A 72089-nucleotide genomic window follows, 5' to 3' on the forward strand; every position below is an offset into this window, starting at 1 on the left:
ACACCCCTACTCTAGATCTTCATTTCCTTCTCTGTGATAGTAGGGATGGATGGTTAGCTTACCTTGCATATCCTTGCAGCCTAACATCCTAGGACTCAAATATTCTGACTAATCCAATACTCTTCCTTTAAAGTTGAGAAAACTACCCAGGTAGCTCTCAAATGTGGTCCCACCCAGAGTGGAAACAAAGTAGGAGGGGCCAGATGAATAAATTGCAAGTGATGGTAGTGGGCCTGAAGTGAAGAGGGCATCCCTGAGCTGTTTTCAAGTAATGAGTCTCACAGAGCTGCTCTTCTACCCCATCCTGGGCTTCTGTCCACCAGCCTTCAACCAGACACCTGCCAACAAGTCCTGCCCGGATGTCAGGGACAGGACAGAGGAAGCAGAGCATTCTAGGTCTGTCTCCTAATCTGAGTGAACAAACCAATACAGAATGGCTTTCATTCAAGAGAACATGATCCAAAGAAGTCAGGAAAGAATGTTGCAAGACCAGAGTTCTAGATCCTGCCCTGCCATCCCTCAATGTGACCTCCAGTCAGCTCCTGCTTCCAACACTACCAGGCCCCTCACTGGTGCAGAGAAAATGCAGTGAGATGGAGGGTACCCCTGTAAACTCCCATGCCCAGAGGTTAACCGCTCCTGTGGAGAGTGTCTTCTCAGCGGTTTTGTGAGTTCCTTTGAAATATGAGCTGAAATCCTTCATATCTGATGAGCTACTACATAGTCAAAACTTATTTCATGTGAGACACTGGGCTCAGCTCTTTATATAGCATTTTCTCGTTTAACCCTTACCCATAGCATGGGAGGATTAACTTTATTTTCTAGATGAGGAACTAAAACTGGAAGTTAGATCACTTGCTGGAATCCAGTAATTAGTAGCTGAGCCAGGATGTTTCTGTAAGTTCATTTAGAAAATTTGATTAGTTCAAAATTCATGTGACACGAGTTTATGCAATGAGTAGTCTCCTTCCGATCTCTGTCCCCTGCCCTTGATGCTATACAGAGGGGCTGCATTTTTAAGCTCAGAAACACTGGTTCCCTGAGCCTCTGTTCCAGCCTCTCTCTCTAACCTGGACTTGACTCCATGGGGAAATCCATGGAGATAATAAGAGAGTTCCAGAAAGTCATTCCTTGGCTGGCCAAGGGGATCTGTGGGCAATCTAGGGTTCACATCATGTTCTGGCTCCACCCTCCAAATTTCCCCCATTTGCATTGTGAGAAATAAGAAGTTATACTTGAAGGGAACTTCCACATCATGAAATTCGAACAAGATTTAAAGTAACCCTTCTTCAACCCTTGAAGAGAAACCAGGAGAAATCCACCTTCTGCTCCCCACACCTCTGCCCGTGACCTCACACAGGCCCTCTTTTTACACTGGTCACCCAAACTTGTATTTTATTTCTCTGTATTGTTTGATACTGTTCTCAAAGCACATCATCCTTTTGCACCCCCCTCTCCCCAGACTGTGTGTTGCACAGAATGAGGGAGGTGCTAGCATACTGCCAGGGGCCTTGCAGACAAAGCAAACAAACCCACCAGGTCCCTCGTCTCCTGTTCCTGTGAGGTACTGGTCTCCTCTTTCTTCACATGACGTGCCACTATATTTTGCATTTATACCTGGTATTACACTCCTGTAGACTTGCTCTTTTATAAATGACTTTTAAATCTAAATAGTTTTCCACTCCCCTCTCTTCTCCAATGCCTATGGTCTCTCTCTCTCTCTCTCTCTCTCTCTCTCTCTCTCTCTCTCTCTCTCTCTCTCTCTCTGTCTCTCTCTCTCTCTCCCTCTCTTGTTTTTGGTCCAGTACATTTTGTTTCTGCATATGACTCTGTTTTTTGAATCCCCATCTCTCCTCTGTAGTATTTTTTAAATAAATGTTTACATGAGAAAAATAAATGAATAAAGTAATCCTTCTTCTTGGAGTAGAGAGAATTACATTTATGGGGGACCCCATGTGTACATTTTACCATGGGGCTTTAAGATAGATGTACAAGATTTATCCTTTGGAGCCCTGGAAGAAGGCTAGGTTTGAGGAATAGACTAGCTACCATTTCTGTAGGAATAGGCTAGGAACCAGAGCTTGAAGTTCAGGGATGGCTGAGATTTCAGTGATTCTCAGACTTTGTACTTGATAAATAAGCAGAACTTTCCCCCAAACATGGAGGACCTTTAAAAAGCTGATGACTTTGTATTTTTCCAAATAAGAATATATAGATAGATACACATATAGAAATACCATTTGCTGAGTTTTCACAAAGAAACAATTTTAATAACAAACAATAAGACAAACTTAGAATGAAGACACTCCTTCAAAAAAATATTTTCTACTCACTTACATAGTCTTTATTTTCCTCAAACCAACAACAACAACAAATCTTCAAGGATCTATCATGGACGCTTATTTAGGAGTTAATGAACCTGATCCTGTTAAGTGGGCACTGTTAACCAAGGTGTTTACTGTCTGTTTCTTTAAATTATTCTTCAGCTCTTATTTCCTTCCCCTTCCTCGCTCTCTCCCTTCCTCCCTCCCTCCCTTACATCTTTCTTTCCTTCCTTTCTTCCTTCCTTCCCTTTTACTTTCATTACTTTTCTCCCTTCCTCTCATCCATTACAGAATTACTGAGTATGTATTATAGTCTAATCACCTTTATGCCAACAGTACATGTATCCACAACTGATAACTAGAGCAATTATGTGGTTATAGAGTGAAGGTTGGCTTGATTTATGTAAATGTTTCCCTAGCAAGGAGAGCTGGAATATTGGGAATCAAATGATAACCTCCACCAAGAAAGGGGAAAACCCTAAATTTGGCTTCTTTGGAGGCAAGAGCCCTAACAGCGCTATTTTAAGAAAAACTTGAAAGCGTGCCTGCACCTGGGGTGTGGTCCCCAGAGAGACCGACCTAGGATGCAAGTTGCACTTCCTCCTGTGCCCACCTGGCGTGGAGTCCACTCCATCTGCACTCTCGTCACCTGCAGGCAACAGTATCTTGCTGTAGTTCTGTGTGGAACTACATCAAGAGGTAGTTTAACATCCCCACAAGCCACCTCGAGGTGTAGAGTCCATGCCTGGACTACCCAGGTTTTCGGTGGAGCCACCAATTTCTGCTTTTGGTGGGATTCTGTTACCCAGTTGCATACATTTTGAAGGTCTACCCATTCCTACTGTTTTTAGCCTATTATGTTTGGTGTGCAATTTTTCAAAATGCAGGTCTTTTTAGGAATGCCCATACTGTTTTATAGCATGAAAACCTGTGCTAAACAAACACTTCTTTAACTAAACTATGGTAGTAGAATAACCATACACAACAGGATACTGGGTGGCAGTTGAAATAAAAGCGTAGAGCTATGTGGAAAAATCTTACTGCAGAGTAAGTGAAAAAGAGCAAGCTGTAGAACAATTTAGACAGTGTGATATTATCCCAGGGGGTGGGGGAATAACCTTCACACCAACACCTTTTTATTTCCTATAACCACACATATTCCCTGTGTTGATGAGTTAAAGGAGAATCTGGTAACCGCATGTCTCGGCAGGATGGGAAGGACCCTAACAACATTGCCCTTACATCTGGGCCAGCAGGCCCCCTTCAGACCCTTCCCTCCAGCCACAGGGTCCTCAGTTATACCCCTTCTCCTTCTACAGAGACCTGGGGCCCCGGAATGCTCTTCCTAAGGATCCTGACCCCACTTGCAGACCTGTGTGGAACTTTTTCTGCCTCCATCCTCCCTATGCCTGCTGCCTGCAGATTCACCCTTAGGCCCCAGAAAGCCAGGGCTGGGAAGAGAAGGAGAGCAAGCGGCTCTGCAGATACTCCTGCCTACAGCTGTTAGAGGCAGTTGAGCACCAGGAAAGAGAAGATTCTGTCTGATTCTCTACACATTTATCTGTAAGGGTCACATTTTACAGGAAGATTTTTGTGTTGCTTGTGTACTTAACATCTATATATATATATAAAGCCAGCGACAGGAACATCGAAACGACTGGCCCACTGCGGCCAGCAAAATGGCCTGATCAGAGGGTGGGGCCAGCCAGCCAACCTCCTGCAGTCCCTCCCCCGACCCGTCCCACCCCAATGGGCCCCCACTACACCAATGGGCCTGTGCCCCCCCCCCACCCCCGCCCCAGCCAGCTCTGCCCTCACTCGGCCCGCCCACTCTGGTCAGGGGCAAAGCCAGCCAACCAACCACTCATGGCCCCTCCCCCAGGCCACTGGCCCCTGATCAACTCCCCCACCCCATTCCGGGGTGAGGCTGGCAAGCCCACCACCAACAGCCCATCCCCTGGCCACTCTCAATCGGCCCCCCACTGCAATCGGGGGATGGGGCCCACTGGCCAATCGCCAGCAGCTCCTCCCCCTAGCTGATCCTGATTGGGCCCCAATCAGGGTGGGCCAGCCAGCCATCCTCCTGACTGGCCCAGCCCCAATCGTGCTGGCTAGACCCCACCTGTGCACAAATTCATGCACTGGACCTCTAGTAATAAATATAATTGAAGTACTTTCGGTTCATCCAGTGATTGGAACTAACAGGATCTTTAATGAAATATTTTGATTATGGCTCCTGGGGTGCAGGAGAGGAGGAGAAGGGGAAAATAAAGACTGAAGGGGAACAGAGCTCTGATTACACTGAGTGGCAGATGTCAATTACTTCCTAATTTTGAAGAAAGTAAATTTAATGGCTGTAAAGGGCCATGGGGGTGAGGGTGGAATTCCCCAGAAGCAAATGCCACAGCAATTAGTGGACTTTTCACCCCACTCCCTCCCACTGCCTTGAGCCCTGGACATGGCCACGCTGACAGAAGGGCCCAGGAGGGAGCCCTGAGAAGGCCCTGGAACACAGCATCAGTACAGATGGTCAAAACTGTCTTTCAGAGGGGCCACCCCGGGGTATTTCCTGTGGTGGAGTCTTGGGCAAGGCCCCAGGGCTATTCTGAGGTGTCCACCAGCTCCCCCACACCTGATTCCTGGAAGCCTATCTGGATTATCAGAAAATTGCTATCTTGTCTTCAGCTGCATTCAACAAAACAAGGGGGGGAGGTGAAAAGCGGGGAGGAGGAGGAAGGCCACCTGGTCATGAGCTGAAAGAGCCCAGAACCAGGAAGCAGGAAACAGGCCACCTAGGAGTGTGTGTGTGAACTTGGTCTATCCACTTAACCCTGGGCAATGCTGCCCCCCCCCCATACCCCCCTCCCCAATGTAAAATTAGAATATTTCACCTATGGGCAACTCTAAAAGGTTGTAGAGAAAAGGATATAGATAATGGCTGTGAAAGGAACTTGTAAACCATGAAGCACTTGAAAAATATAAGGGCTCATTCCCTTCCAGATACAGCTCAGATGTCACCTCCTCCAGGAAGCCTACCGGGCTCCCCAGAGTAGAAATAGGTATTTCTATTCTTGGTCCTTTGTAGCTCACAGTGTGGACTTCAGTTTTAACACTTCATACCTACTGTTACATTGACATATTTGCAAGACAAAAATCTTATTTGTTTTCCCATCCCCAGGTTTATCACCAAGTTGGCCATGTAGTAGGCATTTCATAATTGCCTTGAGAGAAATGTGTACATGAATAAATGATTATGATCCTCTGCCTCCATCCATTCACTCTAATGGAGGCGGAGCACCCATGGATCCATCTTGCCATGGGGGCACAGGAGGGAATAAAGGCTGGACAGTAATGCTTACTCTGGACTCGTGCTGTTTCTTCCCATTCCCCCATATATGTCCAACTTCCCAGGTGCCAGGAGCCTTGTGTAGTAAAAAATAGTAATATGTATGTGTGTGTGTGTGTGTGTGTGTGTGTGTGTGTATAGTTATCAACTTTAATTTAAAAAAACACAAAGCACTCAGTAGGGGAAAGTAAGTCTCCTTGAACTTAATTTATACATACACACACGCATGCATGCATGCATAGACATTCACACATTCACACATAGATACACATACAAACACACATGTGCTCACTTACACGGGTGCACACTCACACACATGCACTCAGCGCTAGCCAGGGCCCTGGGAAGTCCTAGGAGGCAGGATTCGATCCTCCAGGCTGGGCGTCCAGGCTGGACTCTTCTATGACACACACCTGCAGACTGGTCCTCCTGTTGAGTCTCTGCAAGAGGTGGGGGCATTTCAAGGCCTGGGGGTAAAGGGTCAGCCACAGAGTCCTGGGTGCCCCATCATCCAAGGTGGAAGACCTCCAGCCTCCTCGCCAGGCACAGCCATCAGTCCTTCGGGTCAACTAAGAAGCAGTAGGTGGCTGAGGTCAGAGGAGGGAAGGCTTGGTTTCAGAGGACAGAGAGATTCTGGGTGACAGGAGCTTACGGAGGAAGAGCAGCAGGGGAGGGAACCAAGGCTGGGCAGGCAGAACAGGGCCAGAGGAGAAGCTCGGAGCACTTTCGGTGAGGGTCTTTCTAAAGAGCTTCTGCAGGCCTGAAGCCGTAGCTGCATACGGAGGCCGTGCTGCCCCTGCGGAGGCTTGGAGGAGGAATGGGTTCTGAGAGGAGAGTCATCAGACCATATGCGGAGAGGAATTTGGGCCACGTCTCTGGCTGGGGTCCATTAGACATCAGAGATACTTGGGGATAGATGTTGCAGTATTTGCTTCATCGTCCTGCCCGCTGAGAGTGGTTTCTCTGTGTCTCTGGGGTCCTTTTGCCCACATTTCTCTGGGCCTTCATAGGCAATGATTAGCCGTGCCGCGGACTAGACAAGGGGATGCTGGAGCAGTGCTCCTCTGCAAGTTGTTTAGGATTGCTGGGTTTCTTCCCTGTGGAATGGGGAGAACACAAGTCCCCCTATTTCACGGGGCTATTTTGAAAATTAAATGGAGATGAAGAGCTTTGGCTCAAGGAGTCTGAGGTCTGAGTGATGTGAGTCACCTACAACAGCCCTAGCCTGGAGCTACTGGTATTGGGTTCTCTTTCCTCCCATAACCTACCTGCTCCAGCACACCTGATTCCTCATTAAACCTGCCCTCCAGCTCCTTCAGCTTTCTACTGTCAAGAAAAGGACTGAGGTTTGTAGAAGAAATTTTACAGAGGAAACATGGTGGGGTGAGCAGGACTTTGGAGTCAGCAACACCTGTGTTCAAATCCTGATTCTCCTACTTATCGGTTCTGTGATAGGGACCCATTACTTAATCTTTCCATGCCTCAGTTTTCTTAGTGTAAATTGGAAGGAAACAGTACCTGGCTCCAAGAGTTGAAGAAAAAAATTAAAACAGTGAATACAGGTACCCAGTAAATACCCATTTTCTTTGTGTTTTTTATTTTCTGATTTTTTTAAAATTTAATAAATCTTTATTGTTCAGATTATTACAATTGTTCCTCTTTTCCCCCCATAGCTCCCCTCCACCCGGTTCTCATCCACCTCTGCTCTTACCTTCTCCCCACCCCACAGTCCTCATCCATAGGTTTACAATTTTTGTCCAGTCTCTTCCTGCACCCCCTCATCCCTTTCCCCCCTGAGAATCATCAGTCCACTCCCTTTCTATGCCCTGATTCTATTATATTCACCAGTCTATTCTGTTCATCAGATTTTTTTTATTCACTTGATTTTTAGATTCACTTGTTGATTTGTATTTGTTGTTCATAATTTTTATCTTTACCTTTTTCTTCTTCCTCTTCTTAAAGAATATTTTTCAGAATTTCATATAATACTGGTTTGGTGGTGATGAACTCCTTTAGCTTTTTCTTATCTGTGAAGCTCTTTATCTTCCCTTCAATTCTGAATGATAGCTTTGCTGGGTAGAGTAATCTTGGTTGTAGGTTCTTGCTATTCATCACTGTGAATATTTCTTGCCACTCCCATCTGGCCTGCATAGTTTCTGTTGAGAAATCAGCTGACAATCATATGGGTGCTCCCTTGTAGGTAATTAACTGTTTTTCTCTTGCTGCTTTTAATATTCTCTCTTTGTCTTTTGCTCTTGGCATTTTAATTATGATGTGTCTGGGTGTGGTCTTCTTTGGATTCCTTTTATTGGGGCTCTGTGTGCTTTATGGACTTGTAAGTCTCTTTCTTTCACCAGGTGGGGGAAGTTTTCTGTCACTATTTCTTCAAATAGGTTTTCAGTATCTTGCTCTCTCTCTTCTTCTAGCACCCCATAATTCTGATGTTGGTATGCTTGAAGTTGTCTCACAGGCTCCTTACACTATCTTCATATTTTTTTATTCTTTTTTCTTTTTGCTTTTCTGATTGAGTGTTTTTTGCTTCCTTGTATTTCAACTCTTTAACTTGATTCTTGCGATCCTCTAGTCCAGTGTTTTTCAACCTTTTTTGGGCAAAGGCACACTTGTTTCATGAAAAAAATCACGAGGCACACCACCATTAGAAAATGTTAAAAAATTTAACTCTGTGCCTATATTGACTATATATAAAGTAATTCTCTTGAATAGGAATCAAATAAACACAAAGAAAGTATTTTATAATTACTTTATTATGAAATATTAAGTAAACAAAATAGTGAAAAATTATAAAATTCTTGTCTTGTCTGCACCTACAGCACACCAGGCAACATCTCGTGGCACACTAGTGTGCCGCGGAACAGCGGTTGAAAAACGCTGCTCTAGTCTGCTATTAGATCTCTGTATAATTTTTTTTATTTTATTTCAGTCAGTGTATGCTTAATTTCTAGTTGGTCTTTTTTCACATCCTCGAAGGTCTCACTAAATTCATCGGCCTTTTCTAGAAAATTCTTGAAAAACCTTATAACCATGGGTTTGAACTCTATATCCAGTCATTTGCTTTCCTCCATTTCTCTCATTTGTGATCTGTTTCTTTCCACATTTTGGCAGCTTCCCTGAGTTGATAGAGTGGCTTTGTGTGCTGGGTGTCCTATAGGGCCCAATGGCTCAGCCTTCCCAATTACCTGAGGTGGACACTCTTGGTGCACCCCTTTATGGGCTGTGTTCACAGTCTTGTTGTAGTTAAACCTTGATTATTGTTGGTATCACTGGGAGGAATTGACTTCCAAGCCAATTGGCTGTCAGGATCAGCTGTATCTATGCTCAAATACCCATTTTCTTCACTCAGAATGAAGGGGCTAAGATGCACAGCTTCAGGTCCCACAGCCAAAAGCCCCCAGGACCCCTAGACAAACTGCTGAGCAAGTGAAGTCAGATAGAAAGGGTGATATCTATATATATAAAAGGCTAAGCAACCCTCTGACCAACTGACCGGTAGTTATGACATGCAATGATCACCAGGGGTCAGATGCTCAACACAGGAGCTACAGACATGCAGCAACTTAACAGCAGCAGTTCTCAGGTAACTCACCTCAGAACCAGAGAGGAGGGTGCCCGATTCTGGGGTGTGTCACCCGAGAACTGCCCTCTTGCAATCTGGGACCCCTCAAGGGATGTTGAAGAGTGGTTTCAGCCTGATCCCCACAGGCCAGGCCAAGGGACCCCACCTACTGGAGGCACCCTGCTCACTTCACAGATACCCTTCAAGCCCGGTGCCACCCCAGGTGCTGCTGGCCAGGGAGGGACCACAGGAGGTTGACTCCAGGGTGTGTCCAGCCCCTCTTGTCCAGTCCCACCCCTCTTGTCCCACCCCACCCACCACCTTCTAATTAATTTCCTTTCAATGTGAGGGAATCCTTGTACCAGGGCACTAGTCTTGTATATGATTCCACTTTTTCTGAGTTCAAAACAGGCAAAATGAATCTGTTTTGTTAGAAGTTGGTATAGTTGTCCCTAGCATCTCCAATACCAATTGGAAAGGGACCGGAAGTTGACTTTAGCAAATTACTGGCAATATTCTGCCTTCTTCTGGGTGATAGTTACCTGGAGGTGTGCACTTCGTAAAAATTAAGTACACTTATAAACTGTATACTTATTATACATTTATTATATTAACATATGTATTAAGTATATTTGCAAGAATATTTAATTTAAAATTCTATGCTTATGATTTGACATTATTCTATATCCATTATACATTTTAAAAAAGTAGTTATATTAAGAGAATGGAAACAAGTCACATTCTGGAGAAAAATCTTTGCAAAACACATATCTGATAAAGGACTGGTATTTAAAAATATACAAAGAACTCTTAAAACTCGATAATGAGCAAATAACTTAATTAAAATTGAACAAAGGATCTGAACAGACATTCCACCAAAGACATACAAACCTATATATCATTGTGGAAAATCTGAATATATACAAATAAGCACACGAAAAGATGCTTATGTCATATGTCACTAGGGAATTACATATTAAAGAAACAAGGAGAAATCACTGCACACCTATTGCAATGGCCAAAATCCAAAACACTGATGATTTCAAATACTGGTGAGAACACGAAGCAAGAGGAACTCTCAATTATTACTGCTGGGAATGCAAAATGGTACAACCTCTTTGGAAGATGTTTGGGCAGTATCTTATAAATGTAATACTCAGGCCTTATGATCTAGCAACCCCACTCCTTGTTCTTAACCTAAATGAGTTAAAAACTCACTTACACACACACATAAACCTGCACACTAATGTTATAGCAGCTTTATTCATAATTGCCAAAACTTGGAAGCAGCCAAGATGTCCTTCAATGGGTGAATAGATTTAAAAAAAAAAAAAAAAAAAAAAAAAAAAAGCAAGCCTGGGACATATCCAGAAAATAGAATAGTATGCAATCTTAAAGAGAAATGAGTTATTAAGTCATGTAAAGACATAGAGAAACCTTAAAGGCATATCACTAAGTGAAAAAAGCAAATCTGTATTATCTTAAATATATAACAGTCTGGAAAAGGCAACACTGTAGAGACAGTTAAAAGATCAGTGACTGAGTGGGGTGGGGCTAACAGGTGGAGGAGGACAGGGGATATGAGGGCAAGGAAACGACTGTGTGATACTGTAGCGGCGGGTACATGTCATTAGACTTTGTCACATTCACAGAATGAACAACAAGAAGAGTGAATGCTAATGCAAACTCTGAGTTTAGTTAATAATGTATCAATATTGGCTTACCAATTATAAGAAATACACCACAAGATGTTAATAATAGTGGACATGGAGGAAGGGATGAGGAATATATGGGGCCTTTATGTACTTCCCTCTCAATTTTTCTGTAAACCTAAAGTTGCTCAAAAAAAGTCAATTAATTGAGAAAGAAAAGGAATTGTGTCATCTTGGGTAATGCTTAAGCTTTCTAGACCTTAATTTCAGTTTCCTTATCTATGAAATGAGAGTTTTAAAAGGTGACACTACGCATCGCTGGGCGAAAGAAACCAAAAAGGCAAATGAACCTATTTCCTCTCCATCCCCATCACTACCTTTTCTCCCCAAAGACATTAGTATCACAGCACAGATCTATATCCACACACACACCCAGGTGTTCTAACACATATTATATGAACGGCTCCTATGACCCCAGTATTGTAATGGGTGTTAGAGAGGAAATGGCCGGGCCTGACCGGCTTCCTGGACCAGGGTGTTCAGTGCTGAGCCCGCAGACCCAGGCAACCGGTTGATGGAGATACACAAGTCACAGTCACTCCACATTGTAGGAGACAAGGCATAATCTAAGTTCATAGGCAATGCTGAGGAGTGCTGATGCAGGAGAATGGTTTTCATAGAGGAGAAGGCATCTGAACTATCTAAACTAAGTCCTGAAAAGCAAGCAGGAGCATTCTCTCAACCACAGGAGAGCAGGAAGAAGGAGAAAGATATTTCACACAAATGAGAATGTGAATGTCATAATTTGTAGGAGTTGCAGAGAGTAGGAGGCCCTTGGACGGTCCATTGACAGGCCAGCTGCACCCTCACCCACCCAGCCAAACTCACCCCAGAGCGAAGCCACTCCCAGCCTTCCCTGACCTTCACCCAGGCAGCTGAATGATGCTGAAGCACAGAAACTGTGCTATTTCAGATTCATGATCTCCAACCTCAGCGTGGCCCTCAGCGGCTGCTCGTAAATCAGCTTTCGTTTCTTGGTTTTGTTTACCCCTTTCTCCACAACAGCTTTTTCAAACTCTGCTGAACCTCCTCTAACCCATCTCACTACCTCCCCACGCCTTCTCAGCAGATAGCAACCTCCCCGCGACCCACCTGCAGTCTTAGCGGCTGACTCCTTCCTTCCGTCCCATCACATTGGAAGCCGTGACCCACTTCTGTCCCTATTTTTGTCCCCTTGCCTCCAGTGTCTTCAGCACCATTGCTACCTCCCATCTTCTTAAAACACCCTCCTCTCTGGCAGACTGAGACAGGATCCCCTCCCTTTTCCGGGTCCCCTTTGGCCCCTCTTCCCAGTTACCGCTGCTGCTTCCCATCCCACAAATGCTTCCTTCCATTGTGGGGTTCTCTCCTCCTGCTCCATGACTGCTCTCCTTACGCTCTGTGCTTCCCCTGCTATGATCACCAGCTTCCCTGGCTTCACTCGCCCACTTGCTGAAGATCCCCAAATACAAGCATCTAGAGCACACATCTCTCCTCAGCACCACACGGGCAATCGGACTCCTGGACAACCTCGCTTAGCTGTTCCATGGAAACCTCTGCAGCATCCATTCCTGCTTCCCCCCATGCAGAGCCAAATTTGTACCATGGAATCCTGACTGCAGTCCCACTCTGCCTCTGACCCCAGGCACAGCAATGAAAACCTGAGTTTAAAGACATGGTAAATAAAATCAGAAGGCGAGAGACACTGCCCTTAGCATAGTTGCCGACTTAATGTGAAGACTGGACTGCTAGCTGTCGCCTTTCACCTTCTTTCCCTCCGAAACCGTGTTCCTCTCTAGCTGCCTACGCCAGAAGTTTAGGAATTGTACTCTTTATTCTTGCCTCCTCACTATGAATATCCAGTCCCCTACGCAGGCTCCCAGCTGGCCCGTTGCCTCCACACTGCTCCCAGTCTTCCTCCACACGCAGCCGGGGCGGTCCTTCTGCAGCAGAAAGTTCATGGGGTCATCTCTGCCGGTGCACAGCCTCTGCCCTGTCACACGGGGCCCTTACGACCCAGCCCTGATGTCTGCTCAGCTCCATTTCTTTCCATCCCTCTCCTTACCTTGGACCCCGAAGCCAGATGTGCAGTTTCCCATTCTCTGCTTTCTCTCACCTGTGGATTTGCACTTTTGTGTGTGTGTGTGTGTGTGTGTGTGTGTGTGTGTGTGTGTGTGTTTGTTTTTTCTGCCTGGAACATTCTCCAACCCTTTTTGGATGCATAATTCTTTTAAAAGAATATATATTTTTATTGATTTCAGAGAAGAGAGAGGGAGAGAGAGATAGAAACATCAATGATGCAAGAGAATCATTGATCAGCTGCCTCCTGCATGCCCTATATCAGGGATTAAACCCCTAACCCAGACTTGTGACAGACCAGGAATTGAACCATGACCTTCTGGTTTATAGGTCGATGCTCAACCACTGAGCCATGCCAGCCAGGCATGGATGTGCAGTTCTTAACCACCCTTCAGGTGTGTTCTTAACTGCCACTTCCTTGGGGAACTCTCCCTCCGAGGGCCTCACTCAGCATCCTTGGTCCATTCCGCTGAGTCACGTGCCACACTCTGTGGCAGTTCCCTCTGACTTGGTCTGATTCCAACCAAGACACAGCCATGCCCAGACGTGCAGGCCCCACCTAACAATGCAATGCCCGTCAAACCAGTGCTTTTTAAAAAATACGTTTTTATTGATTTTTAGAGAGAGATGAAGGGAGAGGGTTAGAGAGGCAGAGGCATTGATAAAAGAGAAACTTCATCCATCTGCTGCTTCCTGCAAACCCCCATTGGGAATTGAGCCTGCAACCTGGGCATGTGTCCTGATGGGGAATCAAAGAGGAGAGCTCTTGGTTCCTGGGTTGACACTCAACCACTGAGCCACACTAGCCAGGTCGAACCAGTGCTTTTAAATATTTGCTCAATACAATGTGACCAGTAGGGAAGCCTCTGGAAATTGGAGCTGCAAATTGCTCACATGTGTAAAGATGAACATTTGCATTGCCTAATCCAGAATTGTTACTACTGTGTTTCCCCGAAAATAAGACATCCTCCGAAAATAAGACCTCTTACAGGTTTCCTTCTAAGTGAAATATAAGGCATCCCCCCGAAAAAAAGCCCCCCTCCCCCCAGGCTAAACATGAGAGATTTGGTCCACTGATTCTGAAAGAAATTGAGTCACAAGAAATTCACCAGGAAATTCAGGAAATTCAGGAATTGTTATGATGATGTTCCAGAAGATGATGACATGATTGTCATTGAATAAATGAGTAAATTCTTGATACTGTAGGACTCACAGTTTGTCTGGTTTGTGTTGACAACTACCGTACTACCATACCATATACAGGTAATAAATTTCCTTTATTTTCATTTAACAATAAATGTGTACCGTATTCTTCTTCATGGAAAAATAAGACATCCCCTGAAAATAAGATCTATCGCATCTTTGGGAGCAAAAATTAATATAAGACAGTCTTATTTTCAGGGAAACAGGGTAAAAGCAAAAGGTTAGAAACCGAGTGTCTGTCCCTGGGTAACTGGTTCAACTGTGATATACCACCTAGCAAAATACGATCCAGTTTACAAAATGTTTGTGGTGGCTCCGTGTGTACCGATGGAAACCCACAGCCAAGTTACACTGAGCGAGGCAAAGCCAGCATTGTGTGCTGTGTGCCTCTACGTGTACGTGCGAGTGTTCTCCCCACCGTCTCGCTGAAACCGCGGTTGGCGCTGCCCGAGCACTTGCTTGTGGCAGGCTCAGCGCTCAGACCAGGTCTCCCCCGCCATCCACAGGGAAGCCATGGGAGCAGAGTGAAGGCGCAATTACCATTAATTTATGGATGTTAATTAATGAAAAAATTGAGCATTCCCAAAAGTCATCCTACCAAAGCACACGAAATAACCGTTAAGCCTAAAACACCACACATGCAGTGAAAGCAATGCCGTGCTCACTGCTCAGGCGCCCAGCCGCCTTAATGGCTGCAAAGTTAAGTCCCGAATGTATTTTTGTTCTTTGCCTTTTTCCAGAAAACAACAACAAAAAAAAAACAAAAACAAAATCCTCTTCAGAGTTCTTTTGGTTAGAGACAACAGGTGCAGCAGGTCCTTGAAGAATGCCATTTTGCTTCAAAATAAAATGTTATTTTGCTTCAAAAAAATGTCATTTTGTTTGTTATAACATTGATTTAAAAGTCAATTTTGCACCTTCTCCCCATGTCTGTGGGGCTTCTGCTGCCCGGATTCCTCCCACATCCCAAGATGTGTATGTGAGGTGAGATGGGCGTCCCCAATGGCCCATCTGAGTGAGTGTGCCCCATCCAGGGTGGGCTCCCTCTGGTGCCCTGGGCCTTGGGAAAGGCTCCCGCCACCCAGGATCCTGAACTGGAATAAGCAGGTTGGATGCTTGTTTTTGTTCTTCTTTCTTTTTTTTTTAATAAAATATATTTTATTGATTTTTTACAGAGAGGAAGGGAGAGAGATAGAGAGCTAGAAAGGTCGATGAGAGAGAAACATCAACCAGCTGCCTCTTGCACACCCGCTACCGGGGATGTGCCCTCAACCAACGTACATACCCTTGACCGGAATCGAACCTGGGACCCCTCAGTCTGCAGACCTACGCTCTACCGCTGAGCCAAACCAGTTTCAGCTTTGTTCTTCTTTCTTAAATGTCTGTGTAGCTCACACTTATCCCAATGTTTGATATTAAAGGTGCTGGGTTTTTATTCAGAAGCCTACTGATGCTTTTGTGACCAGAACTTTGTGTAGGAACCTAACTCCTGTTGCTCTCATTTAGCCGGCGGTGAGATGGATTCCGTTGGACGTTTCATTTCAAGTCACTTCAGTGCTTCCGAAGTGATGGTGACCAAGTCTCTCAATGGCCTCATCTTAAAGCACCCAAAGAGCTGACGTTAAGCCCAATAGATTGATGCTGTGCAAGCCACACTCAACACATCCCTGGCTCTCAGCAGTCACCACAGCGAAGGTGTATCCCACAGGCCCTGTAGGTGGTCAGGGGAGAGAAACAGCGTGAAGAACAGAAGATGTGGACCAAGAACATTTTCCCTTCTGCTAGGATGCCAGCCAAGCACTGCTAGCCTGAGGTCTGGAGCCCACAGACTCAGTAAGGTCAGACTGCCCCTTGAGAGGCTCCTCTGTTCCTCTACAGCAGTGCCAGCTGGGGCGGGGGCAGTATGCATGGTCTCCTCTCATTGCTTCCTGCTCAGTTTAACAATTTGCAGTCATGGCAGCTCCAGCCACCAGGTCTTCTTACTTGAAGCGCCTTTCTTTCCCAACCAGAATATTCCAAAAAAACCTCTTATTGTCTGTTTCTTTGTGGGCTCCAGTGCCTCTTTGGGCAGGAGCGTCTCCCACCGCCCATCCCACCCCCCTCCCAACCCCTGTACTCCCTGCCCTCCCCCTCCCCCTTCCCCACAGTATCAGTGTCTTCTCTCCTGCTATGGAGTTGACGGGACCTGTAAAACTGTCTTCTGGGAGATTTTCCTTTTTTATTTAAATATATCTTTATTGACTTCAGAGAGGAAGAGAGGAGAGAGAGAGAGAGAGAGAGAGAGAGAGAGAGACTGCCTTCTGTACTCCCCCCACTGGAGATTGAGCCAACAACCCAGGCTTGTGCCCTTTGACCGGAATTGAACTATGATCTCCTGGTTCATAGGTCAACGCTCAATCCCTGAACATTCCGGCCTCCTGGAAGATTTTCTTTACATCATTCCCCCCTACACACACACACACACACACACACACACACACACACACACACACACTTCATTCAACTGGGGGACACTTGCAGAGTCCTGGACAGAAGCTGTACTAATGCTGCTGCTCTGAGTGTACTTCTGAAGTGTCTGTCTTCTTGGATTTTTAAAATGTTCAGCCCTTTGAAGAGTATTTCTTTCTATCATGCGAAGCTGAGCAGTGGTGAGTGACTCCGCTGGTGCTCACTTTCTCCTCTTCAGCCCCACTTATTTCAGAAATGCTCACTTTGTATCCATTTAACCTGTCTTTTAAGTTGGCCTTTTATTTAAATCAGCCCTTCCTTTGTTTCTCAATACTTGTTTTCGGAATGTAATTTTCCAATTTTTTTTCTTTGGGGATTTACCATAAGAGACAAAATTATTAATAACTATTAATTCTGGTCCTGTTCAAAGCAACCATTGTTCAGACCAGTCTTGCCCACCTCCACCTTCCTGGGCTGGAAAATCCCCCCCCCCCCCCAGCTCTCCGCCCATCCGTCCGGCCTTTGCCCCACCTAGACCCTGTGTATGTCCTGCTGGGCTGCTCACGCCACGTCCCTCGCTCCCGAGCCTCTCTTCTGAGATCCAGTGCCATCGGTTTCTCAGGTGCTCCCGTAGGCACTTCCCAGGCCACCATGAAGCTCATTCATATTGTTAGTGCTTTACACGGATCTTTCCGGTCTTTTACTGTGAGTCTGACCAACCACGTGGCTATCTTTTCCTTTCTCCAAGGGGCGGTTGCCAGTTGTTCTTACAGTGCACTTCCCCCGCGCCCCGCTCTCCGCGAGTCTGAGGACAGACACTTCCAGATTTTCCTGGATCCCCGCTGCCCCTGCACATGTGAGTCCAGGCTGCTTTTTGTAAACCTGTGCTTCACATTTCCTGTTGGACTTCCCTGGAATCCAAACATCCATCATTTTGATGTCCTCCTTTAAGAACAACTAATCTTGTGTTTTCAATAATATCTATTTCTCTACCGCAAACTTGGATGATAGCATTCTCTTTATGATAAGGATCTCATTCCTTTTTATTTTTTCTTAATAAAATCTATCTATGTAGGGGAAGCCACAATGTGGGTTTCTGACCTTTAGAGCTGTATTCAGGGTTCATATAAGTAACAAATCTGAAACCATTTTGAAATCACAGGATGGGGGTTTCTCTTGAACTTGTGGGCGAGCTGCAGGAATTAAAAGTTAGTTGTTCTGTAATTCCCTCTCTTGGTCTTAAATACAATTTAAAAGAAAAAAAAATTTTTTTTTTTTAAAGAACAGAATTTGGGGGTAGTTTATCTTATATTGCCTGTGAAACTATCTCCTGGGTAGATTTTCCTTTTATATTTAAATAATGGCCCTGCCAAAACCGGTTTGGCTCAGTGGATAGAGCGTCGGTCTGCGGACTGAAGGATCCCCGGTTCGATTCCAGTCCAGGGCATGTACATTGGTTGTGGGCACAACCCTGGTTGGGGGGTGTGCAGGAGGCAGCTGGTAGATGTTTCTCTCTCATCGGCGTTTCTAGCTCTCTATATATCTCCCTTCCTCTCTGTAAAAAATCAATAAAAAATATATTAAAAATATATATATAAATAAGTAAATAATGGCCCAGGGCACAAAATTCATTCACATTAAAAGTGAATTAATTAGAGGAAATATATATATTTTTTATTGATTTTTTACTGACAGGAAGGGAGAGGGATAGAGAGCTAGAAACATCGATGAGAGAGAAACATTGACCAGCTGCCTCTTGCACACCCCCCACTGGGGATGTGCCTGCAACCAATGTACATGCCCTTGACCAGAATCGAACCTGGGACCTTTCAGTCCGCAGGCTGACTCTCTATCTATAGAGCCAAACTGGTTTTGGCTAGAGGAAATATTTTAATATTGCTATTTGTCCTTTCTCTATAATAGAAGTGTTAGAGATGGAAGAAAATTAGTAAAATATATATATGAAAATCTCCCTCCTGTCAGAATCTGGGACAAGATCTAGAGTCAAGTCCCCACCCACCACCCGCATGTGCTTTGAAAACACAGGAGATTCAGACCTGGCTGGCCCCACCCCCATTGGGTGAGACCCAGACTCAGATTGCCCCACCCCTGTCAAGCTTCTCCAGGCAGGGGTTGCAGCCTCAGGTCCCCCAGTGCACCCTCAGGGTCCCTGACCTGACTCCAGGGCAGAGGGTGCAACCTGAGACCTCCCATCAAGCCCCACTGGATGGGGGGTGCAGCCTGAGATCCCCCGTCAAGCACAGCCTCAGGTCCCCTGCCCTGGCCTGGTGCCACACAACCTCAGGTCCCTGATGATCGCTCATTAAAGGAACCCCACCTCCACTGTGGGCACAGCCATCTTGTGTTACAGCAGCCCCATTTCTGCTGTGGGCGCAGCCATCTTGTGACTGCATGAGGGTTAATTTGCATATTACCTATTTATTATATAAGATATCTTTACTTGTCACCGACTGTCTAAAATTCAAAACTCACTGCTGTTCGGCAAAATATGTAGAATCTCAGTAGAAAGTCTTGATCTTCTGGCTTCCAGACCTTCTCGGAACACAGTAGAATGGTCCTGGTCTCACACCTGACAGCCCTCCCGAAATGCTCTCATTTCCCTTTCTTCAGATTCTTGCCTCCTTCTTAAACCTCCTTAATGCCTCCTCTTAATTGAATCCTTGCTCCTCCTGCCTCCTGAGTTCATCTTAAAGCTGCCCCACTCGCTAGGGTCCAGCCTGCCCCTATATGTGTGTCAAGAGCCACTGGCTTGTGGGCAAAGTAGCCTTTAACTGCCGTGACCCACTGAGGTAAGGGTCTCACATGGTCAAGCTTATTAAAGCCTGCTGAGGCCACACCTATTAAAAGTTGATTGTGTCATAAGCAATAAAAATGAATAATATGCAACAATAAAAGATAACTACAATGTTGAGTGAAAGAAGACAGATACAGAGAAGGCTGCATTTACATAAATTACAAAAGCAAACACAAATCATCTTTATGTGCTTTGGGGAGTCAGGATGGCAGTTGGCAGGTAGTAACTGGTATGTAGGGTCTTATGGGGTGTCTAGATTCAGACTCAGATTACAAAAGAGTTTTCAGTTTATAAAAATTCATCAAACTATCCACCTATGATATGTGTACTTCGATAACAAGTTAACTTTTTAAAAGAGACAGCTGCACAGTTGTCAAAACCAGCTACATCACATCATGTAAGTGCTACTACCATTTGCCAAAGTCAAAGCCCTGGGTGTCCTAATTGCAAAAGACTAAGATAACATCATGCCCAAAACTTCCACCTACATGTCATGTGCTTCACAAACAATGGTCAATATCCATTTTTCAGTGTTCTCTACTCCTTACTGAGATGTTAGGGTTTGGAGAGTATAGTGGATTAGTGTCCCCTAATTGATATGTCCAAATCTTAATCCCCAATATTGAGAAATGCAATCTTATTTAGAAACTAGAGGCCCAGTGCATGAAAATTCATGCACTGGAGGTTAGGGTCCTTCACCCCAGCCTGCCCCCTCTCACAGCCCAGGAGCCTTCAAGGGCAGGAGGTGACCCAGCAATCAGGGGAAGGCAACACCTCCATAACACCTCTGCTGCTATCACTGCCTGCAGCCTAGCTTCGGCCGACCCTGGTTACCTGAGCCTTGGGTGGCCCTGGGAGCTGGGCAGCCACCACCCAAGGTTTGCCTGAACCTCAGGGGTCAGCTGGGCAGCCAACATCCAAGGCTTGCCTGCTCCTTGGGCCAGCCCTGGGCAGCTGGGGAGCTGAGGAGACTGGAGGACTCTGGAGGCAGGCATGTGGCGGGGTTGAGAAGACTGGGCGCCACCATCGTGTGGCTGTGGGCGCCACCATCTTTGAGGGTGTGGTGGTCAATTAGCATATTCCCTCCTTATTGGCTGTGGGTGCTGCCATCTTTGCTATGGCATAAGGGTCAATTAGCATATTCCCTCTTTATTAGATAGAATAGGGTCATTATAGATGTAATTAAGTTAAGGATCTCAAGATGAGATCATCCTAGATTTACAGTGCACCCTAAATTCAATGACTGTGTCTTAAAAAAACAAACAAAACAAAACAAAAAAAACCTCCCTGCCAATACTTTGGTTTCAGCTCTCTGACCTCCCAAACACATTTCTGTTGTTTTAAGTCAATTGGGTTTTAGTAATTTGTTATGGTAGTTCTATGAAGCTGATACAGGGGCCCAAATACATAACACCCCTTTTTCCTGCTCTCATTCTAAACTAAAAGATCAATATCAGACTCTGGCTGTCAAAACTCTGCCTTGATTGCTGATAAGACCATATCAGATGACATGACTTAGATCATGCCAAATTAGCCCACTAATAACTGCCCGAGAATGGAATTCACTCTTCTGGCCTATAGACATCCCTAATAGGCACTAGAGTCTGCTCTAAAATGCTTACTGCTCGGCTGGGAACAGGTAAGATCATATTTAACCCGAAAGATGTGCAACATTCATTTAGAGGTGCTAAATCTTTCTGGGGGAATGCAAAAAAGATACTGTGTGTCAGAGAAAGACAAATACTATACAATATCACTAATATGTGGAATCTGAAAAGGCTAAATTCACATAAATAGAGAGTAGAGTATTGGTTACCAGGAACTGGTAGGTGGGGACATGGGAAGATGTTGGTCAAAGAATACAAACTTCCAGTTATAAGATGAATGAATAGGTTTTGTGAATATGGTGTATAGCATGGTGATAGAGTGTATACTGTATTATATACTTGAAGATTGCTAAGAAAGTAAAACTGATGATAGTCAGTCCTGAAATGAAAGGAAGGGAAGTTTTATGTTGCTCTTGTAGCCAGCTACAGTGAGCAGAAGGATCGCCTCATGTCCCTCAACAGTGGTGTGGACAGCACCAACTCCGCCACGTCCACAACTGGGAGACTCAGTGCGTAGTCTCTGTAAGACCTGGAGGTCACCGCTGAAAGTTCCACTCTGTTCCGCAGGGACACAGGATGGCAAGTCAAATGACAAGCTGAGCCCCAGCACACCTTAATAAGAAATTTGCACTGTATTCTACAGGTCACAGGGAGCCAGGAAGGGCTTTATCTAAGGGAACGACCTGGTCAGATACTCGTTTTAGCCTAAGGCTCCACAGGGGTGCAGAAGGCCAGGAGCTCCGCTGGGAAGTTGTGATATAGCCTGCACAGAGATAATGAGGCTCTGGGCTGAGGCAAAGGTAGTAGCGATGGAGAGGAGGGGAAGGATTTGAGAAACTGAGGAGATAAACAAGCAGCCCTTGGTGACTAATGGGGTGGGACCAGGAAGAGATGGAACACAGCTTGTTGCCTCCCACACACCGCTCCTCCCAAATAGGAACACCAGGCTCAGAAAGAAGAGGGTGAAGCAAGGCCGCAGGGCAAAGCGGTCATGTGGAATTCTACAGTTCTGGCCCTTCTGCCCGAGAAGGTTCCCGTAGGCTCCCACGGGGTACGTGAACATAGATGGTTTGAAAGGAATCTGTCTTCAGGTCCTCCACCTTCTCATGTGAGCTTTGATTAAACGGAGCCACTGAGGATGGTGATGCCTGCCATCAATCGAAGTGTCAGGCTTGGTCTCTTTCCCTGCCTCTCCTTCCCCCCTCACCCTGCTCCCATTTCATAAGCAAAGGCGCACCTCTCACCCAGTCTGCACTCTCATGATGACGGGCTGCTCCTGAGACTTAAAACCTCAGGGGCATCGGCAAAGGACAGTTTGAAAACCGTGACATCTTTAATCACGGCACAAGGAGGGGGCCTCTTCCTGCTCTCTATGTGTTTCTGTTATAGACCATGGGCCTTAAAAATGTGGGATTTCCACCAATGAAGGGATGTTCTCCATTCAGACATATTGTAGAATGGAAGTGGAATGATAGCAACTTTCAATGAATAACCTCTTTCATCCCGCTATTGCCAAAGGCTGCATAGCTTCGGAGAGGCAGTTTGTGAGAAAGAGGCCGAGAGCACCTCAGTGGGGAGCATGAAAGGGCCATGCCGCCTCCGTATTTCATCCAGGTGACAAGCGCATGGCAAGGGTCCGCGTCATCTTTCCCTGTCTCTTTCTGACTAAAACTTAGACTTCCGAAGTGACAAAGGTGTCTGAAGCATGTCCATTGACACACTTCTTTGAAGTGAGACATGAAGGCAAGGTCTTGCTGGCAGAGGCGGTCTAATTTGGCTGGTTGGTTGGTTATCCATTAACTATGTCCCACAAATTGAATAAGGTACATCTGTACCACCAAGGTTCTGATGAAAATAGATTTAAAGCAAGTGACCAAATAAAAGCACTTTAATACAAAGAGTTAAGGCAACGATGCATTGAAATAAATAGACATTTCTATTTCCTGAAGCTTTCTGAGTCCATCTGGTTTAACAAGCTGCCTTTAAGTGGAAGAGTAATAGATATAATTAATAGCCATTTAATACGTCTGGGTAAAGCCTTCTTATTTGAATTCCCAGAAGTGGAAAGGAATGATACTATTATCTGAGTAACAAATCCATGCATAAGTCAAACGGTTTTAATTCTTTGTTTTCAACAAATTGAAGAGGACATAAGTTATCAGTTGATGAATCATCACCCGACAAACAATAGTAGATGATACATCACTTTGTGATATTTGAGCAAATAACTTGGGTGCAGTTCAAAGAATTGAGTAAGAGGGTCATAATAGAACGTCTTCCCTTGTCATCTACTTTTTATGTGAACAAAATGTCCATAAAAATAAAAAAATCAGAACGGAATTGATGTTGCATCATTTAAGTAATGTTCACCCACGGATGCATGGGTTAACGGGGAATGAATTTTATTAAATAAAGGCCAAAATTATTAAATTCAGGCTAAAATATTAGCATTTGTTTAATAATTTTGAAAATACATAGATCGTGTAAAGTCAGAGAAAAAAATCAATTTGATTTATATGCCTACTTTTGTGGCAGAGAAACATATCAGGGTGATCCATATATTTTCTCCCATAGACATAATCATGCCCAGATAAAAGTCTGTGGGGTTCAGGGCAAAGGGGAACCATGTAAAACTTTCAACTCTTAAGAGCTTATAAATGTATTTTTTTAAGTGAGTGATAATCCAGGTCAAGCAGTTCGATTTTATTTTGATACATTTTCAGTGCTATAACTGGATATATTTTTAAATGTCACCAAAATGTCAATATGGCAAAGGTAATGCTATTTACAACTTTTTAAACTCATGATGAGAAATTCTAGATGCTTAATGGGTCATTTTCTAATTATGTTCCAAATTGTCTTAGGGGGATGCCACGGCCATGCTGGGTCCGACAGGCCGGCCACCCAGGGCTTTGTTCTGCCTCTCTGAGCTGGGTAATGTCCAAGCCCTGGCTGGAGTCCATGTCAGTCTCCATTTGCCTCTATTTCTCTCTTCCCCTTCTCCTCACTTTCACACCCTTTTTTGCCATGTTACAGCAATGTCTTTTGCCATCATTTCCTTCTGCAGATATCAGAGATTGCAGTTATTTTTGTGCTGGAGCCGGGAGCAGGGAGCCTGGAGCAGGGAGCCAGGCCTTCCGCCCTCTGCTCATGGCTCTGCCTGGCCTGTCTCCCTACCTCTGCACCCTTCCCAACCGCCCTGGGATCCCCTCCTCCCTTCAGCTCAGCTGCCTCCTCATCCCTGGGTTTCCCGTTAGGGCTCCAGGGGGGTGGGGGACAGTCTCTCCGCCGGGGGAGAGCTGAAGGTGGCCTGGGCCCCACGTTGCTCCAGCCCTGGCCCGCCCAGCCTGGCCCTTCCAGCTCCGCATATATTTCAGTCCTCTCGCATTTCAGCCACGGAGGAGCAGGGAGGGAGAGGATGTGACCTCATCTGCAAGGCATCTGAGCCCAGGGGTGCCCCAGGACTCCCCGCAGGCCGACCCCGCCCAGCTCCCCGCACCCTCTTCCCACCCAGGAGGGGTGCAATGGACAGCCAGATGGTGGCGGTGAGATGGACCCGGCATTTCTGAAAAAGGGGTAGACGGAGGAGGAAATGGACTTGGCTAGACTTGGCTTTATGTAAAACATTCCCCAAACTGGAATCCCATACACAGAGCCACACACAGGCACTCACACCCCTCCCCCCACGCCCCTAACTCACTCCAGCCCCGCTGTAATCAGTAGGAATGAATGGAGGCGAAAGCCATTTCCTCCTCACCCCACAATCTGGAAGAACAACAGAGGCTTTCTGAGTCCCCGAGTTGTAGGGAGGATGGGACCCCATCTTCAGAGCTCCCAGTCTGCTCTGAGCTGGCAGCGTGGGGGCTCATTGCTGTACCCCTTTCATTTTCCTGCCCCTTTCCTTTCCCCCAAAGCATGGTAGCCACTTCAAAGGGGGCCTAAATTTCTTACATTGTCATTTAATTCCTTTGGTATTTTCAGGTTTCCAATATTCCAGCATTCTTGGCTTAAATGCATGTACCTCATGGAAAAGTCACACACACACACACACACACACACACACACACACACACACCTCCAGGGGAGCGGATGGAGGACAGAGGAGAGAGACTCAGGAAGGGCAGAGAGCCATGGCCCCTTCCCTTTCCCAAACCATTTCCAGTCCACAGCACAGAGACAGGCGGATGCCTTCAGGTAGGGTGTTGCCCCCCCCCTCCAGCCCTTTGGGGGGAGGGGGGGTTTTGCTCCCTCCCTGCATCCGGACCCCTGGAAGGATGCCCTGCCCCTGGGATGAACCCTCTAAGTTTACAGACATCGCTGTACTGTGTCCTAACTTTGTGCAACTTAGTCATCCAACCACCAATTAATAGAAAATAATAAACACAACCCAACTTGCTGGGCCCATGTCCTATGTTCTCCATCCACTTTCTCTGCACACACCCGCCACCAGCATTCACCTGGTGAACTTCTCACGCTCCACGCCAGTCTCCAGGGACCTCCTCCAGCCCCTCAATCTGAAGTCACTCTTCCTGAGGACTGCCATATGTCCCACTTATTCCCTTCAAGCCCCTGTCATCATCGGACTCCATCTCGTTTACCGATTTCTTCACTTGTTTATTACCTGAGCACTACCATCACCTCTTCCCATTCAGTCCCCGAGAATGGGAGCTCCACAGGTGAAAAGACCTCGACAGTCGCACTCGCCACTTGCGCAGCCCTGGATGGGGCCTGGCACCCAGGGGCTACAGGCTTGGTGAACAAGTGAAGGAAGGAGGAAGTGCTAGGTGCTGGTGACGCCTGGTGCCCTCGGTGGCTTTCTATGAAATTATTCCTTTTAATGTATAAACATAGACATTAACATATAACATATATAATATGGAATTATATGTACACACAATGTATCTTTATATAATAGGGAGTTACATGCACATATAATATATACATTTATAACATACAATTACCTGTATCTGCCTTCTCTCCCAGACTGTGAGCTACTCAGAATGTTAATGTCTGAGCTCTCTCTAGAATTCAGCTTCTACCTAGTACCTGACAGAAAGTAAATATTCAAGAATTTATGGACCTATTTGTTATGTGGTGCTGAACAAAACATTTCATTTCAAATAGGACAGTGATACATCTTACATATATACAGTTCTTGAAAGACTGCTAAGTTCTTCTACATCTATTTAATTTCCATAACTCACAAAGGTAGCCTAGAAAACTTCATCCCTACTTTAGTGATGAGCAAACTAAGTCCACAAAAAGGTTGATTGATTTCTCCAGGGCAGAAATCGGTAAGAAGGAGGCATTAAAATATTTAGCAATCGCTATGGCGTTGCCTAGTTCTTTTAATTCTATCGGATTTCAATTTATGTATTTTAAAATTATGTTACCATAAGTCCTTTTAACCTGTAGAATTAGGATGGATTCATGCTACCTCCCCTCATGGCTCCCCCCCCACCCCCCACCCCCCGCCGCCAAGTTTTGTATTATGATGGGTTTGCCTAACCCAATGGTCAGCAAACTCATTAGTCAACACAGCCAAATATCAACAGTACAATGATTGAAATGTCTTTTGAGAGCCAAATTTTTTAAACTTAAACTTCTTCTAATGCCACTTCTTCAAAATAGACTCACCCAGGCCATGGTATTTTGTAGAAGAGCCACTCTCAAGGGGCCAAAGAGCCGCATGTGGCTCTCGAGCCGCAGTTTGCCGACCACGGGCCTAACCCATAAGATTCAGTTCATATGCCATTTCCTCTTAATAGCTTTTCCTGATCCCTCAAGCAGAAATCATCACTCCTGCTGTTCTCTGTATGCACACCTTTGTCATAGCTTTTAACACTTTCACTCTAGTTATTCATGTTTGTGCATGCTTTCCCACTGGGTCACATACTCCTCTCAAAATATAACCTGTGTATGATTTATTTACCCACCTCCTGTTTCTAGCATGGCGTCTTGCCCCCTCCCACCTCCTAGGCACATGGCAACTGCCAAGTGACTTGGTTCCCCACCCAGAAATATAGGACAAACCAAGGTCTGGAAAGCCATTTTCAACATGACACTGTGAGGGCTGGATGTCAGCCTGTTCTCGGGGACATGGTAGGTTCACAGAAATCGGTGGAGAGTGTCAAGCTCTACTTTTAGTTTTCCTTTTACTGCCTCCCAGTCCATCTTCCCTCCTTTTCTGGACCACATGAGGTCCTCCAGCATGGAAAAGATCCTTGCTTTTATGTAACGGAAGCATGTAAGTAGGACCTTAGAGCTCAAAGAAGATCTCTGTGGGGAAGGGATGATTAAAATGAGACCCAAGGAAAAGGAGGAGTGGCCAGGCAAAGAGAAGTGAGCAGAGTGCTGCAGACAGAGAAAACAGTAGAAACATAACAACGTTAACTTAATACTCAGCCTTGGTCTCGTGCGGGCAATAGGAGTGGAAGACTAGGACACTAGAGAGCTCTTGCCCCATCTAAAGGGCCAACCAATATTCAGCTCCAACACACTGTGGCCGTGTAAGAACGATGGGAGGAGGGGTGTGAATATCCAATTTTTCAAAAGAATCTGGAAACCTGGGTTTTTATGAGAAATTCTCTGATTTTAAATGTTGGCTCAACTTTTAAAAAATACTGTCTGTGCCAAATAAAACACACCTGTGGGTTTTAATGGGCCAATGGGTAGCCAATTTGGGAGCACTGGGTTAGAATGTCTATAAAGTGGCTAGCAACCAGCGAAGGCTGGAGCATGAGCAAGGCTGCAAGACTTATTAAGAAGACAGAATGGCCATGAAAGGCGATTGAAGGATTTTAAATATGATCAGGTTGGCATTTGAGGAGGGCCACGTTTGTTGCAATATGAGAATCAATGGAACGGAGGAAGACCAGTTAAACAAACCATTGTGGTAACACAGGTGAGAAGTACAGTGGCCTGCTCTCGGGGGGTGACACTGCAGAAGGACAAAAATGGATGCAGTTGAGAGATGCTCTGGATTTAGAATCACAGGACTTTGTGTTGACTGTGAAAGGTGAGGAAAAAAAGATCAGTCAAGAATGATGTCCAGGTTTCTGCTTAGACACTGAGTGGGCTTTCCTGTCACTTAGCAAGAAAGAAAAACACAAAAGAAGGAGCAGGATTGGGGGAAAGATGAGTTCCAACTTGACTATGTTGAATTTAAGGTTCTGGGGACACCTCCAAATGAAAATTTCTATTGGACTATTAGATTTCAATGTAAGAAATTTGTGTTAAAATGTAGATTTTGGAGTCATTGGCAGGTCATAATACTAAAGCTGTGAAGGAAAAGTGTGTAAGGAGAAAGCAAAACAGGGCCCAGGACAGAGCCCATTTTGGGGGTAAGAGTGACAAAGTTACAGACAGATCAAAGAAAAGTCAGAAAAGAAGGAAGGAAGGCAGTAGAGTGTTGGAGTGTGGTCCCATGGAATCCAAGGAGAGATGTGTTTTTCAGGAACAAGAAATGTTGCAGGATGTTAAATAAGATGACTGGAGAGTGTCAGGTGAACTACTGACAAGGGGGTCAGTGTGTCTTGGGGACCACAGTGTCATTGAGTGATTGGGGTGAAATCCAGCTTGCAGGACACCGAGGAGTAAATGAGACTTGAGAAAAAGGATACAATGGGTTTTGACAGTCCTTTCAAAAATGTTGGCTTTGAAGAGAGAAAGATAAGACTAGAGGAGAGTGTGGGGTCAAGGGGAAATTTTGTATATACCCTGTTTCCCCGAAAATAAGACAGTGTCTTATATTGGGTCGGCAACTAAGTAATTGCGGGTTTCACACATATATGGCTTCAGTTGAATTTTTAGGTTTGCAGACGTAGTACAAATGTAAAACACATTTTGTTATTTGATAGTTGGCTATTCAGCTGTTAATCAGTAAAAAAAGTTTTTTGATCTGCTTTGTAGTTTTCGTTTGGCGTTCGTTGAAAAATGGAAAATCAAAAGGAACATTTTCATCATATTTTGCTTTTTTATTTCCCCAAAGGGAAAAACGCATCGCAAGCTCATAAAAAGTTATGTGCTGTTTATGGTGATGAAGCCTTAAAAGAACGGCAGTGTCAAAATTGGTTTGCCAAATTTCGTTCTGGTGATTTTTCACTCAAAGATGAAAAACGCTCTGGTCGTCCAGTTGAAGTTGATGACGCCCTAATCAAAGCAATAATCAATTCGGACTGTCACAGTACAACACGTGAGATTGCAGAGAAGCTTCATGTATCACATACATGCATTGAAAATCACTTAAAACAACTTGGCTATGTTCAAAAACTCGATACATGGGTTCCTCGCGAACTGAAAGAATCACAGTTAACGCAACGCATTAGCAGCTGCGATTTGCTAAAGAAACGTAATGAAAATGATCCATTTTTAAAACGACTGATAACTGGCGATGAAAAATGGGTTGTTTACAACAATATCAAGCGGAAAAGATCGTGGAGCAGGCCAGGTGAACCAACTCAAACAACATCAAAAGCTGATATTCATCAAAAGAAGGTTTTGTTATCAGTTTGGTGGGATTACAAAGGAATTGTCTACTTTGAACTCTTACCACCCAACCGAACGATCAATTCTGATGTCTACATTGAACAACTAACGAAATTAAACAATGCAGTTGAAGAAAAGCAGCCCGAATTGACAAATCGAAAAGGTGTTGTATTCCATCATGACAATGCAAGGCCACACACATCTTTGGTCACTCGGCAAAAATTAATGGAGCTTGGTTGGGATGTTTTGCCACATCCACCATATAGTCCTGACCTTGCACCATCTGATTACTTTTTGTTTCGATCTTTACAAAACTCCTTGAATGGTAAAAATTTCAATAATGATAATGATGTCAAATCGTACCTGATTCAGTTTTTTGCTAATAAAAAACAGAAGTTTTTTGAACGTGGGATTATGATGCTGCCTGAAAGATGGCAAAAGGTCATTGATCAAAATGGGCAATACATTACAGAATAAAGTTATTTAGTTCCATGAAAAAATTGTCTTTGATTTTCTTTAAAAAATCCGCAATTACTTAGCTGCCGACCCAATATTAATTTTTGCTCCCAAAGATGCGCTAGGTCTTATTTTCAGGGGATGTCTTATTTTTCCATGAAGAAGAATACGGTACACATTTATTGTTAAATGAAAATAAAGGAAATTTATTACCTGTAGTACGGTAGTTGTCAACACAAACCAGACAAACTGTGAATTCTACAGTATCAAGAATTTACTCATTTGTTCAATGACAATCATGTCATCATCTTCTGGAACATCATCAAAACAATCCAATTCCTGAATTTCCTGGTGAATTTCTTGTGACTCAATTTCTTTCAGAATCAGTGGACCAAATCTCTCATGTTTAGCAATAGCATTCTGAGACAGAGCCTGGGGGGGCCTTATTTTCAGGGATGCCTTATATTTCACTCAGAAGAGAAACCTGTAAGTAGGTCTTATTTCCGGAGGATGTCTTATTTTCGGGGAAACATGGTAGGAGAGTTGAACATATTTTAATATTTTTAAAATATGTTTTTATTGGTGTGTGGGTGGGTGTGTGTGTGTGTGTTTAGAGAGAAAATGAGGGAGTTAGAGAGAGAAAGAGAAACATCAATAGGCTGCCTTCTGCATGCCCCCTACTGGAGATTGAGCCCACAACTTGGGCATATTGACTGGGAATCAAACCAGTGACCTCTCAGTGCATGGGACATGGGACGATACTCAACCAACTGAGCCACACTGGGCAAGGCGAATATATTTTAATCTTTATGAGAAGTCGTTAGGGAGGAAGAAAGAAGTTGAAGAAACATTAGAAGAAAAATCATCAGTAGCTCCAAGGTGGCTAAGAAGGCAGGAAAGATAGACTACTGAGCAAACTGGGAGAAATCACCGTAGGCCCAAGAGGCCTCTGGATGGAAGAGAGAGGGTGGATGCAAGTAGGCTGAGAGCGTGGTGTTTATAGTAGCAAGTTCCATTTGAGGGTTTCTCTTTTGTCCTCTGAAGTCAGAGTTGGCATAATCAGGAGAGAGTAACAATGGAAGTGGAAACCTTCTGAAAGTTGAGGGGAAGTGAATAATCTTTGTGGACATGTGGAGAGAAATTGAATAAATTGTCCCAGTCCCCACACTTGGTAAGTTTGGGATTTTCTCTGTGTCCTAGTAATCCTTCACTTCTTCAAAGGGCAATTGATTTCTAACCGGTGGTTCGCAGGATATGCAGCACTTCTCACACCTTTAGACAATGCTCCAGACTGGAGCCAAGGGGCCTCAGTAGAATCCCAGCCCTACTACTTACTACCCTGGATATAAGTAGTGCCAGGGCATGAGAGGCCAGTGATGAGGTAAATGCCAAATGGAAAGAGAGGCCCATGTTTGGCTACTTGTGTACCCATGCACGCTATCACTGCCTCTTAACTTCCACATCACCTTCAGTACTAATGTCTTATCTTAGTTCTGGGCCCTCACATCTTCCTTTTAATCCCAATCTCCAACTTCGCCTTAAACTCTTGCATTCAACCTACAGGACACTCCCACCCCCAGTACCCATATAGTACATAGTTACTTATTTTCAGTGTCCAAATCTCTCATTTCCGGGCTTGGCTCCATCCTGATGTTCATCCCCTCTGCTAACATTAAAAAGAGAATAAGGAGATATTCTCCTGGCCTCCCCACTTCCAAGCCCAGCCAGGCAGAAGGGCTAGGGCACAGCACAAAAGCCAGGCAATCTTGAGGCCAAGGCCCTTCTACTCACTCTGATACCAGGGAGGACTTCTCACTGGTCTTTCACGTTTGAATTGAGACTGTTGTTCGTTTTTCAAAGGGCTGTTGAGAAGCTGCCGAGAAGGTCAGACATTCGTGGCCTCCAGAAGGACAATATAGTACTTAGAAGATTCCAGAAAAATGAGGTAATGAACCTGCAGCTCACTGCCGTTCAGGCAAAAGAGGTTGGCCCCTCCATTGCTTGTTGAAGTTGAAAACTCTTTTCTTTCATTCTTTCTGTTTGCAAAAGGGAGTTTCTCTTTGGCCTTACCAGAAGCTATCCTGAGTTTGAAGATTCACCTCACACCTCAGCCTTCTATTCTCCTCTTTGCCCACGGTTCCTTTTCATTTTGTTTTGATACATTCATACCAATAATACTACTTGAATTTTCCAGAATTTCTCTTAGGTAAGAAACTATCTTGTGGCAGATGTGTGGGCCTGAATGTGGGCAGAGCTGCTTGGCGCAGATCAAAGGAAGAATTTCCTATTGTCCATCACTGAGGGCAGATAAAGAGAAAGAAGGACAGAAAGGATCAGGTTTTCATTAAAGCCCCACATTTTCATTAAAAATCCCTCACTCAAAAAAAAAGAAAAAGAAAAAGAAAAAGAAAGATAGTTGGTTATGATGAGATATTTCTGTGGAAACAGTGAAGGGACATAGACACCAACTAGACCACTAACACAAAGAGAAATGTGACAAAAACCAAGCTTCTAGGGAAGTGTATTAGTCATCTATTACACAACAAATTACCCTAGAACTTAGTGGCTTACAAAGACCGTTTTTTGTTATCTCGCCATTTCTGAGGGTCAGGATCTTGGCATGGCTTAGCTGAGTCCTCTGTCTCAGAGTCTCTTACAGGCTTCAGTCAAGGTGCCATCCACAGCTGGGGTCTCATCTGCAAGGTTGTGCCAGTATTCAGCTCCACCCTGGTGTTGGTCAGAGGCCACCCTCAGTTCCTTGCCAAATGGACCGCTCCGGAACAGTAGGTAACTTGCATCTTCAATGCAAATCACATAGGCAATCGGGTCTAGTAGCAAGACCAAAGTTACACTGTTTCATAACCTAATCATAGAAGGAATATCCCTTTAATTTTGCCATATTCCATCAGTTAAAAGCACGTCAGCAACTCTAGCCCGGGTTCAAAGGGAAGGGAGTTATTCAAGGGTGTGAACCCTGAGCGGCAGGGGTTAGGGGGCTGCCTTAGGAGTTTGAACAACAGTATATTAAACTTGACCTAATCGATATTTCTAAAATATTACATTCAACTTCAGAATAATCATTCTTCCAGTGTACGTGGAACATTCACTGAAACAGACTAAATGCCTAGTAAATAAAGCAGGTCACTTCTAAATATTTCATGAGCCAAAGGGAGAAAAAAAACAACAACAAAAAACAGAAGAAATTTAGAAAATATATCACTTTGAATTATAATGTAAATATAACATAAAAACCTGAGATGCAACTAAACTAACGCTTAGACAGAAATTTGTAACTTTAAATGCATCAATTTCAGGGAATAAGAAAAAGGAGTATAAAACAAAGGCAATGAGATGACGGAAATAACATACATGAGAACATAAATTAATAAATCATAAAACTGTGTAATAGATATAGAGGGAAGATAAATAAAATTGAGAAAATCATAGGAAGACTAAGAAGAGAAGAAAGAAAAAACAAATTACCAATATCAGGAATAAAAAGGGGGCATTATTAAAAATATAGATACTAAATAAAAATAGAAGGATATTATGCTGATAAATTTATGCCAAAAAATTAGATAACTTAGATGAGTTTTTGAGAAATACAATTTATTGAAACTAACACAAGAAGAAATGAAAAAATAAATAAGTCTAGATCTGTTTAGAAAGTTTCTGTAAAGAGAAATCTTCTCATAAAGAAAATTCCAGGTCCGGATAACTTTTGAGTGAATTCTGCTAAACATATAAAAATATAATATTAATCTTATTGAATTTTATTTGGTAAGAAGGAAATGCTTCTAAACTAATTTTATGAAGACAAAATAATCTGGAAGTCAAAGACATTCCAAAAAAATAAAATCCAAATCCATATACCTAAAGAACACTCACACACAAAAATCCTCATTAAAGTCTGAGGAACTCAAAGTCAGCAAGATATGAAAAAGACAATATAACATGGATGAGTAGGATTTATCCCAGGAAGACAAGGTTAGATTAACATTTAAAAAGCAACATAAAATCCCACATGAACACAATAAAGGAAAAGCAATATGGTCATCTTAATAGAGTAAAAATTAAAAACATTTGATAAAATTCAATATATGCTCATAGTCTCAGAAAATTGGGAATAAAAAGGAACTTCCTTCTGAGCCCATTAAACTCAGGAACAGGACATGGATGTCGACTATCACCAGGCACCAAGTAATGCAATTAAAGAAGAAATAGAAAGCAGATATTTAAAAATTGGAAAGGCAAAGATCAATTATCATTAAATGTAAATATTGTTGCATACTTCAAAGGGAAGCAAACTTTTACATAAAGGGACCAGATAGTAAATGCTCTCTATTGCATTTTTTCTTCTTCTTCCTTTTTTTAAAAAAACAAACAATTATTTTTAAATGTAAAAAACCATTCTTAGTTCTGGGCTGTACAAAAACAGTCCATTCTTAGTTCTGGGCTGGCCGCAGTTTGCTGATCCCTGGTATACCCTGAAAAAAGAGAATCAAATAAAAACATTAAAAACTCAAAAGAATGCAATAAATTCCATTTATATACAGGGATGGGCAAAAGTAGGTCTACAGTTGTTTGTATGGAAAAATAGGTAATACAAGAATAAATAATAATGTTAAAATACCCACATTCTTACCATGTGCAGCAACCTGGATGGAATTGGAGAACATTATGCTGAGTGAAATAAGCCAGTCAATGAAAGAAAAACACAACATGATCTCACTCATTTATGGAAAATAAAGAACATTATAAACTGATGAACAAAAAGATAGATACAGAGACAGTAAAGCAACAAACAGACTGTCAAATTACAGCGAGGAGGGTAGGGAGATATGGGGGAAATAAGAGATCAACGGAAGGACTTGTATGCATGCATATAAGCATAACCAATGGATGAAAAACTCTGGGGAGGGAGGGCATGTATGGGAGTGGGGGAGGGGCAATGGTAAGATATGTACACATATAATACCTTAATAAAAAATGAAAAATAAATAAATTAAACAGATTCTAATTGAAAAAATAAAATACCCACATAACCACAACTTTTATGTCTAATATATTTTTATTGATTTCAGAGAGGAAGGGAAAGGGAGAGTTAGAAACATCAATGATGAGAGAGAATCACTGATTGGCTGCCTCCTGCACAGTCCCTACTGGGGATGGAGCCTGCAACCCAGGCATGTGCCCTTGACTGGAATCGGGAATCAAACCAGGCTGACACTCTAATAATTGAGCCAAACTGGCTAGAGCATACCAACAACTCTTAACCTACTTTTTCCCACCCTGTCAATGGAAATCAAACAGGACTCATATCTACAATATAATGGTTTAAGAAATAAAAGGAAAGAAAAATATCCTTATTAGGAATAGCAACAAAAAATAAAATTTCTACAAATAAACCTAAGCAATAATCAGGACCTATCCTTTAAATTTTTAGTGCTATCAGAGGAGACAAAAGAATGATTGATAATGCACAGGTACACCATGCCTTTGCCAAAGATAGTTCTTTTGTAAATCTAATTCCTCCAGGAAAAGTACCAAAAGGGTATTGTTTTTGGAATTAGACTAGCTAGTTCTAAATTTCATATGAAAAATTACCAAGAATATCCAGGAGAATTTTTGAAAAATTAGAGTAACAAGCAATATTAAAACTGCCATATATAAAAACCTATTCTAAGTCCTCAAACAATGTGAATAGAAACAATCACTAACACCAAATACAAAATTCAGAACTAGATTTATGTATACATGAGAATTTTGCATGTTCAGGTGGCTTAACTGGATATCCACCTGAAGAACAGACAAATCATGGTGATCCCCACCTCACAACTGCCATCTAAATAGATTCCAGAAGATTTAAATAAAATTATAAATTACTAGAAGGAAACAGAAGTATTTGACAACCTTATGTGAGAGAGAGTATAGCACAAAACCCAGAAGCACAAAAGAAAAGAGTGATGAATTTTAACCTGTAAAATCTCTGTACAACTCTTTGAGACAAAACCAAAATAAAAAATATAATAATGATGATGATGATGATAATGATGGTGATGATGATGCATCACTTCAACCAAAAGATAAACAACAAACTGGGAAAATATTTGTAACTCGCATGATAGGTAAGTGCTATTTTCCTTAGTGTATAAAGAAGTAAAGGAAAATAAGAGAAAACCCAACAATATAATGGAACATGGACAAAGAATAGGAACAGACTGTTCACACAAAAAAGCTCATGAACATATTTCAACCTCACTTATACTAAGTCTCAAATAAGTGTTTATTTGGGAAGGTGATCTTAGGGAGCAAGGAAGGGAACACAGAAAAAAGGGGAAATCTATACAAGAATGCCTTATCCAGTTGGCCACCACTAAGGGCTACTGAAGCTAGATCCTTTGAGGAGCTTATGAAAAACATCTCAGGCCACATCTCTGGAGAACAAAAGGATAAAACTGTTATCCTCAAACACATCAGCCCATCACTCAGGGGTGGCCCAGAGGTTGTGCTTGTGTGAGTGATTCTCCAAGGAGCCCAGGCCCTGGGGTAGGTAAGAGGAGGCAGAGGCCCGCTAAGTTAGGTGCTAACAGGGTACCTGGATGAAGCTGGGCAAAACCTGTGTAGACCTGGTTGCTGCACTGCTCCGTCCTAAGAAGATCTGAAATGGCACTCAAGAGGGTTGCATACGGCCTGGGAAAGGAGCAGAGGCAAGGCCCTGAGAGGGAAAGCACATGAGCATTGGTTTGCTCCAGCACCCTTGGCGGACAGAGTGCATCTAGAGGCTGGAACAAAGCTGAGTGGGGGGAAAACTGGTAAGAGTCCCGAATGCAGGTTAGATTCTAGCAGAAATGGCACACCTTGAGTGGATAGGAGGATACAATAGTCCCTACCTCATTAGGTTGCATTGTGAGGTGCCTGGCATGAGAGTAAATATTGGTAAATGTGAGCTTCCCCTTTGATACACCGGGTGGAGGATTTTACTGTTCCTAAGGAGAATTCAGAGTAAGATACACAATTCAATTTACTTGGTTTTTCTTCAACTATAGTCTTTTAAAGGTGGAGATAGTGCCCCTTAAATTTTGTACCACATAAAGTACAGAATTCAGGGCTTAGATATAGTAAATGCTAAAGGGGAAACTAACATTTTACTCAGGGACTCTTATGTACCATCTGTATTTCATTCAATAGTATCGATGATCCTGTGACACAGTGCTATTGTTATCTCTGATTCTAAAGATAAGGACATGAGGATTTTGACATATTAGCAAATGTATCTGGGCTCTGGCCAGGTGGCTCCATTGGTTCGAACATCATCCCATACACCAAAAAGTTGGGGATTCGATTCCCAGTCAGGGCACATACCTGAGTTGCAGGTTTGATCCCAAGTCAGGAAGCATACAGAAGACAACCAATTGATGTTTCTCTCACCTTGATGTCTCTCTCTCTCTCTCTCCCCCTCCCTACCCACCCTTCTCAAAAACAAAAAAACATGTTCTTGGGTGAGGATTAAAAAAAATGTTTGTAATGTACTTGGGATCACACAACTAGTATAATGGACACAGGATTAAAACCCAGATCTGATTCCCAAACCCAAATCTGTTCTTTCACCTCCCATGTTGTTAGCTACTTTAGTTTCCTAGGACTGACCCAACCAAGTGACACAAACTGGGTAGCTTAAGAAACAGAGATTTATTACCTCACAGTTCTAGAGGCTAGAACTCTGAATTCCAGGTGTCAGGGCTGTGCTCTCTGAGACCTGTAGAGAGACTCCTCTCTGCCAGCCCTCTCCTGGCAGCGAGGGGTCCTTGGTGCTCCTTGGCTGGCAGCACAGACTTCAAGCACTGTCTCTGCTCACATGGTGCTCTCCCCGCCTGTGTCTGTTCACTTCTTCTCTTCCTATAAGGACATCGGCGATTGGGTTAAGGGCCCACCCTACTCCAGTATGGTTTCATTTTAACTAATTATACCAGTCATGGCCCTAATTTCCACATAGGGTCACTTTCTGAGGTACTGGGGTTTAAACACAATTCAACCCATTAGACTTGCTTAGTATTTATTTGAATGAATTAGTTAGTGACAGAATTAGGACTACAGCCCAGAACTTTGGCCCCACAAGCACTTTTTCTTCTTATAAAACAATTATCCATATTTTCATTGCACATATAATATAGGAACATGTGTTCACCATAATTTTTTTTCAAGTAATACAGAACTGAATCAACCAAAATGTTAAAGCCCTTTCACCATTCCCAACCCCCTCCTGGGAGGTCACTGTACTTGCAGCCTTGCGTCTCCTTCCTGGCTTTTTTTCTCTACATTTACTGTCCAATATGTATATTTGTGCCTATTTTTAGGACTTGTTTTTTATTCACATAAACTCTTCATGCTGTTCTGGAATTGGTGTTTTCCACTTAACAACACCCTGGAGATTTTCTTCATGTGTCAGCACAGCTGCTGTTCACCCTGGGTGCACCAGCACAGCCGCAGGGCCAGCCTCCGTCTCCACTGGTTCTGCATCTGCTCCTACTAGTTAGCTCCCCGCTCAGGCAGGGGCTGCAGAGGTGAGATAGCGCCCTGAGTATCCATGTCTACAGTTCTCTCTCATTCATCTGAACGGCTGTGCAGTGCTCCAGAACACAGAGCTGACATTTTACAGAACTGTGTACTATTCATGCACATTTCAGTTTTTCAGTATCTCAAACAATGTTCCCCCTATAACCTATACCTGTCATTTTTTGAAAACATTAAGTACTCTTTCCTCAGCCATGTGTACAACAGACACATTGGGGATCTCTTCCAGCCCTAAGTGGAGTGTCCCTGGAAATCTGGGGTTGCTCTAGGCACATGACTAGGACAATGGCCACACCCTGATCCACTTAGGGTCACTGGGGGAGATTCTGAATCAGCACCTATGCCTGGCCTCACACCCAGGTTGGTCCCAGGGACCAAGATTTTTTTTTTTTTTTTTTTTTTTTTAGCTTCCATAAGTGATTCAATATACAATTAATGCTAATAACAATCAACAAAAGACCTCTATACCTTTTTAAATTATTTTATTGATTTTTTTTTTTTTTTTTTTTTTTTTTTTGTTACAGAGAGGAAGGGAGAGGAAGAATAAGTTAGAAACATCGATGAGAGAGAAACATCAATCAGCTGCCTCCTGAACACCCCTTACTGGGGATGTGCCCACAACCAAGGTACATGCCCTTGACTGGAATCAAAACAGTCCGCAGGCTGGCGCTCTATCCACTGAGCCAAACAGGTTAGGGACACTATATCTTTTATAAAGGACCTAAGAAAACATGTGGAACCTGAATAGAAAAAATATTAACAAAAGAGTGGAAGGGACGAAGGATAAAAGAAAGGGGAGGAAAGTGAAGACAGTTTAGCACATCCCAGAGACGCTGGGCCAGGCCATCTCCAGCCAGGAAGTGCCCCACAGGTCAGCTGTATCTTCCCCCTCAGCCCATCTTCACCTCCGGATCTTTCCACAAATGTATTCTCCCCAAACAAGCCCAACTTCAAACTGGTGCTTCCCAACTTTTGTGAGGGTAAGGATCCTAACATCAAGAGGATTTGGGGGGCAGTGGAGCTATTCCGAATGACACTATAATGGTGGATTCATGACATTATGCAAAACCTACAGAATGTACAACCCAACCAGTGAACTCTACTGCAACCTGTGACCTGTAGTTAGTGAGATGTATCTACACTGGTTCATCAGTTATAACAAATGTATCACACCAACAAAGACGTTAACAACAGGGAAACCGAAGAGGACAGAGGGAGCATAAGAGATATCTCTCACTTTCTGCTCAAATTTTCTATAAACCTAACTCTGCTCTAAAAAATAGAATCTAACACCCAGAAATTGATTGCATTTTTATACATCAATAATGAACTCTCTGAAAGAGAAACTAAAAACAATCCCCTTTACTATTGTAACAAAAAAATTAAGATACTTAGGAATAAATTTAACTAAGGAGGTAAAGACCTGTACTCAGAAAACCACATGAGGCTGAAAAGGGAGATAGAGGAAGACATAGCAAGTAGAAGAATATACCGAATCCATGGATTGATAAAATTAACATCATTAAAATGTCCTTACTACCCAAAGCAATATATAGATTCAATGTAATTACCATTAAAATACCAATGGCATATTTCAGAGATCTAGAACAAATACTCTAAAAATGTGTATAGTACCAAAAAAGACTCCGAATAGCCACAGCAATCTTGAGAAAAAAAGAACAAAATTGGAGGGATCACAATAACAGAAATCAAGCTATACTATAAGGCCACTTATAATCAAAACAGCCTGGTACTGGCACAAGAACAGACATATAGATCAATGGAACATTGCAGAGAACCCAGAAATCAATCCACACCATTATGGTCAGTTCATTTTTGACAAAGGAGGCAAGAGCATACAATGGAGTCAAGACAGTCTCTCCAATAAATGGTGTTGGGAAAATTACATAGGTACATGCCAAAAAAAAAAAAAAAAAAAAAATGAAACTAAACCACCAACTTACATGATACACAAGAATAAACTCCAAATGGATAAAAGACTTAAATGTAAACCATGAAGCCATAAAAAAAATCCTAGCAGAAAAAAACGTAGGCAGCAAAATATCAGACATTTAATGTAGAAGAATTTTCACTGATACAATGGTTAGGGCAAGAAAAACAAAGGAGGAAAATAAACAAATGCCATTACATCAAAAGAAACCAGCAAAGGGAACCATCATCAAAATGAAAAAGGACCCACCATATGGGAGAACATATTTGCAAATGATACATCTGAAAAGGGGTTAATTTCTAAAATATATAAAATACTCATACAACTAAAAAAAAAAAAAAAAAAAGGAATACAGCCCAGCCAGTGTGTCTTAGTGGTTAAGTGTCAACCAATGAACCAGGAGGTCACATTTCAATTCCCAATCAGATACATGCCCTGGTTGTGGGCCTAATCCCCAGTAGGGGGTATGTAGGAGGCAGCCAATTGATTTTCTCTCATTATTGAAGTTTCTCTTTCTCCATCTCTTTTCCTGTCTGAAAACAATAGAATACATATATTTTTAAAGAAGACAATCCAATTAAAAAATGGGGTGGGGAGAGATTAACGAGGAATTTATATGCATATATGCGTAGCCCATGGACACAGGTGGTAGTGTGATGAAGGCACCTGGGAGGGGCAGGGGTCAATGGGAAAAAAATATAGAGGAACATCTGTAATACAACAATAAAGATACATTTTAAAAATAAAATAAATAAAATTTAAATTTAAAAAGTGAGCAGAGGACCTAAATAGACACTTCTCCAAAGAGGACATACAAATGGTCAAGAGGCATATGAAAAAATGCTCAATGTCACTAATCATCAGAGAGATGCAAATGAGGTAACACCTCACATCTGCTGGAATTGCTCCCATCTATAAATCAAACAAACAAAGATGTGGAGAAAAAGGAATCCTAGTACACTGCTGGTGGGAATGCAGACTGATACAACCACTATGGAAAACAGTGTAGAATTTCCTCAAATAATTAAAAATGAAACTGCCATTTGACCCAGTGATCCCACTTCTAGGAATGTATCCTTAGAAGCCCAAAACACCAATCAGAAACAATGTATGCACCCCTATGTTCAAAGCAGCACCATTTACAATAGGAAGATCTGGGAATAGCCCAAGTGCCCCTCAGTAGGTGAGTGGATAAAAAAGCTGTGGTACGTTTATACTATGGAACACTATGCAGCAGTAAAAAAAAAAGGGGGGGGGGATCTCTTACTCTTTGAGACAGCATGGAAGGACCTGGAGATTATTATGCTAAATGAAATATGTCAGTCAGAGAAAGACAAATATCACATGATCTCACTCATATGTGGAATCTAAGAAACGAACAAATAAAATAGATCTGGAGACATGAAAACACACAACAGACTGATTATTCTCAGAGGGAAGGTGGGGGGGGAGCCCTCCCTCCAAGAGATTAACGAAAGAATTTATATGCATATATGCAAAACCCATGAACACAGACAATAGTGGGGTAAAGGCTTGGGGAAGTGAAGGGAGGAGGGAGGAGGGAGGAGGTAGTTAATGAGGGAGGAAGGGGGACATCTGTAATACTTTGAACAGTAAAGATAAACTTAAAAAAAATCTATTGAGAAAAAAATACTAAAAAAAAGAAAAGAAAAGAAATACTCGCCCGTCATGAGTCCCTCCCTCAGCTTCTCTCAATCTCCCCAAGAGGATAATTGAATCTTTAAGATCTTTTGATTGAGAAATTACAGGATGACCAAAGCACTGTAAACTTTTTAAAGTCTTGTAAATAAATGACTACTCAATCATCCCATCAGCATCAGCAAGCAGTAAAGAGAACGGGCTCCCTCCGCAAGCAGGCCCTCTCCTTCTCAGCCCAGGGAAGGGCCGCTCCGCCTGCAGCCTCTCAGGCCTCTCCACAGCCGCTCCTCTAAGTCCCCCAAGTCCAGCCAAGGGTTAAGGACCTTTGGGTGGTGCGGACCCCTACACAGGACCTTTTCCCCTCCGCATTTCCTGACCCAAGACTCCCCTTTCAGCTAAAGTTGATCAGATTACAGGTAAGGTGCTAATAACTTGAACGAATGCCATTAAACAGCACCAGATAAAATCTGCATTTAAACAAGGGCTCCCAGAGGGCCGGAGACTGGAATGTCAAGCATGTGGGCAGGGCTGAGGAGCCAGACTTGGGGAGAGGTCCTCCAGGAAGCTTCCCACCAGAGTTCCTAAAGCGGTTTAATAACCTTTCCCCTGCGCTTCTAACTGTCAGCACTGTGTTAGGTGCTGTATTTACAGTATCTCGTTTTATCTTTATAGCAACCTAATGAGGCCGGATTGTGGTCTCCTTTTTGGTAGAGGAAAGACTTGAGGTTGGGTGAGCTAAGAAACTGCCAGTATATGACAGAAGGGAAATGCAAAGGTAGTTTGAATCCTATTTCAATCCCTTCTCTCCCAATCTATGTCTCCCTAACTATGAGTGGAAGTTATAGGTAATAGAATTTCTGTCCTTCTCAGGTGACAGTGATGGGTGGGACCTGGTGTGCTCCCTCTGCTAAACCAGACGTTCTCCTCCCCAACTTCCTGAAAGTCCTTAATTTTCCTTCTCAATGTGTCACAGGTGTTCACTTTGCTACCATCCTCACCAGGCTGTTATCACATCTCCCCACTGGGCTGCAAACTAAGACCAGTTTCCTCCTCCTTCAAGCCTACAAAGACCTCTCCAAAAGTGGCCCTGCCCCCTCTGCTCCTAAGTCTTCAGTGGCTTTCTGTGGCTCCCAGGAAATGTCCAGTCTATGATATGACTACCGAGGCCTGCATGGACGAGCCCTGTCTACCTCATGGTATCTCACACCTCTCTTCCTTCATGCTCTGCATCCCAGCTGCACTGGTCTTCTCCCAGTTCCCCTCGCTCACCCTGCTTCCTCCCCCGATGCAGCCTCTGCCAGGCCGCTTCCTCCTCCAAGCAGAGCTGTTTCCTTTTTCAGCACCTCTTCCAGGTACCCTCCACTCCCTCCCCTCACACATCCTCCTCATCTAGATCAGGTTTCCAGGTGAAATGCCTATTCAATTAGGAATGGCAATCATCTCTAAGCAATAAAGACAACCCCCCGACCCCCAATAGAGGCTTAAACAAGATGGGTTGGGAGCACCAGATTGGGGGAAGAGGTCCTTTCATGAAACAAGGAGCCTAAAGGTGGGCAATCAAGACTCCTGGTGCAGAGCCCTCTTCTCCGGTTTACCAAAGGGCTTCCTGAGGCTCCAGCCATCACTACCCCCTCTCCCCCCAATTAAAGAGAATTCCCAGCAGTCACACCCAAGAACTCTTACTCTATCTTACTGTCCCTAAATTAGCTAAAGTCACCCCTATCTTCAGAAGAGGCTGGACAAGTAATATTCTAGCTGGGCCCACTATTCCCTCTAACCAAATAGGGATTCAATGAGTAAAGAACAGGGGAGACTGGATATTGAGGAGACACTCAGCTGTCTCTGCTACATACACTTTCATAGAACAGTTCCCTGTTCTTCTTAACACGTCCCCAAGTTCAAAGTTACATATTCACTAGCTGGAGTGTTTGAGTACTGCTCCCCCTGGGCTTAAACTTAGTAGGAACAGGGACTGTGGTTCTGTTCATAATTGCACTGCCAATGCCTAGCATAGCACCTGGCACATGGTAGGTGATCTCCAGATAATTGTGAAATGAATGAGTGAATGAATGAATAGCACTAAACCATATGGAGGCATTTTCTTCCTCAAAGCATTTCTATCATACACAATTCCCAATGGCTTTGCAGGAATGAGGAGAAGGCAACAACTTAATTCCTACATTCTCAGGGATCTGCACACAAATGGGCAAAAAGTGAACTCTGGCTTCCCTAGAAGCTGCCTTCAGAGATAGAAAGAACAGTGATGCCCCAGATCGTACTGTGTTTAAGCAGGAGCCTGACTCCTCCCAGGGGGCTCCTTTGCTATCGGCCCCCTTGTAGCACTGAGCAGTGCAACATGAGAGGGTAGAGGCCCACCCAGCAATTTCTGACCTTGTTACATCATTAACATCCAAGGTTCAACTTCAAAGTGGCTGATTCATTCTCCTGCAAGGTACATAGTGTCCAGAAGCCTCTGGCATAATGGAATCTATGTTAGAAAGGGCCATTCAGGCCCAGCTGGTGTAGCTCAGTGGTTGAGCGTGAACCTAAAAAACAAGGGAATCACAGTTCAATTTCTGGTCAGGACACATGACCGAGTTGTGGGCTTGATCCCCAGTGTGAGGCATGCAGCAGGAAGCCGATCAATTATTCTCGCTCATCATTGATGTTTCTATCTCTCTTCCTCTCCCTTCCTCTCTGAAATCAATAAAAAATATATTAATTTTTTTTTTTTAAAAAAAGAAAGGGTCATTCACTAGCCCTTCACAACTACAGACTTCATAAACACGAACCTTGGGGGGGAGTAAGTCATAGATTGTAACAAACTTTAGCAGTTACCTTTTCTTTTCTTTTTTTCTCTTCTTTTTTTTAAAAATATATTTTATTGATTTTACACAGAGAGGAATTAAGAGAGATAGAGAGTTAGAAACGTCGATGAGAGAGAGTCATTGACCAGCTGCCTCTTGCACACACCCCCATTGGAGATGTGCCCTCAACCAAGGTATGTGCCCTTGACCGGAATCGAACCGGGGACCTTTCAGTACGCAGGCCGACACTCTATCCACTGAGCCAAACCTGTTTCGGCAGCAGTTACCTTTTCAACCCTCTCCTCTTATAGCCCAGGGCACTGAGGCTTAGGGAGATGAAGTGCATCTAACATGGCAAGTTAGATGCAGAACGAGGCCTAGAACTTGGAACCCCACTCTTTATACTGAGCACTCAGGATGGGCAGAGGGACCCCAGTGAGAGCTGGGGCTTTTCCCCCACATCCCTGCCCTCTTCTCTCTGAAGGTGTTAAAAACAAACTGGAAGACAAATGAATCTATCTTCCCTTAGGCAGATCCTTTGGTACCTTCAATTTTCATCCCTATAAATTCTCCGAGAAGGATCTGACATGATCGTCATACCCAAATATAGCTGTATCTGGGGCTCTGGGCTTGTTAGCTGACTGTACCAGTAGACAAAGCAGTTTCTCCAGGCAATCAGGGGCCACTGAATTGTAACCAGTCTCCCCACGATTCCTGCTCTTGAGACACTTTGGTTCTGCTGGAGTGCACAGGATGCATATTTGAAGCAATGCCTGGCACCTGGGGGTGCTGACCTACCATTCACCCAGAGAGGAGGCCAGTGCCCCTGTTGTGCCTCATTCTACCCTCACTTTCAAGCAGGACACAGTGCAGACCCTTGTGGGAGGAATCAAATTATTTCTGTGGATGTTGTGTCTAGTTTAGTGTTTTCATCTGAAATCTAAGTTCAGGTGTCCTGGCATAATCCTTTCTTATTAACTTCATTGTTGTTCAATAATGGTTCTTTTATAAGTCAACCAGAGGTCCAGTGCACAAAATTCAGGGGGTGGTGGTGTCCCTCAGCTCAGCCTGCACCCTCTCCAATCTGGGATCCCTCTCACAATCCAGGACTGCTGGCTCCCAACCTCTCACCTGCCTGCCTGCCTGATTGCCCCTAACCACTTCTGCCCCAGCTTGATCACACCCTAACCACTCCCCTGCCAGCCTGATGAATACCTAACTGCTCCCCTGCTTGCCTGATTGCCCCTAACTGCCCTCCCCTGCCAACCTGGTCACCCTCAGCTGCCCTCTCCTGCAGACCTGGGTCCGCGCCCACCCCCCCAACTGCCCTTCCCTGCAGGGCTGGTTGCCTCCAACTGACCTCCCCTGCTGGCCCAGTCACCCCTAACTGCCCTCCCTTGCCAGCCTGATCATCCCCAACTGCCCTCCCCTGTAGGCTTGATCACCCACAACTGCCCTCCCCTGCCAGCCATCTTGTGGTGGCCATCTTGTGTATTGGAGTGATGGTCAATTTGCATATTACCTCTTTATTATATAGGATATTTATTGACTGTCTAAATGAATTTATAACAACCTACTGAGGAATACGCTGAAGATGACTTTAAGCAAGATTGCTAAAATGATCATTTATTTAGTACATACTATGCTCTAGGCACATTACCTATATTTAATTCTCACAACAAACAAGCAAAGAGGTTTTTAAAGAGTAAATCATTCATCAGAAGACATGCAGCTTTGTAATAGCGGAGACAGGATCTGAGCTCAGTTCTGGCTGACTCTGAAGCCTTTGTTCTCCACAACCACACCGCCTTTCAACTTTGCAGAATGTGCTTGTCCCTACAAAAGGGGAGTCAGCCCTGTCCTTTTCACTTTGGGAGTCAAATGAAATGTACATTTTTGTTTTCCAGCTTATGTTGTTCCACTTCCTGGACCAGTAGGCAAGCAACTATTTGCAAGAGTGAACACTTAGTGTGGATCAGGTGGGGTGTGGGAAGGGAGGGCCCTTCCCACAGATTGGAAGCAGGCAGTGGGCATTTGGAGACTTTCCACCAGGGAGATATCCTTTGAGTGGTGGAACTGCTTAAAGAAACAGGCCAAGATAAAAGGGATCTCTCATCCTCTTACAGATGATATTCTGTTAGCACTCCCTAACACAGAGAACAGGGGCCCAGCTCTCACGTGACATGCTATTTAGACAACGCGTCATCCCTCTGGTGAAAAGGGTCCTGGGGTTAAATCTCCTGTATGGACTCTTGAATCACTGGAGGGGGACACGTAGACCAGTGCCAGTGTGGAACCAGGATGCACAGAAGGAGAAGGGAAGTAGGCAATGGGAGGGGAGAGGTGAAGATTCCATTCTGAACCTAATGCATGGCTATCCATCACCCTCTGTCACTTCTGACTCGGGGTTGTTTACAAAACCTTCACCCTCGTATGCACTGGCCGCCTTCAATATCCTCTGCTCCTTCCTTAAGAAGGAAGCATTGCTTTTGTTATAGCAAAATCAAAAATCTTAATTTAGCCCCAAGCAGGACACACCCCAAAGCTGACCTGGGGGAGATGGGACAGCTTCCCATGTGAATTTATCACTCAGGAAGTGTGGATGGTCTGCCACCCTCAAAGACATTCTCCCTGCCCCCCAACTGTTTAGGTGAGTCTGTATCTATTTGAATCACACAAGGCAGGTGAATTTGGGTTGATGAGTACCACCAATTCAAAACATGAAGGGGTCGAGGGCTAAGGTAGGCAAAGAGGGTAGATCCTAAGTCATTTCTGTAGATCCTAGCAAAGCCTAAGGCCTGGTTAGGAGGGCTCTTAGGGACAAATGGACTTCTCTCACCACATCTGCTCATTCATTAGTGAGGGAGGATGGGGGAGCGGCACCAGATAGCATCCAAGACTGAGAGCAGGCAGTGCAATGGAGGTGCTCCTTCCTGCTCCTACCTGCTGGCGCTAAGGGTCAACCTGATGTCAGAAGATTGTTAGCTCATCAGAGGGTAAATACTTCCCTCTGCTCTCAGCACTGGCCTCTCCACTCACAATCCTCATCCTACCCCACACAAAATAAATGTGCTTGGCAAATGCAAACTCATTTTACTACGACCTTAAAGAAAACAGTGGGAGGGAGGTCCACTGCCTACTTCTACCAGGGGTGGTGGGTAGAGAGGTGGAAACTTCTTAAATATTTTCAGCTTTAATATCCTTTGATTGTGGACACAAGCACAACTCAACAGAGCAGTGAACATTTGGAAACTAGAGCATTTGGCATATACAAATGCAGGGGAACTAAGTTGTAAACCCTTTTGTGCAGTGTGACCTACCTCCCCTAGCACATGTGGGCTCTGGGTAGCTGTGGGTGTGAGAAACTGAGAGGTGGGCTCCTGCTGCTCCCCTGCTCCCCAGGGCCAGTGGAACTCCCCCGGGGGAAGACAGCCGGGCTCCAAGTTCAGTGAAGAAACCCTCTTGCACGTGCTTCAGAGCTTGAGTATTTTGCCAGTGGCATGCTTTCCCTTGATTTTCATACCTTTCTGGATTTTGAGGTAATTTGAGGGTGTCAGGTTCATTGAAAGCAGCTCAGCGAAGTCTGGTGTGTGAGAGTGATTTGGTGCCTAGGACGCTAAGGTTCCTTTCTTTTCTTCCTGGCTTTCTGAGCCCATCTACTGCAAACCCCACTCTTAGCTGGAAGCTGGAGACAAACAACTCAAATGACAGAGAAGAGCAGAGCCCAGGCATAATGAGAAGTGTGTTTAATCCTCCAAAATATCCTATGATACTCATCCCTATTTCATAGATAAAAACACTGAGGCTCAGAGACAGTGTTTGTAAGTGAGAGAATGGAGCTTGCCATGGTGTCTGCCTGACTCAGAGACCTTGTCCACATCCCTGGAAAGCAGCTGCCCAACAAGGCTGCCAGCCAACAGCTAAGTTTCACTTGGCTTCTTTCCTGTTTCCTCATCCTGAAGCCCTCCACCAGCTGGGGTCTAGAAGAATCATCTCACTGTTTCAGCAAACGGTTCTCATTTATCCTATACTGATGCCGATAAAAGCTTGCCATGCCCTTAGCCATTGATGCTGGTGCATGGGGATCAATATTTGTGCACAACAGTGTCATGAAGATTCAATGGGCCTCTGGAGGCCAGCCCTGACTGTGAGTCTACCGCTCAGGGGCCATGACCTGTCGGGACTCAGGTTCCTTGTATGTAAAACAAAAAGATGGAGCTGCTGGTCTACAGGCCCCTTTCCCATCCTGATAATTCGCAAGAATGAGTGAACATGACAGTCTTGGTGCCAGAAGATGCTGCTCCAGAGCCATCTGAACACAGAACCAGAGGACAGGGTTACAATTACAGCCACAGGAACTTAGGCTAGAGTCAAAGGCTGTCTGACAAGTTCCTAACACAGCAGTATTTACAGAGAGTTTACAGAATCTCTTTCCCAGGAAGTATGCAACCATCACCCTAGCTAGGAAGAGTCTCTCTCCCAAAGAAGACCACTAAAAAACTTTCGGACTTTTTGGCCTGGAATGACACAGCAGAGAACACCCATGAGCCTCTTGAAAAGAGGTGGGGTAGATGAAGAATTCTAGCTGGTAATCAAGCCTAACCTGCCTCTTACAGAGTTGCCAGCACCAACTAAGATAACATCTCTGAAAGGTTGTTCTCTGGTGTTTGGACCTGGGGGTTCTCCCTTGAGACTTTAAGGATAAAGACAGCAATTTAAAAAATTTATTTGTTTGTTTGTTTGTTTATTTATTTATTTATTTATTTATTTATTTATTTATTTATTTATTTCAAAAAGGAAGAGAGAGGGAGAGAGAGATAGAAACATCAATGATGAGAATCATTGATCAGCTGGCTCCTGCACGACCCACACTGAAGATCAAGCCTGCAACCAAGCATGTGCCCTGACCAGGAATCGAACCATGACCTTCTGATTCATAGGTCGATGCTCAACCACTGAGCCATGCCTGCACTTCTGGACATGGAGGGGGCAAACTACCCAATTGACAGAGTACAATAGGCTCCAAACAAACTCATGAATATCAAAGACCTTGAAGTTCAATTAAGGCATGCCACCGTTACCTGGCATCAAAAATGTATCATCCTCATCCATCCCTCTTTATATTTGCAGTCTTCACATTTCTTACTTGATCCTCTCACCACAGCTTTTGGGGGCAGTTCCAGGTGTGCTATCCCATTCAACAGATGAAGAAATTAAGATTCAAAGGGGTTATATAAGTTGCCCACGGTCACAGCTTCCAAGTGGTACAGCTGCCTCTTTTAATTCCAGCTAGAGGTCAATGTTCTTTCTATTATAACCTCACTCACTAGTGAGATTTCATTCCTCCATCCAGTCATTGATGTGCTTATTCATTCAGCAGATATTTAGTGGAAACAGTTGACTGAAACATATTTTCTGCCCAATCTCCTTGTGAGATTGGGACATTTTCAATAAAATAGTAAAATCATGTCATTCCTCTGTTCTTAACGCTGCCCAATGTCATCTCATTGTCGTTATCTTTTTTCCATGGCCAACAGGGTCTTAATGTTTCACCCATGTCTCTAACCCTATCTCCTGCTCTTTCCACCTATGTCCCTGTGGTCTGAGTGCACTGACCTTTGAGTCCAAAAGACACCAATCGAGCTCCTTCCTGTTTCAGGGCCTTTGTACGGCTGCACCATTTTCATTTTTCAGATATGAGCTCAAATGTCATATCCTCAAGAAGGGTTTCCTGACCATCCTAACCCACACAGAGGTACTCTCTCACACCGTACTCTTTGTTTCCTTTATGGTATGTATCAGTATCTAGAATTTTCTTATTTATTTTGTTCTGTCTCCCCCACCCACACTCAGGAATGTAAACTTTGGAGAGTGGGGGGCCTTCTCTGTCTTGTTTACCGAAGTAGCTTCCTGTCGAGCACTTGGTAAATACTTACTGAATAAAACCATTAATTATTGCATTCAACTGCACTGTGTATACAATGCAGTAATTGTTATAAGCTATAGATGAAAAAAGAAAAGCCTTCTTCAGGTTCCATTGAAATCTAATCTACAAGGAAAAAGTCTGCACAGTAAGCAGTCAGATCCACCCACAGTAGAAACCTAGATCAGAATTCTCCCACCATCCTTTGTTTTGTTTGTTTGTTTACATATGGTATGAATTTATGAACACAATTTCTTCAGCTCCCAAGCTTACCTTGAAGCCTCCAGTCCCTGATAAATGCTCCATATGAGAGAGTGTCAGCAAGTTGTGGGCAGTGGACAGCATCCTCTTCTAAGCAACTGTGAACATTAAAAGTATTATAGCTCACAGAGGGGACAGCAGAACCAGAACTAAGACTTCTACCCTTAGACTCAGAACCAGATCTATCAGAAACAGCACTGGCTTGCTTTTAGCTCAAGAGTTCCTCTTTCAACAGCCTTTTTCTTCATGGTCGGCATCTTTTCTTTAGTCACTACTCAGTCTTTACTCCTCCCTCTTTTCTCATCTTACTTGCTGTTATGAAAGGAGCTTAAAAAAAACCTCATTCACATTGAAGTATAAGGTGACTGATAACTTCCCAGACATCCCAGCAGACACAATCGCAGTAAGGAATAAAGCCACAATTGGATTTCGGCACCAGCTTTAGTTGCGGGGACTACAGCAGCTGGAGAGAAGGGTTTTGTTCGGTTTCTTCTTGCTCAAACTCCCAGTTCTTGGAAGAAGAACTCCACAGGCCATCTGATCGTGCTGCTGACCATGGAATCAAGAATCTCATTGCAAGGCTGAGGACAGTACATTGTCACATGGCTGGAAAATAAAGCGAGGGAATCTTCAAGAAATATGACTGGGTCTTCTTAACACACCTCATTTTTGTGGGGAATTTCCATTGGCGGTATATCTCAAAGGCATTTGGCTGCAGAATTCTTAACTCTTATCTTGGCCATTGATATGGACTGTAATTAGAGAGAATGAGTGTGGATTTAAGGAACTTTAAGAAATATAATTACTCGCTTGCAATGCACCTCTTCTTAGCTGCAGGCAAGGGGCAGGACCAGGACTGACTTCCCCGCTAAGGTGTGGACATGTAATGTTAGCATGACTCTGAGAACAAGAGCATAAAGATGGCTTCTAGTCTCTGAGCATTGCTTTACATGATGCTGGTTTCGTCCTATGAAACAGACATCGCTATTCCCACTTTTCAGAAAAGAAGTAAACTAATTCACCTAGCCAGGAGATCCCAGCCCCAGCGTTCCTTCTGATTCAGAACTTTCATTTTCTTCCTCACATGTGTAAGTCATGAGCTTGTACTTCCCAATAAAATGTATGCAATTATATTTCTAATTGTCTAAATTAGAAATGAATATTTCAACTACGTTTTGAGGCATTTGCTTGAGTTTTTTAGGTTGCTCCACTGATACTCATGTCTTACAACTTATATGTCTAAGCAGATGAGTTGGAAGAGAAAGATACAACAGTAAACACAACAGTCCAACAGCCTTGTCTTCAAGGAGCTTACATTGGGGGGGGGGGGGGGGAGAAGAGGGAGGAGGAGATAGAGAATAAATGAATAAGGAGCCTGTAGACCATGCCAGATAGTGGGAAGTGCTGGGGAGTAAAATCAAGCAGGGACAGACCATGAAATGCCAGGATCAGGTTGCAACCTTTAGCAGTCTCCTAGCCCACTGAGAAGAGGTGTTGGACATGAAATCAGGGAAGCAGAGCAGGTGGCTATGTAGGGAAAGCTCCTTTCAGGAATGAGGACAAGGACAAAGTTTCTGAGGTGGAGCATGTCACTGGCTCAGTTAATTTTAAAAATAAATTATTTATGAAAAATATCAGTCTGATAAGTTTTCTGGTTTTGTAAATGCCACAAAAAAAGAGGGGGAAATCATTAAGTTTCTCTCATGGTAAACTCGGGATCAGTGGTTAGCCCTGGGCACATGGGAGCTGCTGGGCGGGGTGAGGGAGCCTGGGGGGCTGCTGGGAAGGTTTTACATCTTGATCTGGGTGCAGGTGGAACTCTGGTCATCACGGCTCTCCACTTGACTTGTGCACTGCACTCTGTGAAGTTATACCTCAATTTTTAAAAATTAAGTTAAAGGAGGTCTTAGTTTTTTACTTCTGGCATCTGAAGTTACATATTTACAGGCTGCATAATACCAGCATTTTTAGTGCACACTATATGATTTCTTCTTTGCCCACCCTGCTCAAGGCCACAACTCACTCAGGTAAATGAGAACTTAAAAAGAACAGGGTTCAAAAATAAATTAATTAATTAAAAATAAAAAAGAACAGGGTTCAGTTCTTTCCTCCAGGATCTTGGGAAAGTTGATTATTCTTCTGGATAGGCTCCTAAGCTATGAAATATTACTTTCTGGAATAATCAGGGAACCAAAATGAGATAATGTCTTTGAAAGTTCTCATTTAACGGCAAGAGCCCAGAAATCACACTTAATATAATAATTGTGAACGTAGCCAGTGCTTCAATGAGCATGCCTGCAGGGTCACTGCTGTGGTCAGCCGCTGCCTGGGCTCTGCAGCCATTTGCTCTTGAAATGGTCACCCTCTGCCACCTGGTATTCTACAGACTCCTGTTAACTTTGTTGAGTAATACTCTGTTGGAAAGGACCCCCAAACTGAGTTTGGCACCCCTTAAAATCTCAGAGGGTTTAATCAACAGCCCTTTGAAATAGCTCCAGCTCAACCCCAGAGGACTCAGAGGTGACTCAGGCAGGTGGCAGGCGGGGAGAGCCAGGTGAGAGACTGGAAATGAATGCTGTGTGGAAAAGTCATCTCCCGCTCTGTGCCCTCTGCCCTCTGTGGGGAGACGGAGACCCTGTCAGGCTCCCTGGCTCCTTTAGGGTGAGTTTTCCAAGGGGTCAACTGCTTGCAGGAACAATAGGGAAGCATTTTCTGTAAAGAAGTTTTTTAAATTAATGAAACTGAAGTCAGCCAGCCAACCTTTTACTATCACCATGTGCCTGCAGTTCTAAACAAAATCAATAATAACAACCTGCTCCCATCTCCCAAACCTTATATGGGCCTAAGCTCTAATAGTTGCTATAATTACTGTTGATTTTAGCTACACTCCCCCACTATTTCAAATGAGCACTTTTTCATTTCTTATTTTTAGCAAACATGGCAGTTAGTTTGGAGAACTCCCAGTAATATAGTCCTATCCCTCCCCTCCACACCCCACTCCCAAGGACTCAGGAAAAGGCCTCTTCCCAGAGCAAGCTCCCAATGGCTTCCTGGTTTGGAATGGGTGGAGCTCTCTTCCAGATACAGGCCACAGTGTCACCCCAGTGCTATCACATCCTCTTGCACATAAGTAGTTGATTTAAAGTAAATAGTATGATTTTGTGATTTGTGATAAATGTATTTTTTTATCTTCATTCAGGGTTCCTGGCTCACAGTTCCCCAAACTTTTGGAATTTCCTGCATAATCAGAGCAATGGGAGCATCTTTTGTTATAATTTTGTCTTATGTCCTCAGTTCCTGGCATTGTTTAGAATCATAAAGGCAAATGGATGTCCTGTTATCCCTGTAACAATTCCCTTCCAACAATTGAGTTTATGTTAATGAGGTAGACAACTCCTAAGGGGATCAACCAGGATTAGAGGATTGGAACTGGCAGTGCCCCCACCCCAATTTCTGGGACTGGGAAAGGGACTGGATGTTGAATCAATCTTAACCATCAATGTTTTAATCTTGAGTAATAGCACCTCCATAAAAACCCAAGAGGACAGGGCTTGGAGAGCTTCCAGGTTGGAGAAGTAGAACACATCCATGTGCAAGGGCGTTGTTGAACCCAAAACACCATGGGGTCAGAAGTTCTGTGGTTCCTGACCCTCTGGATCTCACCCCATATAGTGTATCTCTTCATCAGGCAATTCCTTGTATCCTTGAACACCATTTGTAATAAAACTGGTCATCTCGTAGTAAGTAAACAGGTTTTCTGAGTTCTGTGAGCCATCCTAGCAAATTAATTGAACCCAAGGAGCGGGTGGTGGGAACTTCTAATTTACAGTCAGTTGGTCAGAAGACTTTCCATTGATGTCTGAAGTGGGATCAGACTTGTGGGACTGAGTCCTTAAACTGAGGAATATGACGCCATCTCTAGGTACAAAGGGTCAGAGTCAAGTTAAATTTGTAGGACATGGAGTCAGTGTCCACAGAGAATTGCAGAATTGCTTGATGGTATTGAACAGACACATGCTGGAATCGGTGACAACACATTGAGTATAAAGGTTAAAAAAACAGAATTTGAATTACTTTCATTTTATGTGAGGAATTAGAGTCTTTGTGTTTATCTAAAATCTAAAACAGTGGAACAGAGCCTCAACTGCAAGGTATAATAGTTTGCTTGGCAATAAGTTTATTTTGGTTTGTGCATGAAATATTTTTCTAAATTTGGATGATATCTTTAATGTTATAATTTACCTTTTCGTTCTCAAATAATGGTTCAATAAAATTATTACATGATTATTATGGAAAATAATTTTGAGGTATGGTGGGAGGAGGCATACAAAAGTTATTCCAGCCGAGACCGGTTTGGCTCAATGGATAGAGCGTCGGCTTGGGGACTGAAGGGACCCGGGTTTGATTCCGGTCAAGGGCATGTACCTTGGTTGCGGGCATATCCCCAGTAGGGGGTGTGCAAGAGGCAGCTGATCGATGACTCTCTCATGAATCGATGTTTCTAGCTCTCTATCTCTCTCCCTTCCTCTCTGTACAAAATCAATAAAATATATCAAAAGTTATTCCAAGTGTCAAATACACAAGGCAAACCAAGGACTGTGTGTGCCACTCAACCAAACACACTGAACTCCAAAAGTGGATATACAGTATTTTGCTCTCAAGTTATACATCTTCCTGCATCGTCATTGTTACCCACCTAGGACATTCAAATATACCCGTATTAGGAAGTAAGGGGGTGATGGAAATGATCTACGAAATATGTCATGAATCCTTCATTCAAAAAGCACTTAGTGGGTACCTCTGCTGTACGTGTGGTATATTCAAAGCACCGCATTTGAATGAGGAGAAGGTTATATGGCTAAGGAAGCTAAGATTTCTCTATTAATTTCAAAGTTGAGAAAAATAGCAACAGAGGACAGTTAAATATCTTGGTCTTTAAATGGCTACAATTATGATATTTCCAAAATGCACCTATTAAAAAGGGGAGTTTTATAGGAGGGAGACACACACCTATAATGCAGTAGTTGATAAACAGAGAGCCCGTTTATGTTATTATATATTTAAGATGAGTCCTAACCTGCTGTCAGAAGACCAGTAATTGTAGAGAAACTCCCTCATAATGGAGAACACTTGCCCCGACACCATCCAAGCATTTAGGGAGCCTCCGGACGTGCCTCTGGAGCATGTGGTAAGGTGCTATTTCCTGATTTATTTAATAAAAGCAATTCCTGCTCATTATTCCTCTTATTATCATTGGCAATAATAATAACAGGGTGTTTGAACATGTTACTTTAGCTCTGGAATTAAGCAGAAGAGCAGGCTTGTATCCTACTGTTTGTTACTCATCTAATGGAGCATGGGATGGAGAAAAGACACTGCCTTAAGGGCTGGGGGTGGAGTTGGGGATGGCCAGTGCTACAGATGTGTTTTGGGGGTGAGGGGTCCTCCCATCTGTGTCATTGCTCAGCAGTATGATGCTGAGAAGATGTTGGACCTGTCAGTTCCTCTGACAGTGTCTGTGGGACGTCAGACATAACAGGTGGGATAAGCTTCAAAACTGATAAGTCTTTGCTCTTGCCCAGCCCCTGAATATGGAGATTTCAGCCCAATTCTGTTCTGTGGCAGGCAGGCACCGTGGTGGCCTCCTTCACTAGACCTTTGAAGAGACTGGTTAATAGAAACAGCCATCTATACTAATAATAGAGGAATATGCAAATTGTCTGGGATTCTGTCACAGCAACGACTGAACAGCAGGCTGTATGGGGCCACCATGCTGGCAGGGGGCATTAGTGAGGGATGACCAAATGCCTCAACAGCAGGCTGTGTGGGGTGATCAGGCTGACAGGGGTGGCACTTGGGGGCAAACAGGCCAGCAAGAGGGCAGTTGGGGTGACCAGGCTGGCAGGGGCGGGGGGCAGCTGGGGTCGGCCAGGTCAGTGGGGTAGGGGGAGTGGCCAGTTAGGGGCAATCAGGCTATTAAGCAGAGGAGGTTATGGGTCATCAGGCTGGTGGGGGGGGGGGCAATTAGAGGTGATCAGGCAGGTGAACCGTTAGGAGCCAGGGGTCCCAGATTGTGAGAGGGATCCCTGACTGCCAGTTTAGGCTTGATCCCAGGCACTCAGAGACCCCCCCCGCCCCCCAGGGGTGCTGGATTGGAGAGGGTACAGGCTGGGCTGAGAAGACGCCCCCCCCCACACACACACACACCAATGCATGAATTTTGTGCACCGAGTCTCTAGTAACATATAAGGAAGCTCAAGCCTCTTATTGGGGACCATCAGGCATTGAAACCAAATTTCTCAGAGTAAAAACTTTCTCCCTGGCATAAAGGTAATAACTAGAAACTTCTCAATGTGCTAGAGTCTATGAGAGGCTTATCCATGTGCAAGCTCATCTGTAATAGGTCTTTTGATTTCCTGAAGTGCAGGGGTGGAGAATGTGCAGGCCAAGGACTGCATAAGGCCTATGAAATCATTTGGTCTGGCCCTGCCCTGGCATTAGGGGTGAGTTAGTTAAATGTTTGACCACATATAGCAGACTACTTTTTAAGTTGATAATTTTGTATGGCCCAGGAATGATGTTATAAATGTCCAAATGGCCCTTGGCAGAACAAAGGTTCCCCACTTCTGCTGTAATGTGTAGGTTCAGTCTCCATCCTGGACACAAAGGAGCTGAAAACCAAGCAGGGACACCAGGAAAAGCAGGCTCTGGTGCTGCCCTGGGTTTGAGGTTCAGCTCTTCCACTCATAAAGGTGGGAACTTGAGAAGTGACTCCTCATCTGTGCTGTGCAAACCACAGTACCAAGCACATGGGTCCATTCTGAGACTGATGAAAATCTGTGTGTTAAACAGCTGGCATGCACGCATTCAGTCCAACGTGACTACTGTCCTGTGGCTGCCACCTTGCCTTTTCATTGCAGTCCAGCCCGCGTGGGACCTGTGACTCTTGCTGTTCTCTATCGCTCAAAGTCTTGACAAATTCTCCTTGTCCTGTTTTAGTAAAGGTCAGAAAAAGGAGCACAAATGAGAATATTTCATTTTTTCCTTCCCAAGGAACTATAAGGTCAGTGTGATCAGAACATTACTTCACTGATGTTTAAAGCTGCCCTGAGGGAAAAGTATACTATAATCCCTCCCATGCTTCACATGGGGAAGCTGAGGCTTGGAGAAGTTTAGAAAAGCACTCAAATTCGTGTACTAAGCCAGAGCTTTTACTCAGAGAGTATGGGATTTCCCTCCCGACCCCCAAGAGTGTTTTCCATTATTATCATGTTGGTGAATAAGAAATCCTTTCTGCAGGAAGGAGTAAAATGAATTGGAACCAGTATTGATTAATAAGAGCTCTTTACATTTTACAAAGCACTTTCACAAAAATATCTCTCTATTCTCATGCAATATTACTTGTGAGAGAGATATTAGTATTATCATCATTTTACAAAGGGAACTGAAATTCTTTTTTTTAAAATACATTTTATTGATTTTTTTTTTTTTTTTTTTTTTTTTACAGAGAGGAAGAGAGAGGGATAGAGTTAGAAACATCGATGAGAGAGAAACATTGATCAGCTGCCTTCTGCACACTCCTTACTGGGTATGTGCCTGCAACTAAGGTACATGTCCTTGACTGGAATCTAACCCCTGGACCCTTGAGTCCGCAGGCCGCAGCATTCTAGCCACTGAGTCAAACCGGTTAGGGCAAGGGAACTGAAATTCTGAGCAGCTACTAGACCTGTTTACAGTAATGGGGCTCAAGAGCCCTGGTTGGTGTGGCTTGTGCCACCATTCCACTTTATACATTCCACATTATCCACACTAATGTGCAAAGCAAAAATGGTATGTGTGTTTGGCTTAGAGTCTGCTTCTTCACCTGCTCTCCCTCCCTACCCACCCCCTGCATCTTTCTCTCAGTCTGTGATGCAACTTCCAATGTTCAAATCCTTGCTTGACTGTTAAACTTCCTTGACTCACACCTTCCTTTCAGATACCAAGCAAGCCTGACCCTTTCCCTCACATTTGCACTCCTCACACTGAGAGCATGAGAAGTGAGGCATGCACAAGTATGTTTCTATTTTGTATCTGACTTTACAACCCAGTCCTCCTCCTGAAGGTCCATTTTTTGTGGACCTTGCAACTGATGCCATTTGGAGAGTTATCTATAGGAAAGAAAAATAAAATTAGGTACAGAGTCTTGGAAGAAACTCATCTAAAGGAGGAGCCCTTAACCCTCATGCTTCATGGCCTCACAGCAGATTGACAGAACCACCTCTGCCCCCAGAGAAGATGCAACTCCAGGATGGCTGCCCTTCAGTGAGTCTACCTGTAGCCAATGCTGAGCTTGCAGGCCTAGCTCACTTAACTCTCACAGCACAGCCAAGAAGGAAAGATGGTTGCCACTTTATAATTCAACGCCTCTCTGGTTTATTGTTTTCAACTCATATTTGAGTTTCTCGAACTCAGGGATCCTGCTTCCTATTTCTTGGTAGGATCCCCATTGAGCCCAGCGTAATTCTGAGTTCATAAATGTTTTATGGAAGAATGGATGTTTGAACAAATAAATGAATAAAGAGTAATGTATATAGCTACTTGTTAAATTCATAGCATAAAGTTTAATGATTTTAGTAGTTAACATTTATTGAGTGTCTATTATGATCCACTCCTCCTTACACATTATCTTTAATCATAGCAACCTTGCAGGGTGGGAAGAATAGCAAAGGAAATCGAGGCTCTTACTAGTGGTGGTTAGACAGTAAGTAGCAGAGCTAGATTTGATGACCTCTAAAGCCCAATTTCTTTTCACTTCAGACTATATCTCAGAAGCAAGAACCAAGATATTTTCCTTAGACAGGCATGGTGAGGTGGGCATCTGATCACCATCCTGCCTCACCTGTAAGTGAGGGGGTAAAAGGAGGTCCCTTCCTGTTGAACAAGCTTTGCCTTCTGCCTCCCCTGCTCCCTCAGGATCTTCGACATGCTCTGCCCGCATAACATACAGGTCTTATGAATTTGAAAAGTGGGCAAAATTCTCTTAATGGGCAAAATCTTCTTAATTCTGCAGTAGGAGACAGAATGAAATAAAAGTGATCTTACCAAAAGGCGAACCTTGCCAAGGAGACCAGAGTGTTGAAGACTACACCTGTGAGCCATCCCCTGGACCCCAGCAGGGCGAGGAGGCAACAAGGTACCCGGGTGCTTTGCCTTCTGCCCCAGACTACTCTGCAGATAAAGCAGCAGAAAGGTGCCCTTTGTGGTCTCTTTGGACCAGCAAGGCTCTGTGATCACAGAGGAAGGGGAAGATGAATGCCAGATTCCCACCAAGTGCTGGTAATGAGATCTTCCTTGGGCAATCTTTATATGATGAAAACGTGATGGTGCTTTTAAGAGGTTTCAAGAGCCTCAGGAAAAAAGATGCTATGATAACTGTGGAATGAGGTGCTCAAAGGCTTTTACCTCCATTATCTCATTGAAGTTTCTCTAGCCCTCTAGGGCTAGAAGGCAGGCAGTCATAGTAATTCCAGTGTGATATAGGAGAAATTGAAAGCCCAGGATTGCAGAGCCCAGATGGTCATTGCATTTATTCTATATGTGATTTAGCATATGACTGCTCCCGTGTAAGAGGTTTCTAGAATTTGTCCTTTTCATTACAGTATAGTTTAATCTAGCATCACAGAAAATTTGTTAAGAATGTTGTTTGATCTTGGGAGGAATGGTTATGTTAAAGATGATGATGGTATGATAACAGTGGTGACTATGACCTTCACCAAAGACCTGAATTCATTCAGAAATAATAGCACACAAAATACTAGGGTAGCTCAACTGTCCCCCTGTCCTTGTGTACTAAAGCCCAAAGACTTTGCAAAGTCCTCCCAGATTTATGACAAACCACTCTTGAGGTGAGCTACAAAAAAAGAGGGGTGAGGCAGAGAGATCAGAATCAACTTGCTTTTTATTTATTTTTTAATATTTTTTAATTGATTTCAGAGAGGAAGAGAGAGGAAGAAAGAGATAGAAACATTAGTGATGAGAGAGAATCATTGGCTGCCTCCTGCAAGTCCCATACTGGGGATTGAGCCAGCAACCTGGGTATGTGCCCTGACCAGGAATTGAACCGTGACCTGGTTCATAGGCTAATGCTCAACTACTGAGCCACACTGGCTAGTTCAACCTGCTTTTTAAATATATAAAAAATTTGATTTCAGATATATCAATATATATGTATATATATATATATATATATATATATATATATATATATATATAGATTTCAGAGAGGAAGAGAGAGAGAGAGAGAGAAAGAGACATCAATGATGAGAGAGAATCATTGATTGGCTGCCTCCTATACACTTCCCACTGGGGATCAAGCCCACAACCCTGGCATGTGCCCTGACTGGGAATCAAACTATGACTTCCTGTTCATAGGTTGATGCTCAACCTCTGAACCACACCAGCCAAGTTCAAGCTGCTCTTTAGCTTATAGTGGGGTCTACAGTCTGTGATTCTGAAATTCTAGGTGATCCCCTGAGCTAGCCAGTCAATAATGGATTTCTGTAAGAATGTCTCACTTTTGTCTGGGCATTGGCAGTTGAAGACATGTGCTGCTCAGGTCCCCTTTTAAGAAAGGACTTGAAAGGTGTGAATAGCTGATAGGTTCTAGCTTTTAGCTCCCTCAGGATTCACTTCAATTTTCCTTGCAGTGGGGCAGGTAGCAGAGACCTGGCGATGTCTCTACTCCTTGGGACTCCTCAGCATGGCAGTCTTTGCTCCGCAGCTTCCTGCTGGTGTGGTAGGCCTTGTTAGGAGTGCATTGTGGCCATATGGTTCCCCCTATTCAATTTTGCTTCCTCCCTTTTTCTCTCATAGGTCTTACTCCCTCCAAAATCTTTGTCACTTCAGCATGTGCTTCTCGGAGAACCCAACAAGCACACCTGCCTTAACCTCCAAAGCAGTAGAGGTACCTAGTGCCTGAACAAAACTAGAAATATCAAGATCTTGAATTTGATAGGTAATCAGACTACAGATGACTAGAGGAAGATGACTAAGTGGCTAGAGGCATGGATGGACAGCTGGTACCAGGGCTAACCCTGGGCTCTCCAACCAAGAGGGCAGGTTCCCCTCCAAGTGTAGCTAATGCCCTTGGGTGATACTGCCAAGGCACCAAGCTTTCACTCCACCTTCCATGAAGAGGGTGAATCGGAAGGTAAAGCTTTCTGCAATCTAAGTTCCTTTGAAGCTTGGGTAGATTGTTTTGCTGCTATAAGCCTCAGGTGCTCCATCAGTAAAGTGGGACAAGTGACATATGTTGGTAAGGTTAACCTGTCACTTGATCCAGAGATGATTCTCTTCTCAAGCCATGTCTGAATCAAGTACATGGATCTTGACCTGGACTCCGTGCCTTGATGAGGAGACAAAGATTCAGGGGTTCAAAAATGTCTTGCACCTCATGTGATCATCAGATAGATGACTCGCATCTGAATGATATCCTTCCCCTACATTCCACAACCTGAGTTTACCCTGAGTGTATGGAGAAAAATATATACCTTCACACAGGCATATTCAGCACCCCTCTGCTGAATCCAGGGGGGATGCCTGGCTGGGAAGGAGAGCAGATCCACTGTCTTAGAATCAGGAAGGCTTGGTGAACCAAGAGGCGAACTCAACCTGGGAGGTGCAGAATCCCCAGCACCCACAAGTTCTGGTTTCTGGACTTTTAGGGCTGAGCAACTATTATGGGTAACAAGAATCAAGAAAATAAGTGCTTTCTTAAAACATTGTTTTCATTTAAGTGGGATGTAAATTAAGAAAGTACATAAATCACAAGGTTTAATATCATTAGTTATCTGGGAAATGCAAATCAAAACTGTAATTAGATAACACTTCCCACACACTAGGATTGTGATAATAAAAAAGTCAGATAAGTTTTGGCGAAGATGTAGAGAAATGAGAAATCTCAAACACTACTGGTGGGAATGTAAAATAGTGCAGCCACTTTGGAAAACAAGTTTGGCAGTTCATCAAACAGATAGTCATAGAGTTATCATATAACCCAGTAATTCTACTTGTAGGTGTTTACCCAAGAAAAAAGAAAACATGTCTACACAAAAACTGTAGATGAATGTTTATAGCAACATTACTCATAACAGACATGAGGTGGGAACAACCCAAATGTTCATGAACTAATGAATGAATACACAAAAGTGGTATATCTATACAATGGGGTACTATGTGGCCATTAATAGAGATGAAGTACTATACATGCCACAACATGGATGGCCTTTTATGCTAAACAAAAGAAGTCAGTCACAAAAGACCACATATTACCTGATTCTATTTCTTAAAAATGTCTAGTATAGGTAAATCTATAAATAGAGAAAGTAGATTAGTGGTTGATTAGAGCTGAGGAAGATAGGATTATAGGAGAATGATAGCTAAAGAGTACACTTTCTTTCTAAGGTAATGAAAAAGCTCAAAATTAACTGTGATGATGATTGTAGGTATATATCTGTGACTAGACTAAAAACCATTGAATTGTACACTTTAAATAGTGAATTGTATTTATGGAAATTGTATCTCAAAAAGATTAAAAAGCGATCTCAAAAATGTTTAATGTTCAGCTCAATGAATTATTTAAAAATGAATAACCCATGTAATCATCACCTATGTGAAGAAATAGAATATTCTAGAATCCCACAGGTTTACCTACCTCTGTGAGGATATGTATTTTTGTTTGTTTAGCCCTCTATTTCCAGTAATCTTATTGCACATCCCTGGAATAGGTCATTTGTGTGATTGGTATTAAGCTCTATTTGGGTCTATAATCAAGTGGTGGCTTCTCTGTTGATCTTTCTCATTAAACAGAATTAAACTCCTTGTGTTTCCTTTTTATTTATTTGTTTATTTGTTTATTTATTTATTTATTTATTTATTTATTGGTTTCAGAGAGGAAGGGACACTGACAAACTTGTACTTATCTGAAAGGCCTATGGACAGCATTAAAGAGGACTAGATCAAAGGAGAAATGCTGAAGATCCAGGTCACTTAGCCAGAAAAAGACACCTATGGGGGTCCTAATTGTCTCCCCATATCAAAGAATTTTCATGTGGCAAGTTGGTAGTTATAGACTAGTCATGGGGATGTAAAATACAGCATAGGGAATATATTCAATAATATTATAATAATGTGTATGGCTCCTGGTGGGTATTAGACTTATCAGGATGACAACTTTGTAAAGTATATAAATGTCTAATCACTATGTTGTAGACCAGAAACTAATAGAAGATGGTACATCAACTATAATTATTTTAAAAAATTAAAGGTTTGCCATGTGGAAGCAAGGCCACTTGAGCTGTGTCACACATGGGGAGATCCAAGCAAATGAGGAGATAGCATCAGTCCCAATATGTATAGTGCCCAATACCACATATGGCACCTGACACACAAACATCAGGTGGTTATGGAGGGCCTCACATGCGTTGGGCACTATGCATTATCTCAGTCCTCACAAAGACCTTGTCAGATGGGTATAATTATCCACGGTTTGCAAATGAAGAGTTAATTGGGAGGGAAGAGTTGCTGATGGGGATAGATGGCACGATGTGGTCCTACAAGGCTGTCTAGGAGAGGAGGAAAAAGAAAAACAGATGGAACAGGATCTTCCCCAGCTGGTCATAGGTATGGTGTCCAGAGATGCAGAGGCCCCTCAGCATGGCCGTCAACCGTCTCCAAACTTCGACACTTGAGCTCTAGACTCACTTGGAGCTCAAGGCAGAGCTTTTACCCCGAACCCCATTTCAAAGGACCAAGGCACATCTCCCCAAAACACAAAGCCAGAAAACCCATGACATGGAGCAAGGGAGACATAGGGAGACTTTGGGGCGCCAGGAAGCAAGAAGCTGGTGAGGGAGGAGGTGGAAGGATGTGAACATGGCACAGAGAGCTGTGGCCATGAGGCTGACACCGTCCCAGGGAGTGTCCTGCCTCCTCCCTGGAAATTTAGATTTAAGATTCTATTTGTTCTGAAAGCCTATTGCCATGCCCTAGGCTCTGAGCTGAATACTTTCCTCTGTGGTAACCTTCTTGAATCCCTACAGCATCTCTGTGAAATAAGCTACATGTTGTAGGTTATATTTGGGGATTTATTTTTGCACTGTATATGATATCACTGAGCTTTATCCATATTGTGTGTCATTGTGGTTCGTTAATTTTGAACATTGTGTAATATTGCATTGTGTAAAATATTTGTCTTTTAATCTCTTCTATTATTATCACTACTAGTGGCCTGGTGCATGAAATTTGTGCACATTAAAAGGAAATTAATTAGAGGAAATATTTTAATATTGCAATTTGCCCTCTTTATATAATAGAAATGTCAGAAATGAAAGAAAATTAGTAAAATGTATATGAAAATCTTCCTCCTGTCAGAGTCTGGGACACGCCACAGGACCCAGAGTCAAGTCCCTGTTCACCCACATGCACCTCGAAATCTTGTGAGACACACACCCGGCTCAGAACTCAGTGTGGGCGGGGCAGGGGGCACAGCCTCAGGTCTTCTGGCCCTGCGTCAGGAGTGGGGTGCAGCCTCAGGTCCCTCAGCTCGGCACAGGGTGGAGGGCATGGCCTGAGTTCCCCCAGCCTGGCCTTGGGGCAGGGAGCACAGCCTGAGTTCCCCTGGCCTGGGCCGGGGTGGGGAGCATGCTTTGAGGTCCCCTGTCAAGCCCTGATGGGTAAGGGGGGGCACAGCCTGAGGTCCCCTATGAAGTCCAACCAGGCAGGGGGCATGGCCTCAGGTCCCCTGATCTGGCGTCAGGGCATGGGCACAGTATCAGATCCCCTGGACCAGTGCTGTGGCATGGGGTATGGCCTGAGGTCCCCCCAGTCCGGTGCCGGGGCGGGGGGCACAGCCTGAGGTTCACTGTCAAGCCCTGCTGGGCGGGAGGCGCGACCTCAGGTCTCCTGCTTTGGCCAGCGCCACGGAGCCTCAGGTCCCTGCTGATTGCTCATTAAGGCTTGTTTCAGGAGCTCAGTCTCTGCTGTGGGTGCAGCCATCTTGTGTTACGCCCGCAGTGGTTCTCAACCTTTCTAATGCCATGACCCTTTAATACAGTTCCTCATGTTGTGGTGACCCCCAAGCATAAAATTATTTTCATTGCTACTTAATAACTGTAATTTTGCTACTGTTATGAATAGTAATGTAAATATCTGTGTTTTCTGATGGTCTTGGGTGACCCTACTAGTGGTTCTCAACCTGTGGATCGCAACATTAGAAAGGTTGAGAACCACTGTGTATGGAAATCTCGCCTCTGCTGTGGGTGCAGCCAGCTTTGTTGCAGTGTGATGGTCAGCTTGCATATTCCCTCTTTATTAGATTAGATCATGAGCAATGCTGCCATGAAATGTCTTTGGGTGTGTGAAAAGTTTATATAGCCAGGAGAATTGCTGTGTTGTAGAGTATGTGAAGATTTTCCAACGTGGTTGTAACCATTTATACACCATAAGCAATGAGAGATGTGTGGATCTACATCCTTTCCAACAGTTGATTTGGTCAGACTTTTTAATTTTCTAATTAAATGGACACATTTCTCTGATCACGAATGAGGCTATCTGTTTGCTTATTAGCTGTATTTGTTTCCTCTTCTATAGATGCCTATCAAGTCTCCTGTCCATTTTATATATATATATAAAATGTGTTCTTTATGTTTTTCTTATTGACTTCAGGAGTTCTTTATAATAGTATATTATTTAACCTAATTGGTTTGTAACTTGCCTTTTCAATTTTTTAAGGTGTCATTTGATGTTCTTTGCTTTAATACCTCCAAGATTAACACGTTCTGTGTTTTGTTTGAGAAATCTTTCTCAGTTTCAAGGTCTAAAAGATATTCATCTCTATTTTCCATTAAATTTAGAATTTGAAATCTAAGCTTAAAATATTTAACTTTTCTTATTGACAGTTAAGTCTACCTGGAGTTGTTTATTTTTAGGTAGTTGTGTATGTATAACCTTCTTTTGCAGCTTTATTTGTTGAGGGGTCCTCTTTCCTCCTCAATCATTCGTCCCATCCCTGTCACATTTCAAAGTTCCAAGTCTGCGCAGTTCTGTTCTATATTCTCTATTCCACCCCAGCAGTCAGTGTGGCCCCACCACTGTGTCTTAGCTACTCAGGCAGTGTGAGACTGGCCTCTCCTGGCTCTGCTTCCCCAAACATTAGCAATGGCATCATCTGTCTCTAGCTCCTTCTTATCCAGTTAACTTCCTTTCTCCCCTAACCTGCCCAGTCACAATCTGAGATCCACCACACCCAAGAAGCCTCTACACACAGCTGGCAGGACAAAAACTCGATCTCATCAGGCACCACTGCTGGGCACTCTTGCCTGGCTCACCCTACAGTGACCAGAGCCCAGGATTATACACCAGCTTGTCTAGGTAACCTTGACAATTCCTGTCACCCATGGGAGCTCTTACAGTAATCCAGGTAAGCAGCGTCCTCAACTCCAGTTTTACCCAAACCCTGGGAAACATATGTGATGGGAAGAGGAAAACCCCATTGCCTCTGGAATTGACTCTGCTTTGTGGGTGAGTCCTGCCTTCCCAAGGTTTAATTCAGCCCAAACTTCGAAAAACTGTAATTTCAGTCTTTCTTGCTTTCTCTCTCTCTCTCTTTCTCTCTCTCTTTAGCCCCCCCCCCCCCTCCAAAGGTAGAATATCTTGGGGTTGGGGAAACTCTTTAAAGGGATTTTTAGATGTGCAGTGGGAGATCTCAGAACTCAACTTGATATGGAGTTTAAAAGCAAAATTGTTTTGTGAACTGCTTAACAGACATTTTCAAGTTAAACAAAGTTGTGACCCTGAAAGAGAGGAGATGAGGACAGGGTCTTCAGAAAAGGGGTCCCCAGCAACCTAGAGGGAACATGGAGTGAAGTGCAGGCGTGGGCAGTGAAAAATGTCCCGTATTAGGGAAGGGCCAACGAGTTTCTAGAGAGAGGTGTCTGACTTTCAATCTGTGGTGTTTTCCTGCTCTGTGCCACCCAGCCAGCGATTCCTGGCCCTTGGGAAAGTCTGTTAGCACAATAGCTTTGTGTTAGTGTAGCTCTGGGAAAGGAGAATGGGCTGTAGTCTGAACTCTAGACAAGAGAAGGATGAAAAAGAACAGCTGCCCCAGGGTGGGGGTAGGGTGTGGGGAGCAAAATGTAAGTGTGAGTCAAGAATTTCATCAGGGCAAGAATTAGAAGGCAAACGACCCTGAGACACAAACCCCCAAGGGGAATCCTAAGAAATACTAGAGAGGGCCCTGGGAAAGATTCCGGGATTCCCATGATACTGGAATGGATGCCCACTCCATATTATGTGGGTCATAAGGCAAAGGTCTCAACGGAAGACCAGAGGATGTGAATTTATTTAGAGATGAAGGGACAGAGGGGCTGCCATGGATGTGAGGCTCTGAGCCCCTCATTTCACAGTGACTTTGTGGAAGGAGCAGAGATGGCTGAGTGGGCAACCCCAGAAGCTGAAGTATTAACTTAAAGTGTTGAAAGGCAAAAAATGTGTCCCTTGGGAAGCTCTTATTTCCTAACCATGGGCCCTTCTCTGAGCAGGGACCAGCCAGTCAGGTATTGGCTGAAATCTTTCTCCCTCCTTCTTCCTTGTTGCCCACAAGTGTGATGACCAGAGAATATCTGTCAAGTGTTAAGTCGTCTGAGGGTAGGCTGCACCAAGCAAGGGTGAATGAAAGAAAGGTGGCACTGAGTCATATGATAATTTTATGTTTAGTTTTTTGAGGGGCCACCAGGCACTGGTCCCTTGAGATTCCAAATGAATTTTAAAAAAAAAATTTTTTTTTCTATTTCTACAATGGCCCTATAGCCATTCACTACTGATAACTGAATCACTCTCTCCTCCCTCTCTGTTTTTCCATTGTAGTAAAATATACATTTTAACAATGTTTAAGTGTACAATTCAGTGGCATCAATTGTGTTAACAATATTGGGCACCCATCACCACTATCTATTACCAAAACTGTTTCATTACCTCAAACATTGTATACCCATTAAACAATAAATTAAAAATTAATAAATTAAAAAATTAAAAATAAACAATAAAATCCCCCACACGCCCCAGTCCATGGTGACCTAGAATCTACTTTCTATCTCTATAAAGTTTACTACTCTAGAGAGCTAATAGAAGTGAAGTCATTTCACTTACTATCACCTTCAAGGTTTGTCCACATTGTAGCGTGTATCAGAACTTCATTACTTTTTATGGCTGAATAATGGTCCCTTCTATGCATATGCCATACTTTGTTAATCCAGTCTCTGTTACTGAGGACTTAAGAGGTTTCCACCTTTTTTTTTTCTTCTTTTCTTTTTTTTTTTTTTACTAAGGTATTATATGTGTACATATCTTACCATTGCCCTCTCCCACTCCCATACACACCCTCATCCCCCAGTGTTTTGCATCCATTGGTTATGCTTATATGCATGCATACAAGTCCTTCAGTTGATCTCTCTTTTTTTCTTTTAATAAATCTTTATTGTTCATATTATTACAAAAGTTCCTTATTTTTATTTCCCCTCCACCAGGTTCCCACCCCACCCTCTGCCCTTTCCCCACCTCCCATTGTCCTCATCCATAGGTGCACAGTTTATGTTCAGTCTCTTCTCCCACCCCCCACTCCTCTTTTCCCCGAGAAATGTCAGTCCACTCGCCTTCCGTACCTCTGATTCTATTATATTCAACAGTTAATATTGTTCATCAGGTTTTTTAATTCCCTTGGTTTTTAGATTCACTTGTTGATAGTCACATATTTGTTGTTCATAATTTTTATCTTTATTTTCTTCCTCTTCCTAAAGAACCCCCTTCAGCAAGTCATATAATTCTGGTTTGGTGTTGATGAACTCCTTTAGCTTTTTTTTATTAGTGAAGCTCTTTATCTGGCCTTCAATTCTGAGTGATAGCTTTGCTGGGTAGAGTATTTTTGGCTGTAAGTTCTTGCTATTCATCACCTTGAATATTTCTTGCCATTCCCATCTGGCCTGCATGGTTTCTGTTGAGAAATCAGCTGACAATCGTATGGGTGCTCCTTTATAGGTAACTACCTGCTTTTCTCTTGCTGCTTTTAATATTCTCTTTTTGTCTTTTGCTCTTGGAATTTTAATTATGATATGTGTCTTGGTGTGGTCCTCTTTGGGTTCCTTTTGTTTAGGGTTCTGTGCACTTCCTGGACTTGTAAGTCTATTTCTTTCACCAGGTAGGGGAAGTTTTCTGTCACTATTTCTTTCAATATGTTTTCGGTATCTTGCTCTCTCTCTTCTTCTGGGACCCCCATAATTCTGATGTTGGTTCGCTTGAAGTTGTCACAGAGGTTTCTTACACTACCTTCAACTTTCTGGATTCTCTTGTCTTCTTGCTTCTGCGGAGGAGTGTCCTCTGGATTTTTGTGTTCCAAATCTTTGACTTGATTCTTGCAATCTTCCATTCTGTGTTTAGGACTCTGTATAATATTTTTTATTTCAGACAATGTATTCTTTATTTCTAGTTGATCCCTTTTCATATCTTCATAGGTGTCGTTTAGTTTATCGGCCTTTTCTAGGAGATTCTTGAAAAACCTTATAAGCATGGTTTTGAACTCTATATCCAGTCGCTTTTTGTCCTCCATTTCTTTTGTTTGTGATCTGTTTCCTTATCTTGGCATTTTCGCTGCTTCCCTGAGTTGCTAGGGTGGCTTTGTGTGTTAAGGTATCCTATATGGTTCAGTGGGTCAGCCTCCCAGTTATCTGAGGTAGACACTCTTGGTGCACCCCTTTGTGGACTGTGTGTACAGCCTTTTGTAGTTAAGTCTTAATTGTTGTTGGTATCACTGGGAGGAACTGACCTCCAGGCCAATTGGCTGTGAGGATCAGCTGTGTCTATGCTGGGAGACAGCCTCATTCAAAAGCCTCTGTGCTCAGCTTGCATGGGGTGGAGTTTCAGGGTGGAGTCTACAGCCTTGGGTTCCTGTCAGCCCCGCCCTATGAGGTTCCTGAGTCTCAGTGTTCCTCAGTGTCCTTTGGTACTCACTGCTTTTGTACTCGCTGCAAGCACCTCTGAGAGAAAGGTGCCCTCGAGTTTCACCCACTATCAGATAGTCTAGTCTCTCCCCCAATGAGCCCAGAACTGGGGTTCAGTGCAGTTGGAAGTGGGGTTCAGTGCAGCCCATAGCTTTTGTCTCCTTCCCACTAGGGCAATCCAGCGGCACAGTCAACAGTCCATCCTCTGCACACAATGTATGAGACTCTGGGGCTCTGCTTTTTGCCACTCCCCTGAGTTTCCACCTTACAGCTTAGAATCCCTGTATGAGCCTGGGTCCCCAGGGTCTCACCCAGAACTGGGGTTCAGTGCAGTCGGAAATGGGGCTCATCACAGTCTGGAGGTTTTATCTCGTTTCCGCTAGCGAACACCAACCAGGCACTCAGCAGCCCCTTCTCTCCAGCTCCGTCCTCTCCCCACGTACACACTGTGTCTCCATACCTTAGGCTTTTACAGCTCCTCTGATTTTCCTTCTGGTTTTCTCTTTCCTTCTAGTTGTAGAATTTCCAGTCAGTCAACTTTCCTGTAGTTCTGGATGATGTCCACTTAATATTTTAGTTGTATTTTTTGAAATTGTTGGGTGAGGCTGCAGTTAGGCATTTACCTATGCCGCCATCTTCAGGTTTCCACCTTTGTTCCACCTTTGTGAACAAAGCTGCTAGGAGCACTGATATACCAGTATGTGGTAGTCCCTGCTTTCCGTTCCTTTGAATATGAAGTTAGGAGTAGAATTACTTGGTCATATGGGAAATTTATGTTTAAATTTTTGAGGGACAACCAGATTGTTTTCCATAGCAGCTAGACCATTTTACATGTTACCAGCAATGTGTGTTCC

The sequence above is a fragment of the Pipistrellus hanaki genome (genome assembly GCF_964339955.1).
Source record: "Pipistrellus hanaki genome assembly, chromosome: 3".
Taxonomy (NCBI): domain Eukaryota; kingdom Metazoa; phylum Chordata; class Mammalia; order Chiroptera; family Vespertilionidae; genus Pipistrellus; species Pipistrellus hanaki.